At 39.2% G+C, this 72,089-nt stretch overlaps 1 non-coding gene across 1 annotated transcript; it reads left to right on the forward strand.

The window, feature by feature from the left end:
- The first annotated feature begins 25,704 nt into the window (after nucleotides 1-25,704).
- LOC130971630 (small nucleolar RNA R71) lies at nucleotides 25,705-25,808 on the forward strand. The gene has a single exon (XR_009082842.1). It is a non-coding gene; the product is annotated as a small nucleolar RNA R71 (small nucleolar RNA).
- The last annotated feature ends 46,281 nt before the right edge of the window (nucleotides 25,809-72,089 follow it).

A 72,089-nucleotide genomic window follows, 5' to 3' on the forward strand; every position in this document is an offset into this window, starting at 1 on the left:
AGGCCAAGAGATATACGTTCAAGCTTGTTTTCATGTAGAATGGAAGTGGTTGTCAGGCACGCGTTCATAAGTGAGAATGGTGATAAGTGTCACTTGATCATCACATTCATCATGTTAAAGTGCGAATGAATATCTTAGAACAAGAATAAGCTTGAATTGAATAGAAAACAGTAGTAATTGCATTAATTCATGAGGAACAGCAGAGCTCCACACCTTAATCTATGGTGTGTAGAAACTCCACCATTGAAAGTACATAAGAACAAGGTCTAGGCATGGCCGAATGGCCATGCCTCCCAAATAACATGAAACAATCGAAAAAGGGTTCAATGACCTGATCCCAAGATCAAAGATGATCAAAAGATGAAAATACAATAGTAAAAGGTCCTATTTATAATGAACTGGTAACCTAGGGTTTACAGAAATAAGTAAATGATGCAGAAATCCACTTTCGGGACCCACTTGGTGTGTGCTTGGGCTGAGCATTGAAGCGTTCACGTGCATAGGATTTTCTTGGAGTTAAACGCCAGCTCTGGTGCTAGTTTGGGCGTTTAACTCTAGCTTTTATGCCAGTTCTGGCATTTAACACCAGAAAAAGGTCTCTGACTGGCGTTTTGACGCTAATTTGGGCCATCAAATCTCCGGTAAAGTATAGACTATTAAATATTTCTGGAAATCCCAAGATGTCTACTTTCCAATAGAATTGAGAGTCGCCAATTGGGCCTCTGAAGCTCCAGAAAATCCATTTCGAGTGCAGGGAGGTCAGAATCCAACAGCATCTGCAGTCCTTTTTCATCCTCTGAATCAGATTTTTGCTCAGGTCCCTCAATTTCAGCCAGAAAATACCTGAAATCACAAAAAAAACACACAAACTCATAGTAAATTCTAGAAATATGATTTTTTCATAAAAACTAATAATTATATACTAAAAAGTAACTAAAACCTATTAAAAGCTACCTAAAAATAATGCCAAAAAGCATATAAATTATCCGCTCATCACAACACCAAACTTAAATTTTTGCTTGTCCCCAAGCAACTGAAAATAAAATAGAATAAAATGAAGAGAATATACAATGAATCTCACAATATCAATGAAACTTATTCCCAATTAGATGAGCAGGGCTAGTAGCTTTTTGCTTCTGAACAGTTTTGGCATCTCACTTTATCCTTTGAAATTCAGAATGATTGGCATCTCTAGGAATTCAGAATTAAGATACTGTTATTGATTCTCCTAGTTCAGTATGTTGATTCTTGAACACAACTACTTTATGAGTCTTGTCCGTGACCCTAAGCACTTTGTTTTCCAATATTACCACCAGATACATAAATGCCACAGACACATAACTGGGTGAATCTTTTCAGATTGTTACTCAGCTTTACTAAAGTCCCCAGTTAGAGGTGTCTAGAGTTCTTAAGCACACTCTTTCTGCTTTGGATCACGACTTTAACCACTCAGTCTCAAGCTTTTCACTTGGACCTTCATGCCACAAGCACATGGTTAGGGATAGCTTGATTTAGCCGCTTAGGCTAGGATTTTATTCCTTTAGGCCCTCCTATCCATTAATGCTCAAAGCCTTGGATCCTTTTTACCCTTGCCTTTTGGTTTAAAGGGCTATTGGCTTTTTTGCTTGCTTTTTCTTTTTCTTCCTTTTTCTTTTCGCCTTTTTTTTCGCAAGCTTTATTATTCACTGCTTTTTCTTGCTTCAAGAATCAATTTTATAATTTTTCAAATTATCAATAACATTTCTCTTTTTTCATCATTCTTTCAAGAGCCAACAATTTTAACATTCATAAACTTCACTATCAAAATTATGCACTGTTCAAGCATTCATTCAGAAAATAAAAAGTATTGCCACCACATCAACATAATCAAACTAATTTCAAGATAAATTTTGAAATTCAAGTACTTCTTGTTCTTTTATAATTAGGCACATTTTTCATTTAAGAAAGGTGAAGGATTCATAGGATATTCATAGCCTTAAGACATAGATACTAGACACTAATGATCATGTAATGAAGATATAAACATAGATAACACATAAAGCATAAAAATTGAAAAACAGAAAGATAAGAACCAAGAAATCAAAGAACGGGTCCACCTTAATGATGGCGGCTAGTTCTTCCTCTTGAAGATCCAATGGAACGCTTGAGCTCCTCTATGTCTCTTCCTTGCCTTTGTTGCTCTTCCCTCGTGGCTATTTGATCCTCTCTAATTTCATGGAGAATAATGGAGTGCTATTGGTGCTCCATCCTTAATTGTTCCATATTGGAACTCAAATCTCCCAAAGAGGTGTTGAGTTGCTCCCAATAGTTTTATGGAGGAAAATGCATCACTTGAGGCATCTCAGGGATTTCTTGATGAAGAACTTCCTCATGCTCTTGTTGAAGTCCATGAGTGGGTTATCTTATTTGCTCCATCCTCTTTTTAGTGATGGGCTTTTCCTCTTCAATGAGGATGTCTTTCTCTATGACAATTCCAGCTAAACTGCATAGGTGACAGATGAGATGAGGGAAGGCTAAAGTGGAAGGTTTGTCAGCAACCTTGTATAGTTCTAGAGGTATAATCTCATAAACTTCCACTTCCTCTCCAATCATGATGCTATGGATCATGATAGCCCAATCCATAGTTACTTCGGATCGGTTGCTAGTAGGAATGATAGAGCGTTGGATAAACTCCAACCATCCTCTAGCCACGGGTTTAAGGTCATGCCTTCTCAATTGAGCCAGCTTGTCTTTGGAGTCTCTCTTCCATTGAGCTCCTTCTACAGATATGTCCATGAATACCTGGTCCAACCTTTGATCAAAGTTGACCCTTCTAATGTAGGGGCGTGCATCTCCTTGCATCATTGGCAAGTTGAATGCCAACTTTACATTTTCTGGATTGAAATATAAGTATTTCCCCCGAACCATGGTAAGCCAATTCTTTGGGTTCGGGTTCACACTTTGATCATGGTCCTTAGTGATCCATGCATTAGCATAGAACTCTTGAACCATTAAGATTCCAACATGTTAAATGGGGTTGTTGAGAACTTCCCAACCTCTTCTTCAAATCTCATGTCAGATCTCTGGATACTCATTCTTCTTGAGCATGAAAGGGACCTCAGGGATCACCTTCTTCTTGGCCACAACTTCACCATTCTGGCGTGTGAACGCCCTCTGAGTGCTAATCCTGGCGTTAAACGCCAGGTGCTGCCCATTTCTGGCATTTAACGCCAGCTTTCCTTCCTTTTCTGGAGTTTAACACCAGCTTGGTGCCATTTTCTGGCATTAAACACTAGTCTGGTGCCCTTTTCTGGCATTAAACACCCAGAATGGTGCCAGACTAGGCGTTTAACGCCCATTCTGCTACCCTTACTAAACGCCAGTAAGCTCATCCTCCAAGGTGTGCTGTTTTCAATGCTGTTTTTGATTTTTGCTTTTGTTTTTGTGACTCCACATGATCATCATCCTAAAGAAAACATAAAATAATAATGGAAAATAGAAATTCAACATAGATAAGTAAAAATTGGGTTGCCTCCCAACAAGCGCTTCTTTAATGTCAATAGCTTGACAGTGAGCTCTCATGGAGCCTCACAGATACTGAGAGCATGATGATGGCCTCTCAACACCAAACTTAGAGTTTGAATGTGGGGGCTCTGTTTGACTCTGTATTGAGAGAAGCTTTTCATGCTTCTTCTCCATGTGTACAGAAGGAGATCCTTGAGCCTTAAACACAAGGTAGTCCTCATTCACTTTAAGGACCAACTCTCCTCGATCAACATTAATCACAGCCTTTGCTGTGGCTAGGAAGGGTCTTCCAAGGATAATGGATTCATCCTTATTCTTCCCAGTGTCCAGGATTATGAAGTCAGCAGGGGTGTAAAGGTCCACAACCTTCACTAGAACATCCTCTACAAGTCCATAAGCCTGTTTCATGGATTTGTCTGCGATCTCTAGTGAGATTCTTACAGCTTGTACCTCAAAGATTCCCAGTTTCTCCATTACAGAGAGTGGCATGAGGTTTATGCCTGACCTCAGGTCACATAGAACCTTCTCAAAGGTCATGGTGCCTATGGTACAGGGTATTAAGAATTTTCCGGGATCCGATTTCTTCTGAGGTAATGTCTGCCTAATCAAGTCATTGGTGAATAAGGGGGTTCATCCTCCCAAGTCTCATTACCAAATAACTTGGCATTTAGCTTCATGATTGCTCCAAGGTACTTAGCAACTTGCTCTTCAGTAATATCTTCATCCTCTTCAGAGGAAGAATACTCATCAGAGCTCATGAATGGCAGAAGTAGGTTCAATGGAATCTATATGGTCTCTGTATGAGCCTCAGATTCCCTTGGTTCCTCAAAGGGAAACTTCTTTTCGTTCAGAGAACATCCCATGAGGTTTGTCTCACTAGGAATCACGTCCTCCTCACTTTCTCCAGGTTCGGCCATGTTCGTCATGGTTATGGCCTTGCACTCTCTCTTGGGATTTTCTTCTGTATTGCTTGGGAGAGTGCTAGGAGGAGTTTTAGTAACCTTTTTACTCAGCTGACCCACTTGTGCCTTCAAATTTCTAATGGAGGATCTTGTTTCATTCATGAAACTTAGTGTGGTCTTAGATAGATCAGAGACTATGGTTGCTAAGCCAGAACGACTCTGCTCAGAGTTCTCGGTCTGTTGCTGAGAAGATGATGGAAAAGGCTTGCTATTGCTAAACCTATTTCTTCCACCATTATTGTTGTTGAATCCTTGTTGAGGCTTCTGTTGGTCCTTCCATGAGAGATTTGGAAGATTTCTCCATGAAGGATTATAGGTGTTTTCATAGGGTTCTCCCATGTAATTTACCTCTTCCATTGCAGGATTCTCAAGGTCATAAGCTTCTCCTGCAGAGGAAGTGGTGCACGAAATTGCAATCACACTTTTGCAATCCCGCACAACTAACCAGCAAGTGCACTGGGTCGTCCAAGTAATACCTTACATGAGTAAGGGTCGATCCCACGGAGATTGTGGGCTTGAAGAAGCTATGGTTATCTTGTAACTCTTAGTCAGGATATCAATAATTCTCAGGTTTAATTGTGAAAAGTGGAAGAACATGTAATAATTACTTGTTTTGCAGTATAGAGGACAGGTTGAGGTTTTGGAGATGCTCTATCTTCTGAATCTCTGCTTTTCTACTGTCTTCTTCTTCAAGCACGCAAGACTCCTTCCATGGCAAGCTGTATGTAGGGTTCCACCATTGTCAATGACTACTTCCCATCCTCTCAGTGAAAATGTTCAACGCGCTCTGTCACATCACGGCTATTCATCTGTCGGTTCTCAATCAGGTCGAAATAGAATCCCGTGATTCTTTTGCGTCTGTCACTAACGCCCAGCCTTCAGGAGTTTGAAGCTCGTCACAGTCATTCAATCATTGAATCCTACTTAGAATACCACAGACAAGGTTTAGACCTTCCGGATTCTCTTGAATGCCGCCATCAATTCTAGCTTATACCACGAAGATTCTGATTAAGGAATCCAAGAGATATCTACTCAATCTAAGGTAGAACGGAGGTGGTTGTCAGGCACACGTTCATGGGTGAGAATGATGATGAGTGTTTCGGATCATCACATTCATCAGGTTTAGCAACAAGTGATATCTTAGAATAGAAGCAAGCATGATTGAATGAAAAATAGTAGTAATTGCATTAATCCATCAAGACACAGCAGAGCTCCTCACCCCCAACCATAGGGTTTAGAGACTCATGCCGTAGAAGATACAATAAGAAATGTGTAAAGTGTCATGAGGTAGAGATACAATATCAAAAGGTCCTATTAATAGTGAACTAGTAACCTAGGGTATACAGAAATGAGTAAATGACGTAAAAATCCACTTCCGGGGTCCACTTGGTGTGTGCTTGGGCTGACCATTGAAGCTTTCATATGTAGAGACTTTTTCTGGAGTTAAACGCCAGCTTTTATGCCAGTTTGGGCGTTTAACTCCAATTTTTGTGCCAGTTCCGGCGTTAAACACCGGAAATTCTAAAGCTGATTTGCAACGCCCGTTTGGGCCATCAAATCTCGGGAAAAGTATGGACTATTATACATTGCTGAAAAGCCCAAGATGTCTACTTTCCAACGAAATTGAGAGCGCGCCAATTGGGCTTCTGTATCTCTAGAAAAACCATTTCGAGTGTAGGGAGGTCAGAATCCAACAGCATCTGCAGTCCTTTTCAGCCTCTGAATCAGATTTTTGCTCAGGTCCCTCAATTTTAGCCAGAAAATACCTGAAATCACAGAAAAACACACAAACTCATAGTAAAGCCCAGAAAAGTAAATTTTAACTAAAAAATAATAAAAATGTAATAAAAACTAACTAAAATATTCTAAAAACATACTAAAAACAATGCCAAAAAGCGTATAAATTATCCGCTCATCACAACACCAAACTTAAATTGTTGCTTGTCCCTAAGCAACAGAAAATCAAATAGGATAAAAAGAAGAGAACATACTATAGACTCCAAAATATCAATGAAACTTAGCTCCAATTAGATGAGCGGGACTAGTTGCTTTTTGCTTCTGAATAGTTTTGGCATCTCACTTTATCCTTTGAAGTTTAGAATGATTGGCCTCTATAGGAACTCAGAATTCAAATAGTGTTATTGATTCTCCTAGTTAAGTATGATGATTCTTGAACATAGCTACTTTATGAGTCTTGGCTGTGGCCCAAAGCACTCTGTCTTCCAGTATTACCACCGGATACATACATGCCACAGACACATAACTGGGTGAACCTTTTTAGATTGTGACTCAGCTTTGCTAGAGTCTCCAATTAGAGGTGTCCAGGGTTCTTAAGCACACTCTTTTTGCCTTGGATCACTTTTTATTTCTACCCTTGCCTTTTGGTTTAAAGGGCTATTGGCTTTTTCTGCTTGCTTTTTCTTCTTCTCTTTTTTTTTTTTTTGCTTTTTCTTGCTTCAAGAATCAATTTGATGAATTTTTAGATCCTCAATAATATTTCTCCTTTTCCATCATTCTTTCAAGAGCCAATAAATTTAACATTCTTTAAACAACAAATTCAAAAGACATATGCACTGTTCAAGCATTCATTCAGAAAACAAAAAGTATTATCACCACATCAAACTAATTCAACTAGTTTCAGAGATAAATTCGAAATCTTGCACTTCTTGTTCTTTTGTAATAAAAACATTTTTCGTTTTAAGAAAGGTGATGGATTCATAGGACATTCATAGCTTTAAGGCATTGACACTAAGATACTAATGATCATGTAATAAGACACAAACATAGATAAACATAAGCATAAAAATTCGAAAAATAGAAAATAAAGAACAAGGAGATTAAAGAACGGGTCCACCTTAGTGATGGCAGCTTGTTCTTCCTCTTGAAGATCTTATGGAGTGCTTGAGCTCCTCAATGTCTCTTCCTTACCTTTGTTGCCCCTCTCTCATCATTCTATGATCTTCTTTAATTTCATGGAGGAGGATGGAATGTTCTTGGTGCTCCACCCTTAGTTGTCCCATGTTGGAACTCAATTCTCCTAGGGAGGTATTGATTTGCTCCCAATAGTTTTGTGGAGGAAAGTGCATCCCTTGAGATGAATCTCTCCATCTCCTATGGCTCAGAGATGGAAGCTGTTCCGGGGGTTACCTGAAACGTGCAGCTCGGTCGTCTGGAGATGCCCGAGGTGGGGGTCAGGGACCCGAGCTTGATGTGCCGAGCGGTTGGTGGTTGTACCTGCAATGACACTCCGATGCTTAAGTTAGCATGGGTCCAAGCAGATATGTGTAGAATATGGAATGTGTCTCATACCTGGGTGTTCCAGTGTATTTATAGTAGTTGGCTGTGATCTTCCCTGGATAAGATATTCTTATCTTATCTTATCTTTCGGGAGTTTTATCCCTATCTTTGTGGAACCACCTTCCTTAGGCCTTTTCGGCCTTTAGGTTTTGGGCTGCGCTCCTTCTGATGGGCCCTCCTTGCCTTTAATGTCCGAGGTCCGACCTTTAGGCGTGGGCTTTAGGACGAGGTCGGACCTTTCATGGATTTACCGAGTTGGGGGAGCCCGGTCAGGGTATGAACAGTGCCCCTGCCCGAGTTCGTCCTTTTTGGGAGGTCGAGCTCGGGCATAGTAGTTTTTCAAATTTTCAAAAAATGGCCGTTTCTGCATTTATTGCTTGTTACCGTTTTTCCTCGATTTTCGTTCTGGCTTTCGTGAAGGCTTTATTTATTCGCTCCCTTTCCTTTTTCTTCGTTTATTCTGTTCCTTTCTTGTTTTTCTAAGTTTTCGCCATCTCTTTTTCGAGCGCCGCTTCTTCTTTTTCTTTGTTCTTCTTTCCTGATTCTTTCCGTGCGTTTTTCCGGGGTTTCCTCTGCGCCGTCGTTTCGTGCTTCATGCTTCCGGAGTTTGCCGCCTTCGTTTCTTTGCCTCGGAGCTCCTCGCCTTCGTTTCTACTTTCCAGGTTTGTTTTCCATGTTTTTACTTTCTTGTGATCATATGCTTCTGTTCTTTGTGTGGCTCTTTGTTTTGTCTCTTTATGCCTGGGTTGCCCCGAAAAAGAGGCGCCGCCATTGCTGTTGTTTGTATATGGGGGGGCTCTTTTTTGTTCTCTGGTGTTTTTCGGTCCGGGTTGCTGCATTTTCTTCGCGGGGTTTTTGTTTTCTTGCATTGCTGAATGGGTTTTTGCTTTCTGTTGTATTCTTCTTTGTAGGTAGGAATTTATGTCTCGAAAGGTTCTTCAAGCGGTGTCGACCAAGATTCTGAGTGGTCTTGGTTGGGTAGATCCTCTTCCTTTGAGAATCCCTTCTGTGGTAGATTCTGAATATTTAGCTAGGTTCCGTAGGCACAGTAGCATATGTGAAAATAGAGAGTCTGAGAGGGATTATGAACTAGTGGCCCCAGATTCCGAGGAGAGAGTGTGCTTCCCGCCTTTAGAGAGTTCCGAGAAGCTCTTCTTTTATGCTTATGATTGTTTTTTCTCTAAGCTGGGTGTCCGACTTCCTTTTACCGACCTGGAGTCCGAGGTGTTGTGGTCTTGTAACCTTGCCTCTACGCAGCTCCATCCAAATTCTTGGGCGTTTTTGAAGTTGTTTCAACTTTTGTGTCAGTTTTTGGGGGTCCCTCCCTCTATTTCTCTTTTTTCCTATTTGTTTGTGTTGACGAAGCCGGGGTCGGGTGGAGGGAAGGTATCTTGGGTTTCTTTTAGGGCTAACCAGGGAAGGAAGTTTTGTACCCTTTATGATGAGTCTTTTCATGATTTCAAGAACTTTTATTTCAAGGTCCGGGCTACTGGAGACGTCCGACCTTTCTTTCTAGATGAGAGTGGGGAGCCTTCTTTTCCTCTTTGTTGGCAGGAGAATGTAGTGTCTGTTAAATATACCTTTGAGAGTCTAGATGAGGTTGAGCAGGCTTTTGTGGGTGTGGTGAGCAGTTTATGGGGTCGGGCACCTCACTTGGATACGAAGAAAATGTTGGGAGATCCAAGCCTTCTCCGTTCCGAGTTAGGTAGTTCCCGGCCTCTTTCGAGATTCATCTTTTTCTTAGTATTTTGGTCTTGTTTGTTTTGGTGGATTTTCTGTTGTGGTAACTCCTTTTCTTTTATTTCTGCAGAGATGTCTTCTCAGGCGGATTCCATGAAGTATCTTCGTCGGACGAAGAAGTCTGTGGCCGCTCGGAATATTGAAGCTGGGGGGGCTTCTGCCCGATCTTCTCCGGAGAAGTCTACTGTGGGTGTTCAGACTCGGTCGAAGACTATTCCGACTCCCCAGTTCCGAGCTATAACTCAAGATCCTCCGACCTCCGGGCCTGCTACCTCTTCTCCTCCCCGTTCTCGGGTCCTCCTCCCAAGAAGCAGAAGACCTCTCAAGAGCCTGCGGGTTTTAATGACAAGGATTTCGATGCTCTTGGTTGGATTGAACAGCATATTCTTCCTCAGACCTTTATTTCTACTGATGATGTGTCTATGGAGCACCATTTTCAGTATATGGCGCGGAGTTGTGTTCGGATGGCTAGTCTTCATGCTGCTATTGCCCGAGAGTTCAAGAAATCTCCCCTTGGCGCGACCAGTTCCCGACTTGAGAAGGCTCAGTCTGAGCTCGAGAAGATTAGTGAGCTGAAGGCTGCTAGGATTGCTGAGTTGGAAGCATCTTTAGAGAAGGAGAAAGCTAAGGCTACCGCGGCTGTGGCGGCAGCGAATGCATCTGAGGGGATGGCGAAGGCAGCGAAGGAAAATTGTACTCGGGCACTTGCCGAGCTTGTGGAGACGAAGGAGAAGTTGCAATCTGCTCAGAATGACTTTTACGAGCTAGAAGGGCATGTGGCGAAGGGTATGGATGCTATGTATGAAAATTTGAAGGCTCAGGTCCGGGTTCTTGCTCCTGACCTGGATCTGAGCTTATTTAGTATGGATAACGTTGTTGTGGAGGGAGAGATTGTTCCTGCTCCCAACGAGGATGAGGTTCCGGTGTCCGACCCCAAGGTTCCGGTGTCCGACCCCAAGGTTCCGGTGTCCGTCCCCGAGGTTCCGGTTGCGAACCCGACTTCACCTTTGGTCGGGGATGGGTCTGGTGCGGAGGTTTTGAACCGGGATGATGGTGCTGTCGATGCTGTCCCGATTTCTATGTTTCTTCCGCAGCCTTCTGTTGATGCGGCGACCGGGAAGGATCTTGATCCTCTGTAATCCCTTTATCTTTTGGGTTTTTGCCCGGCCTGTGGGCTCTTTTGTTTTTTGGATGGTTTCTGTGGATGCTTTGGACACCTTTTTTGCTTTTAGCCACTTGTAGTGACTTTTTTAGCTTATCATGCGGTGTTTTTGTTCGCGTTTTGACTTGTTTGTTCCGCTTTTATGCTTTTTAGTTGTTTTTGGATAACAACTTTTTAGCTAGCGTTTGATTTCGTTTTTTCGCTCGTACTTTTTTAGTTGTTTTTGTATAGCAACTTTTTAGTAAGCGTTTTCGAAATCTTTTGTCTTCGTCGTTTAGACTTTTTGTTCCGCTTTTATGATTTTTAGTTGTTTTTGGATAACAACCTTTTAGCTAGCGCTTGATTTCATTTTTTCGCTCGTACTTTTTTAGTTGTTTTTGTATAGCAACTTTTTAGTAGGCGTTTTCGAAATCTTTGTCTTCGCCGTTTTAAGGCTTCCTTCTCGGGTCCGAGCTTTTTATCGGACCTCGGGTGGCGCGGTCGAGTACACCCTTTGTTGGTCCGACCTTGTCTTTGGTCGGCCTTTTAAGTTATTTTTGTAATCTCTTTTTATTTGGCTTTTTTGAGCCTTTTTCAGAGTTACTTTTATAACTTCTCACATTAATTTGAACCTCGTCGCTTTATCTTTGCCGACCTTGTGTGGTCTCTTGGCAAATGATTTTTTGCGTTTTGTCGAGCATAAATTAATGCGCCTTGACGGGGTACTTTTTCAGGATTTGTTTTATCACGAGAAGGAACAAAAGAAAATAGAAAAATTTGATTAGTATTAAAAAAGAAAGAATATTTACAAAGTGTTTACCCTTGACTAGGTCGGGTGCCTTATCTGACCGGGTGTCTCATTAAAAAACCCCTGTAGGGAAAAAGAGTACACCTCGGGTCAGATTTTTCTAGCTGTAGTACCGTTTTAGGTTACAGGCGTGCCAGGCCCTGGGCAGCTCATTGCCTTCTAGGTCGGATATCTTGTAATAGCCTGTTCCTAAGACTTCAGTTACTTTGTAGGGTCCTTTCCAATTTGCGGCTAGCTTTCCTTCTCCCGACTTTTGTGTTCCGATGTCATTTCGGATTAGAATTAGGTCGTGAGTGGAGAAGCTTCGTTTTATTACTTTCTGATTGTATCTGAGGGCCGTTCGCCGTTTTAAGGCTTCTTCTCGGATTCGGGCTCTTTCTCGGACCTCGGGTAGGAGGTCGAGTTCTTCCTTTTGTGCCTGCGGGTTACCTTCTTCGTTGTAGAAGATGACTCTGGGTGACCTTTCCTCTATTTCGATAGGAATCATTGCCTCCATCCCATAGGCTAGTCGAAATGGCGATTCTCCCGTTGTAGAGTGTGGAGTTGTCCGATATGCCCATAATACCTGGGGGAGCTCCTCGGCCCATGCCCCTTTGGCCTCTTGGAGTCTTCGTTTTAACCCGGCCAAGATGACTTTATTTGCGGCCTCTGCTTGTCCGTTGGCTTGTGGGTGCTCGACTGAGGTGAATTGCTGTTTGATTTTTAGTTCGGCCACCAAGTTCTGAAAACTTGTGTCCGTGAACTGTGTTCCATTGTCTGTGGTAATGGAGTAGGGGACTCCGAACCTTGTGACAATGTTTTTGTATAGGAATTTCCGGCTTTTCTGAGCCGTAATGGTGGCTAAAGGTTCAGCTTCGATCCACTTCGTGAAATAGTCGACCCCTACTATGAGGTATTTGACTTGCCCCGGTCCTTGGGGGAATGGGCCGAGTAGGTCGAGTCCCCATTTTGCGAAGGGCCATGGTGCGGTGATGCTGATAAGGTCTTCGGGTGGTGCCTTGTGAAAATTGGCGTGTTTTTGGCAGGGGGGCATATTTTCACAAACTCCGTTGCGTCTCTTTGCAAAGTTGGCCAGTAGAACCCGGCTCGGACTACTTTCTTGGATAATGCCCGAGCTCCGAGGTGGTTCCCACACATGCCTCCGTGGACTTCTTCGAGGACGCTCTTTGTTTCTGAGGTCGGGACGCACCTAAGGAGGGGGCTTGCGAATCCTCTTCTGTATAATACGTCGTGAATTAGTGTGTAATTCTGGGCGTCTTTCGTGAGTCTTTTGGCTTCCTTTCTTTCGGCGGGGAGAGTTCCCGACTTCAGGTAGCTGAGTATGGGGGTCATCCATCCTTGCTGCTGGTCTGATATATTTAGCGTTTCTTCCTCTCTTAGCACGGAGGGAGATTGTAAGGTTTCCTGGAGGAGACTTCTGTTGTTGCCTCCTGGTTTGGTGCTGGCAAGTTTTGAGAGGGCGTCTGCCCGGGCGTTTTGTTCCCGAGGTATGTGCTGGATCTGTATCTCTGGAAAGTGGCGTAATTGTGCCTGTGTTTGGTCCAGGTATTTTTTCATAGTTGGGTCTTTGGCCTGGTAGCTTCCATTTACTTGTGATGTGACGACCTGGGAGTCGCTGAAGATTGTGATTTTCCGGGCTCCGACCTCTTCGGCTAGCTTTAGACCTGCTAGTAGGGCTTCGTATTCGGCTTGATTGTTTGAAGCTTGGAACTCGAATTTTAGGGATAGTTCTATCCGCGTTCCTTGGTCGCTTTCGAGTATAACCCCGGCTCCACTTCCAGTTTTGTTTGAGGACCCGTCGACATATAGGTTCCATGAGAGTGGGGTTCCAGGGGTCTCAGTGTATTCTGCGATGAAGTCGGCTAGATACTGAGACTTTATGGCAGTCCGGGTTTCATAGTGGAGGTCGAACTCGGACAGTTCCACCGCCCATTGCAGTATTCGTCCTGCCAGGTCTGTTTTTTGGAGGATGTGTCTCATGGGTTGGTTTGTCCGGACTTTGATGGTGTGGGCTTGAAAGTAGGGACGGAGCCTCCGAGCTGTGAACACTAGGGCGTAGGCGAACTTTTCTATCTTCTGATAGTTTAATTCGGCCCCTTGTAGTGCCTTGCTTACAAAGTATATGGGGTGTTGTCCTTGGTCATTTTCTCGTATTAATGCTGAAGCGACTGCTCGATGTCCAACCGAGAGGTATAGTACGAGTTCTTCTCCCTTTAGAGGTCGGGTTAGGATTGGTGGCTGCCCGAGGAATTCCTTGAATTCTTGGAAGGCCTTTTCGCATTCTGGAGTCCATGAGAAGGGTTTCCCTTTCTTTAGGAGTGAGTAGAGAGGCAGTGACTTTATTGCTGATCCTGCCAAGAATCTTGATAGTGCGGCTAGCCTTCCATTCAGTTGTTGTACTTCCTTGACACATGTCGGGCTCTTCATATTGAGTATCGCTTGGCATTTGTCCGGGTTCGCTTCGATGCCCCTTTGAGTCAGCATGAAGCCTAAGAACTTTCCGGCTTCTGCGGCGAAGGTGCACTTTGTCGGGTTAAGTCTCATGTTGTGTTTTCTGAGGGTGCCGAAGATGCTGGTGAGGTCGGTCAGTAAGTTTTTGTCCTCTTGTGTCTTTACCAGCATGTCGTCGACGTACACCTCTAGCTGTAGTCCGATGTGCTCTGAGAACACTTTGTTCATTAGCCTCTGGTAGGTTGCCCCTGCGTTCTTCAGCCCGAAGGGCATTACTACGTAGCAGTAGTTTGCCCTTGGGGTTATGAACGAGGTCTTTTCTTGGTTGGGTCCGTACATCGGGATTTGATTGTATCCCGAGTATGCGTCCATGAAGGAGAGATATCTGTAGCCTGAGGCTGCGTCTACTAAGGCGTCGATGTTTGGTAGTGGATATGGGTCTTTGGGGCAGGCTTTGTTGAGATCTGTGTAATCGACGCACATCCTCCATTTTCCGTTGGGCTTTTTTACCAGGACCACGTTTGCAAGCCATAGGGGATATTTTACTTCCCTAATGAATCCTGCATCTAGTAGTGCTTGTACTTGTTCTCCTATTGCTTGCATACGCTCGGGTCCGAGCTTCCGACGCCTTTGTTGGACAGGTCGGGATCCCGGGTAAACTGATAGCTTATGGCACATCAGGTCGGGATTTATTCCTGGCATGTCGGAGGCTTTCCAGGCGAAGAGGTCGGAGTTTTCCTTTAAGAGGTTTATGAGTTCCTCTTTTAGGCCCGTTTTGAGGTTTGCTCCTATGTTTGTGATTTTTTCAGGTGTGTTCCCAATCTGGACTTGTTCGGTTTCTCCCTCTGGTTGTGGTCGTAGATCTTCTCGGGACTGAACTCGTCCGAGTTCTATCGTGTTGACCTCTTTCCCTTTCAGGCTCAGGCTTTCGTTATAGCATCGCCGCGCTAGTTTTTGGTCGCCTTTTAGAGTAGCGATTCCCTTTGCGGTAGGGAACTTCATACAGAGGTGTGGGGTCGAGACTATAGCCCCCAGCCTGTTTAGGGTTGGTCGCCCAATGAGGGCATTGTATGCCGAAGTGACGTCGACTATAATGTAGTCGATGCTTAATGTTTTAGATTGTTCGCCTTTTCCAAAGGTAGTGTGTAGCGAGATGTATCCTAAGGGATGGATCGGGGTATCCCCTAGCCCAAATAGGTCGGTAGGATAGGCCTTTAGTTCTTTTTCTTCAAGTCCGAGCTTGTCGAATGCCGATTTGAACAGGATATCTACTGAGCTTCCCTGGTCAATCAGGGTTCGATGTAAGTTGGCGTTTGCTAGGATAATGGTGACTACCATCGGATCGTCGTGCCCGGGAATTATCCCTTGAGCATCTTCTCGGGTAAATCAGATAGTAGGTAACTCGGGCAGGGGATTCTCTTCTCGGACATGATAGACTTCCTTGAGGTGTCTTTTTCGCGAGGATCTGGATGTTCCTCCGCCTGCAAAACCTCCATTTATCATGTGAACGTGTCTATCAGGAGTTCGTGGGTTTTGTTCGGCCCGACCTTCGTTATCTCCCCGCCTTCTCTTTCTGGTCTCTTCTCCTTTCTCTGCTATGTATCTGTCGAGCTTTCCTTCTCTCGCCAGCTTTTCTATAACATTTTTTAGGTCGTAGCAGTCGTTAGTAGAATGACCGTAGAGTTTGTGATATTCACAGTATTCGGACCGATCTCTTCCCGCTCTCTTGTGTTTTAGAGGTCGGGGCGGTGGGATCTTTTCGGTGTGGCATACTTCTCTGTAGACGTCTACCAGGGAGACTCGGAGGGGGGTGTAGTTGTGGTACTTCCGGGGCTTGTCCGAGTTGGATTCTTCTTTCTTTTTCTGTTCCCGATCTCGATCTCGGAGTGGGTAGGTTGCTTCCTTCCTAGAAGAGTCTCTTAGCTGGGAGGTTTCCTCTATGTTGATATATTTTTCTGCCCGCTCCTGCACCTCGTATAAGGAGGTCGGGTATCGTTTGGATAGGGATTGGCTAAACGGTCCCTCTTTTAGACCGTTTGCTAGTCCCATGATGGCTGCTTCAGTGGGCAAGTGTTGTATTTCCAGGCAGGCTTTGTTGAATCGCTCCATGTATTCTCGGAGAGTTTCTTGGTTACCCTGTTTGATCCCGAGTAGACTGGGGGCATGTTTTGCCTTGTCCTTTTGAATAGAGAACCTTGTTAGGAATTTTTTGGTTAGGTCTTCGAAGCTGGTGATTGATCTTGGTGGCAGGTTGTCGAACCACTTCATGGCCGACTTGGTGAGAGTGGTGGGGAAGGCTTTGCACCGAATTGCGTCGGAGGCGTCAACTAGGTACATTCTGCTTCTGAAGTTACTGAGGTGGTGACTTGGATCGGTGGTGCCGTCGTAGAGATCCATATCGGGTGGTTTGAAGTTTCGCGGTACCTTCTCCTTCATGATCTCTTGCGTGAAGGGATCATGGTTGCCTTCGGGGGTGGTGTCGCGTTCTGTCCGATCTTTCAGGTTGGCCTCTATTTTCCGCAGTTTTTCTTCTAATTCTCTGCGCTTGCGAGTCTCCCTTCTCAGATCTTGCTCAGTTTCTTTTTGCTTCTTTATGTCCTCTTCGAGTTGTTTCAGTCGGTTTTGTTGTGCCCGGACTGCTTCTAGAATTTCCGAGCCCTTTTCTTTTTCGGGATTTTGTGGATCTTTGTTTGGGAGTGATGTCTTTGGGCGATTCTGTTTGTTTCCTCCTGGAGTGCATGGTGATAGAGGGCGGTCCGGTCGTTCTCCGGTGTCAACTTCCTCCTCTTGTTCTGATGCAGCGTGGTCATTGTTGAGAGGGTCGTCCGCCATGATAGAGGGATGACTTCCAGGTCCCCGGCAACGGCGCCAATGTTCCGGGGGTTACCTGAAACGTGCAGCTCGGTCGTCTGGAGATGCCCGAGGTGGGGGTCAGGGACCCGAGCTTGATGTGCCGAGCGGTTGGTGGTTGTACCTGCAATGACACTCCGATGCTTAAGTTAGCATGGGTCCAAGCAGATATGTGTAGAATATGGAATGTGTCTCATACCTGGGTGTTCCAGTGTATTTATAGTAGTTGGCTGTGATCTTCCCTGGATAAGATATTCTTATCTTATCTTATCTTTCGGGAGTTTTATCCCTATCTTTGTGGAACCACCTTCCTTAGGCCTTTTCGGCCTTTAGGTTTTGGGCTGCGCTCCTTCTGATGGGCCCTCCTTGCCTTTAATGTCCGAGGTCCGACCTTTAGGCGTGGGCTTTAGGACGAGGTCGGACCTTTCATGGATTTACCGAGTTGGGGGAGCCCGGTCAGGGTATGAACAGAAGCTTTTGCCTTTCCTTTCCTCTTTCTAGAGGTTTCTCCGGCCTTAGGTACCATAAATGGTTATGGAGAAACAAAAAGCAACGCTTTTACCACACCAAACTTAGAAGGTTTGCTCGTCCTCGAGCAAAAGAAGAAAGAAGAGAGAGAGAGTGGTGGGGTAGGTGGGGATCCTGTGGGGTCCACAGATCCTGAGGTGTCAAGGATAATTCATCCCTGCACCAAGTGGCGAGCAAAAATGCTCTTTCTGCCAATCCTGGCGTTAAACGCCAGGCTGGTGCCCATTTCTGGCGTTTAACGCCAGCTTGGTGCCTATTCCTGGCGTTTAACGCCAGTCTGGTTCCCCTTTCTGGCATTAAACGCCCAGAATGGTGCCAGACTGGGCGTTAAACGCCCATTTGCTGCCCTTACTGGCATTTAAACGCCAGCAAGTTTTCCTCCAGGGTGTGCTATTTTTCTTTCTATTTTTCATTCTGTTTCTGCTTTTTCAATTGATTTTGTGACTTTCCATGATCATCAACCTATAGAAAACATAAAATAACAAAGGAAAATAATAAATATAACATTGGGTTGCCTCCCAACAAGCGCTTCTTTAATGTCAGTAGCTTGATAGTGGGCTCTCATGGAGCCTCACAGATACTCAGAGCCATGTTGGAACCTCCCAACACCGGGGTTTAACACCAAACTTAGAAGTTGGTTGTGGCCTCCCAACACCAAACTTAGAGTTTGACTGTGGGGGCTCTGTTTGACTCTGTTTTGAGAGAAGCTCTTCATGCTTCCTTTCCATGGTTACAGAAGGAGAACCTTGAGTCTTATAGTTTACACTGTCTGCAAACCACGGAGCTTCCTGAATAGCAAATAATTGCTCATCCGGAAAAGTTTCAGAGATCTCAGTAGGAGGGAGGGATGCTCCTGCTACTGGTTCTATCCGGGACACGTGATCAGCTACTTGATTCTCTGTCCCTTTTCTGTCTCTTATTTCTATATCAAACTCTTGCAGAAGCAACACCCATCTTATAAGCCTGGGTTTTGAATCCTGCTTTGTGAGTAGATATTTAAGAGCAGCATGGTCAGTGTACACAATCACTTTTGATCCTACTAAATAAGATCTGAACTTGTCAATGGCATAAATCACTGCAAGTAACTCCTTTTCTGTGATTGTGTAGTTCTTCTGTGCATTATTTAGAATACGGCTGCCATAATAAATGACGTGCAGAAGCTTACCATGCCTTTGTCCCAATACTGCACCAATGGCATGGTCACTGGCATCACACATTAGTTCAAATGGTAATGTCCAGTCTGGTGCAGAGATGACTGGTGTTGTGACCAGCTTAGCTTTCAGAGCCTCAAACGCCTGCAGACACTCCTTATCAAAGATAAATGGCGTGTTAACAGCTAGCAGATTACTCAGAGGTTTGGCAATTTTTGAAAAATCCTTTATAAACCTTCTGTAGAATCCTGCATGCCCCAGAAAGCTTCTGATTGCCTTAACATTGGTAGGTGGTGGTAATTTTTCAATTACTTCAACTTTAGCTTGATCCACCTCTATTCCCTTGTTTGAAATTTTATGCCCAAGGACAATCCCTTCAGTCACCATAAAGTGACATTTTTCCCAGTTTAAAACTAGGTTGGTATCTTGGCATCTTTTCAGAACAAGTGCTAGATGGTTAAGGCAAGAGCTGAATGAGTCTCCAAATACTGAAAAGTCATCCATGAAGACTTCTAGAAATTTCTCTACCATATCTGAGAAGATAGAGAGCATGCACCTCTGAAAGGTTGCAGGTGCATTGCACAAACCAAAAGGCATCCTTCTGTAGGCAAATACTCCAGAAGGATATGTAAATGCTGTTTTCTCTTGGTTCTGAGGATCTACTGCAATTTGGTTGTAACTTGAATAGCCATCCAAAAAGCAGTAATATTCATGACCTGCCAGTCTCTCTAGCATCTGGTCTATGAATGGTAAAGGAAAATGATCCTTCCTGGTGGCTGTGTTGAGCCTTCTGTAGTCAATACACATACGCCACCCTGTAACTGTTCTTGTAGGAACCAGTTTATTCTTTTTATTATGAACCACTATTATGCCTTCTTTCTTGGGGACAACGTGGACAGGGCTCACCCAGGGGCTATCAGAAATAGGATAAATAATCCCAGCCTCTAGTAACTTAGTGACCTCTTTCTGCACCACCTCCTTCATGGCTGGATTTAGCCGCCTTTGTGGTTGAACCACTGGCTTAGCATCATCCTCCAATAGGATCTTGTGCATGCATCTTGCTGGGCTAATGCCCTTAAGATCACTTATGGACCACCCAAGAGCTGTCTTGTGTGTCCTTAGCACTTGAATTAGTGCTTCCTCTTCCTGTGGATTTAAAGCAGAGCTTATGATCACTGGAAAAGTGTCACCTTCTCCCAGAAATGCATATTTCAGGGATGGTGGTAATGGCTTGAGCTCGGGTTTAGGAGGCTTATCTTCTTCTTGAGGAATTTTCAAAATTTCTTTTATTTCCTTTAGTTCCTCCAGATCAGGCTGAACATCTTTAAAGATGTCCTCTAGCTCTGATTCGAGACTTTCAGTCATATTGACCTCCTCCACCAAAGAGTCAATAATATCAGCGCTCATGCAGTCATTTGATGTGTCTGGATGCTGCATAGCTTTGACAACATTCAACTTGAACTCATCCTCATTGACTCTCAGGGTTAATTCCCCTTTTTGGACGTCAATGAGGGTTCATCCAGTTGCTAGGAAAGGTCTTCCTAGAATGAGAGTTGCACTCTTGTGCTCCTCCATTTCCAGCACTACAAAGTCAGTGGGAAAGGCAAATGGCCCAACCTTGACAATCATGTCCTCAATTATGCCTGATGGGTATTTAATGGAGCCATCAGCAAGTTGGAAGCATATCCGGGTTGGTTTGACTTCTTCAGTCAACCCAAGCTTTCTGATAGTGGATGCAGGTATTAGATTGATACTTGCTCCAAGGTCACACAGGGCTGTCTTGGTGCAAGCACCTTCTAATGTGTATGGTATCATAAAGCTTCCTGGATCTTGAAGCTTTTCTGGTAAGCTTTTCAGAATGACTGCACTGCATTCTTCAGTGAGAAACACTTTTTTAGTTTCTCTCCAATCCTTCTTATGACTTAAGATCTCTTTCATGAACTTAGCATAAGAAGGTATTTGCTCAAGTGCCTCTGCAAACGGAATCTTTATTTCAAGAGTCCTTAGATAGTCTGCAAAGCGGGCAAATTGCTTATCCTGTTCCGCTTGGCGGAGTTTCTGAGGATAAGGCATCTTGGCTTTATATTCTTCAACCTTAGTTGCTGCAGGTTTATTCCTTACAGAGGTGGTTGGAGAAGCCTTTTTAGAGGGGTTACTACCAGCACTCTCAGGTGTCTGATTCCCCATTGGCGTTTGAATGCCAGGATTGGGTGAAGAATGGGCGTTTAACGCCAACTTTTCCCCCTTTTCTGGCATTTGAACGCCAGAATTGGGCAGGGAATGGACGTTTAACGCCAGCTTTTCCCCCCTTTCTGGCGTTTGGACGCCAGGAGTATTCCTCTCTGGGCTCTTACTGTCCTCAGAGGGATTTTGGACAGTGGTTTGGTTATCCTCTGTCAATTGTTCCTTTATTGGCTTTTTGCTACTTTGAGCAGTGTTATTCAATGTCTTCCCACTCCTCAGTTGAACTACTTGGCATTCTTCTGTTATCTATTTAGATAACTGCTGTTTTGCCTAATTCAACTGTGATTCTATGTTCTTGTTAGCTATTTTAGTTTCTTGGAGCATCTCTTTAAACTCTGCTAACTGTTTTGTCATCAGGTGTAATTGCTGATTAAGTTCAACCATTTGTTCTTGAGGATTAGGATCAGTGGCTACTGCCATAACTTCTTTTTTAGTAGAGGACTCATTGCTAGAGTACAAATATTGATTTCTAGCAACAGTATCTATAAGCTCTTGAGCCTCCTCAATCGTCTTCCTCATATGTATAGATCCACCAGCTGAGTGGTCTAGAGACATCTGAGCTTTTTCTGTAAGCCCATAGTAGAAGATGTCTAACTGTACCGACTCTGAAAATATTTCAGAGGGGCATTTTCTTAGCATACCTCTATACCTCTCCCAGGCATTATAAAGGGATTCATTATCTTTCTTGTTTAAAGCCTTGGATGTCCAGCCTCAGCTGTGTCATCCTTTTTGGAGGGTAAAATTGATTCAGGAATTTGTCTGATAACTGTTTCCATGTCTTTATGCTTGCTGTAGGTTGGTTATTCAACCACCTCTTAGCTTGATCTTTTATAGCAAATGGAAACAGTAATAGTCTGTAGACATCTTGATCCACCTCTTTATCACGTACTGTGTCAGCAATTTATAAGAATTGTGCCAGAAACTCAGTAGGTTCTTCCTATGGAAGACCGGAATACTGGCAATTTTGCTGCACCATGATAATGAGTTGAGGATTTAGCTCAAAGCTGCTTACTTTAATGGGAGGTATACAGATGCTACTCCCATATGCAGCTGTAATGGGGTTAGCATATGACCCCAGAGTCCTTCTGGACTGCTCAATTCCACTTAGGTCCATGATGGAGAAAGGGAATATGATATGGATTCACAAGTAAAGTAGAAATTTTTTTTTCAAAATTGACCGAAAAAAATAAAATAAAACAATTGGAAGATAAAATAAATTTTCGAAAACTAAAAGAAAATAATATCAAAGCAAATTGAAAACTAAATCAATTAGTTAATTAAAAGATTTTGGAATTAGCAATTGAAAAGATATGATTGAAAATTATTTTGAAAAAGATTTGATTTTTTTTAAATGAGAAAAGAGAAAAACAACAAAATGACACCAAACTTAAAATTTTTACAAAATCAAACACAAATTTTCGAAAATTTTAAAGGAAAACACAAAGAGGACACCAAACTTAGAATTTTTAAAAATCAAGAAAGAGCTAAGGACATGCAAATTCAAAAATTTAAAAGAAAACAAAGGCATGCAATTGACACCAAACTTAAAATATGAAACTAGATTCAAATAAAAGACTCTAAACCAACAAAAATAAAACAGTCCTAATCTAAGCAACAAGATAAACCGTCAGTTGTCCAAACTCGAACAATCCCCGGCAACGGCGCCAAAAACTTGGTGCACGAAATTGCAATCACACTTTTGCAATCCCGCACAACTAACCAGCAAGTGCACTGGGTCGTCCAAGTAATACCTTACGTGAGTAAGGGTCGATCCCACGGAGATTGTCGGCTTGAAGCAAGCTATGGTTATCTTGTAACTCTTAGTCAGGATATCAATAATTCTCAGGTTTAATTGTGAAAAGTGGAAGAACATGTAATAATTACTTGTTTTGCAGTAATGGAGGACAGGTTGAGGTTTTGGAGATGCTCTATCTTCTGAATCTCTGCTTTCCTACTGTCTTCTTCTTCAAGCACGCAAGACTCCTTCCATGGCAAGCTGTATGTAGGGTTTCACCATTGTCAATGGCTACCTCCCATCCTCTCAATGAAAATGTTCAACGCACTCTGTCACAGCACGGCTATTCATCTGTCGGTTCTCAATCAGGTCGGAATAGAATCCAGTGATTCTTTTGCGTCTGTCACTAACGCCCAGCCTCAGGAGTTTGAAGCTCGTCACAGTCATTCAATCATTGAATCCTACTCAAAATACCACAGACAAGGTTTAGACCTTCCAGATTCTCTTGAATGCCGCCATCAATTCTAGCTTATACCACGAAGATTCTGATTAAGGAATCCAAGAGATATCTACTCAATCTAAGGTAGAACGGAGGTGGTTGTCAGGCACACGTTCATGAGTGAGAATGATGATGAGTGTCACGGATCATCACATTCATCAGGTTTAGCAACAAGTGATATCTTAGAATAGAAGCAAGCATGATTGAATGAAAAACAGTAGTAATTGCATTAATCCATCAAGACACAGCAGAGCCCCTCACCCCCAACCATGGGGTTTAGAGACTCATGCCGTAGAAGATACAGTAATAAACGTGTAAAGTTTCATGAGGTAGAGATACAATATCAAAAGGTCCTATTAATAGTGAACTAGTAACCTAGGGTATACAGAAATGAGTAAATGACGTAAAAATCCACTTCCGGGGTCCACTTGGTGTGTGCTTGGGCTGAGCATTGAAGCTTTCATGTGTAGAGACTTTTTCTGGAGTTAAACGCCAGCTTTTATGCCAATTTGGGCGTTTAACTCCAATTTTTGTGCCAGTTCCGGCGTTAAACGCCGGGAATTCTAAAGCTGATTTGCAACGCAGGTTTGGGCCATCAAATCTCAAGCAAAGTATGGACTATTATACATTGCTGGAAAGCCCAGGATGTCTAATTTCCAACGCATTTGAGAGCGCGCCAATTAGGCTTCTGTAGCTCTAGAAAATCCATTTCGAGTGCAGGAAGGTCAGAATCCAACAGCATCTGCAGTCCTTTTCATCCTCTGAATCAGATTTTTGCTCAGGTCCCTCAATTTCAGCCAGAAAATACCTGAAATCACAGAAAAACACACAAACTCATAGTAAAGCCCAGAAAAGTAAATTTTAACTAAATTATAATAAAAATGTAATAAAAACTAACAAAAATATACTAAAAACATACTAAAAACAATGCCAAAAAGCGTATAAATTATCCGCTCATCAGGAAACTTCTTTAGCACTACCAGATGTGGCTTGCAATCTAATCAGATTCTGAGAAATTATATTGACTTGCTGAGTCAATATTTTGTTCTGAGCCAATATGGCATTTAGAGTATCAATCTCAATAACTCCTTTCTTCTGAGTTATCCCATTGTTCACAGGATTTCTTTCTGAAGTGTACATGAACTAGTTATTTGCAATCATTTCAATGAGTTCCTAGGCTTCTGTAGGCATTTTCTTCAGATAAATAGATCCGCCTGCAGAATGGTCCAATAACATCTTGGATAACTCAGACAGACCATCATAGAAGATACTGATAAACCACTATTTTATGGTTTATATTGTGTATAATTATGTGGTTTTATCATGATCCTTACCCACTTATTCATTAATTTAGCATGCATTTATATTTCCTTCCTGGATTTATTACATGATTGAAAACTGCTTCCTAAAGACTTTCTTATTATACATTTTAGTTCTCCTTTATCCCATTCGATGCCGTGATCTGTGTGTTAAGTGTTTCAGGCTTTATAGGGCATGGATGAGTTGGAGATTGGAAGGGAAGCTAGCAAAAATGGAAGGAACACAAGAAATTGAGGAGACAACCAGCGAGAAGTGACGCGGCCGCATGGCTCACGCGTTCGCGCGGAAGAGGAGAAATCACAGTGACGCAGCCGCATGGCTCACGCGACCGCACGGAAAGGAAAAGCACAAGTGACGCGGAGGCGTGGACGACGCGAACGCGTGGCACGGAAAAATGCGAATGACGCGTCCGCATGGATGACGCGACCGCGTGACATGCGCGATCTGCATAATCTGCAGATTTTGCTAGGGGCAATTTCGGGCCCTGTTTTGACCCAGTTCTCGGTCCAGAACAGCAGACTAGGGCCAGAGAACATGCAGAAACGAAAAAAACACATTCATTCTACACAGTTTTAAGTTTTTCAGATCTAGTTTCACTCCTCCTCTAGGTTTTCTCTCTACACAATTGATACTTTTAGGATATTATTTTTCTACTACTTTGGCATTGGGATATTGAGAAGAGTTATTTCCTCATTAAGACTTCGTCATTCTAGTTCGTTCTCTTAACTTGGTTTATTTCTTCCATGTTCCATGCCCTATTCAATTTTGTCATTGGAATACTTTTATGATTATTTAATACAAGAATTATTTCTTTCATTTTAATCCATTTTTCTTTCCAATAATCATGTCTTCTTTTGATTCCCTTTCATATGTTATGGATTTATTATTTACAATGAGCGAGTAGTTCCCTAACTTGATGGGGAGTTGATTGAAAAGAACCAATTGAGTTGGAAGGCTTAAGAGAAAGATTGTAATTGGGTTTACTGTTGGATTGCCTTCTAGTCACTAACATCAATCCCTTTTAATTAAGTGGGTTGCAACTTGTGAACAGACGTAGCATTTCAACTTGTTTGACTTTCCTTTGCCTAGTAAAGGATAACCAAACAGAATAACTTTTAATTATCAATTAATCTTGAGAGCATTCCAACTATAATAGGGACTCCAACTAATCAACTCCCAGTCAAGGCTTTTATTTACATTGTTCAAATTCATCAATTTAATTTCCTGTCATTCAACTCAAACCTTTTTGAAAACATCTGATTAATAAAATAGCACACCTTTCTGCAACTCGTTGGGAGACGACCTGGGATTCATACTCCCAGTATTTAAAATTTAAATTTCTGTGACATATTTCTAAATTGATAAGTGGATTTCCGGTGAGTTAAGAACTATACTTGTAACGTACACATTTTCATAATTTTTAATTCACCAAAGTCCGCATCATCAGATACCTATGATGCTCCATTCTGAAAGCATGTCAGAAGGACACCTTCTGATCAATTACTTGTATCTTTCCCAAGCTTCATAGAGGGATTCACCTTCCTTCTATTTGAAGGTTTGAACTTCCACTCTAAACTTACTCATCTTTTGAGGTGGAAAGAATTTAGCTAAGAAGGCATTGACAAGCTTTTTCCAAGAGTTCATGCTGTCTCTAGGTTGTGAGTTCAACCATATACTAGCTCTGTCTCTTACAGGAAAAGGGAAAAGCATAAGTCTGTAGACCTCGGGATCAACTCCATTGGTCTTAACAGTGTCACAGATTTGCAAAAATTCAGCCAAGAACTGATGAGGATCTTCCAATGAAAGTCCATGAAACTTGCAATTCTGTTGCATCAGAGAAACTAATTGAGACTTAAGCTCAAAGTTGCTTGCTCCAATGGCAGGAATAGAGATGCTTCTCCCATAGAAGTCAGGAGTTGGTGCAGTAAAGTCACCAAGCACCTTCTTTGCATTGTTGTTGTTGGGTTCAGCCATGCCTATTTTGTCTGCTTCCTTTTTAAAAATTTCTGCAACTCGTTGGGAGACGACCTGGGATTCATACTCCCAGTATTTAAAATTTAAATTTCTGTGACATATTTCTAAATTGATAAGTGGACTTCCAGTGAGTTAATAACTATACTTGCAACGTACACATTTTCATAATTTTTAATTCACCAAAGTCCGCATCATCAATTTTTGGCGCCGTTGCCGGGGAGTTGCAACAGTGAGTTAATTTATTGATTGGTATTTATTTCTATTGCAATTTTTTTTCTTTTCATTCTATCACTATGAACTGCATGTTTCTTTCGTTAAATGACGCGTTCGCTTCCTGATCCAAGCTTGCCAGCATTTGATCCTGAAATTGAAAGAACTCTTTCGCATATAAGGCGAGCTAGGCGTAGGCGACTCCTCTTTGAGGATGAACCTGAACCGTCATTTAAGGAAGAAACAACCCCCCTTTCTACTGATCCAGTTCATTTACGTGCAGGTGACATGGCAGCACCCAGAAGAGTCACCATCCAGGAGGAAGGAGCCACTGATTTTACGCTCCAACCATTCCAGGCGCACCACCCAACAATAGCTGTAGATTTTGAAATAAAATCCTCACTACTCAACTTGATGCCCAAATTTTATGGCTTACCTGCTCAAGAGCCTATCAAGCATCACAGGGATTTTCAGACCGCTTGCTCTACTGTTAAGCGTGATGGAGTTGGTGAAATCTCTATTCTACTAAAAGCCTTCCCATTTTCTCTGGAAGGAAAGGCAAGAGAGTGGTACTACACTCAGTCCAGAGAAACTATTTCCAACTGGGATACACTTAAGAGCGAATTTCTGGATAAATTTTTTCCAGCTGAAATTGCTGATAAGCTAAGGAATGACATGTCTATGATCGTTCAGGATGAATCTGAGACCCTCTATGAATACTTGGAACGCTTCAATACACTTCGAAATGCATGTCCCCATCATATGATTGACAAGATAGTCTTACTCGGTTACTTTACACAGGGTCTGAAACTTCAAGATAGGACCACACTGGAAGGTGCTTGCAATGGTTCTATGAAAAAGTACAAGACTATGGACGAAGCATGGCAATTGATCAGAGACTTAGCTGATTCTACTAGGAATCATAGGCAGAGACAAGGTCGGTCAAGAGCTGTTGCAGAGGTATCCACTAATACAGAGACTACCGCTATAGCCCAGAATCTATGTAAAATTACTAACTTGCTGAAGCAGATGCAACTGAATCAACAACAATCTCAGCAAGTTCAGCCTTCTCCATCACAGCACACCCAGCAGTTAGTCCCACAAAGAATGTGCGGCATCTGTGCAGATTATAGTCACTATACCGATGATGTCCGCAGCTCCAACCAGGAGACAATACTGTAGCAGCCACTCACAACTTTTATGACCGCCCCAATCAAGGGTACAATCAAGGTGGCAATTATAACCAAGGATGGCAGGATAATTCCAACCAAGGCTGGAGAGACAATTCTAACCTGGGTTGGAGGGACAATTCTAACAGAGGATGCAGAGATAATAATGGAAATCAGAGGTGGAATAACAACTACAACAGGCAGCAGAATCAACCTTACAGAGCACCTCATTTAAGACAACCTCAAGCCCCTCAGCAAACCTCTCAGACCACTAGCATCTCTTCACCCCCTAATGCTGACTTACTACAAGCCATTGATCAGAGACATCAGGCTATGGAAGAAAATATTAAAGCAACTCTGAATACTTTCGCTTCTACTTTACAAACTCTTGTCTCACAAATGGGTTCAATGTAAAATTCCAGTAACCAGTCCTCAAGCTCTGGTGGACTCCCCTCTCAACCATTACCCAACCCAAAGGGTGGTATTAATGTCATCACCCTAAGGTCTGGAACCACACTGCAGGAGAGAAGTCAGGAGGAGCCAAGCCCACCAGAACACGCCTCAGCTGAAAAGGTTGTGGAATTAGAAGATGTTGAAGAGGAAGAGGACATACAGGACATAGCTGAGAGAGAAGAAGCTCAATCACAGGAGAGAGCACCAAAAGGCGTAGACACTGCAGAAAACACCACTCCCATTCCATTTCCACAACTTGCAAGGAAGCCCAGGAAGCAGTTGGAACCTGACCCCAAGATGGTAGAAATCTTCAAAAAGGTTGAGGTAACTGCTCCCTTTTTTGATGTCATTCAACAGGTACCTAAATATGCAAAGTTTCTAAAAGATCTATGTATACATAAGGACAAAATTAATGAATTAGAAACTATTCCTTTAGGAAGTTCCATATCTGCTTTAATGGGAAGTTTACTTGAAAAATGCAGTGACCCAGGTCCTTGTATAGTTAGTTACACTATTGGTGGTGTAGTAATTTATGATTGCATGTGTGATTTGGGAGCATGTGTTAGTATTATGCCTTTATCTGTATATGATGTTTTAAGGCTCCCTCCCTTAAAAAGGTCGGCAGCTCATTTTGTGTTGGCAGATAAAAGCATTATTACAGTAGCCGGAGTTGCTGAAGATGTTTTAGTAAACATTAAAGGGCTCACATTTCCCACTGATTTCTATATCTTGGAGATGCCCAATAATGACTCGGATAAGCCATCATCAATCCTACTTGGCAGACCATTCCTGAAGACATCAAGATTCAAGTTAGATGCTTTTTCAGGAACATATTCTTTTGAAGTAGATGGCCAAATAGTAATCTTCAATTTGAATGGAGTCACAAACAACCCTCCAGAAGATCATTCCATCTTCCAGTGTGATGTCATAGATGAAGCTGTAGCTGAAATTCACCAGGAAGAGTTGGAAGAAAAGTACGCAGAACAAAGTCCAAGTGTGAGGGCTCTATTAACTAACAATAAGGACATTTCTGAACTTTCACAAGCTCCAGACAATCCAAAGCCTGCCCATGACCAGAAGATTGAGTTGAAACCTCTCCCTCCACATCTCAAATACGCTTATCTTGAAGAAGGGCAGAAGTTTCCAGTTATCGTTGCACAGGATCTCACTCCTGAACAGGAAGAGCAGCTACTTAATGTGCTAAGGAAGCACAAGAAAGCAATTGGGTGGAGTTTGGCAGACATCGTAGGCATCCACCCTCAAGTATGTGAGCACAGAATATTTTTAGAGGAAGGAGCAAGACCTGTCCACCAACCCCAGAGAAGACTGAATCCCACTATTTTGGAAGTTGTCAAAAAGGAAGTGACCAGACTATTGGAAGCAGGTATCATTTATCCCATTTCAGACAGTGAATGGGTTAGCCCAATACAAGTGGTGCCCAAGAAGTCTGGAGTCACTACAGTGAAGAACGAGCATGGAGAGCTCATAGCGACCAGAGTACAGAACGCTTGGAGAGTCTGCATTGATTACAGGCATCTCAACCAAGCTACTCGCAAGGATCACTACCCTCTTCCATTCATTGATCAAATGCTGGATCGCCTATCAAGTAAATCACATTATTGCTTTTTAGATGGTTACACAGGTTATTTCTAGATTCATATAGCTCCTGAGGATCAGGAAAAGACTACTTTTACATGTCTTTTTGGGACTTATGCTTACAAGAGAATGCCCTTTGGCTTGTGCAATGCACCAGCTACTTTTCAGAGGTGCATGATGAGTCTTTTTTCTGATCTCATTGAGGATTGTATGGAAGTTTTTATGGCTGATTTTAGCGTTTATGGTGATTCTTTTAGCCTTTGCTTAGATGGATTATCTAGAGTATTAGATAGATGTGTCAATACAAACCTTGTATTAAATTTTGAAAAATGCCATTTTATGGTTAAACAAGGGATTGTATTAGGACATGTTGTATCTAATACTGGTATTTCTGTAGACCCAGAAAGGTGAATGTTATTTCCAGTTTACCTTACCCCTCCTCTGTGAGGGAAGTCTGTTCGTTCCTTGGCCATGCAGGTTTTTTGATGAGCGGATAATTTATACGCTTTTTGGCATAGTTTTTACATAGTTTTTAATAAGTTTAAGCTACTTTTAGGGATGTTTTCCTTAGTTTTTATGTTAAATTCACATTTCTGGACTTTACTATGAGTTTGTGTGTTTTTCTGTGATTTCAGGTAAATTCTGACTGAAATTGAGGGATTTGAGCAAAACTCTGAAAAAGGCTGACAAAAGGACTGCTGATGCTGTTGGATTCTGACCTCCCTGCACTCGAAATGGATTTTCTGGAGCTACAGAACTCCAAATGGCGCGCTCTCAACGGCGTTGGAAAGTAGACATCCAGGGCTTTCCAGCAATATATAATAGTCCATGCTTTATTCGAAGAATGACGACGTAACTTGGCGTTAAACGCCAAGTTCATGCTGCTGTCTGGAGTAAAACGCCAGAAAAACGTCATGATCCGGAGTTGAACGCCCAAAACACGTCATAACTCAAAGTTCAACGCCAAGAAATGCCTTAGCTCGTGGATTGATCAAGCTCAGCCCAAGCACACACCAAGTGAGCCCCGGAAGTGGATTTATGCATCAATTACTTACTCATGTAAACCCTAGTAGCTAGTCTAGTATATATAGGACCTCTTACTATTGTATTAGACATCTTTGGTCTCATCTTTGATCTCAGTTTTGTTTTAATCTTCATCTTAGGGGATCATTGATCACGTTTAGGGGGGCTGGCCATTCGGCCATGCCTGAACTCTTTGCTTATGTATTTTCAACGGTGGAGTTTCTGCACACCATAGATTAAGGGTGTGGAGCTCTGCTGTACCTCAAGTATTAATGAAATTCTACTTTCTTTTATTCAATTCCTCTTTTATTCTTATTCCAAGATATTCATTCGTACCCAAGAACATGATGAATGTGATGAGTTAGATAACCCTCATCATCATTCTCACTGATGAACGCGCGTGATTGACAACCACTTCCGTTCTACATGCAACACAAGCTTGAATGTGTATCTCTTAGATTCCCCAACAGAATCTTCGTGGTATAAGTTAGATAGATGGCAGCATTTATGAGGATCCGGAAAGTCCAACCTTGTTTGTGGTGTTCCGAGTAGGATCCTGGGAATCCGGAAAGTCTACCTTGTCTGTGGTGTCCGAGTAGGATTCCGGTAATGAATGACTGTGACGTGCTTCAAACCTGTAACCTGCTGGGCGTTAGTGACAAACGCAAAAGAGGGATTCTATTCCAGTAGGGGAGGGAACCAACCGGTGATTGGCCGTACTGTGACAGAGTGCGTGAGCATTAGCTTTCACTGCGAGGATGGGATGTAGCTATCAACCATGGGTGATGCCTCCAGACTGGTTAGCTGTGCGAGTGATAGCCGCATAGGATATTTCCCCGTGAGGATGAAAGTAGCCACAGCTGATGGTGAACCCCTATACAAAGCTTGCCATGGAAAGGAGTAAGAAGGACTGAGTAGAAGCAGTGGGAGAGCAGGCGTCCGAGAGCTCTACAGCATCTCCATTCCGCTTATCTGAAATTCCTACCAATGAATCTGCATAAGTATTCTATCCCTTTTATTATGTATTTTCTTATTTCTATTTTCGAAACCCATAAATCAATATTTAATCCGCCTAACTGAGATTTACAAGGTGACCATAGCTTGCTTCATACCAACAATCTCTGTGGATTCGACCCTTACTCACGTAAGGTTATTACTTGGACGACCCAGTGCACTTGCTGGTTAGTTGAACGGAGTTGTGAAAGAAGGTCAATTTCTAAAAGGAATAATTTCACAATGATGCCAAAAGGCACAAAATAGGAATCACAATTTCGTCCACCAAGTTTTTGGCGCCGTTGCCGGGGATTGTTCGAGTATGGACAACTGACGGTTCATCTTGTTGCTCAGATTAGGTAATTTTCTTTTCAAAAATCTTTTTCAAAATTTTTCTTTTTATTTTTCGTTTTTCAAAACATTATTTTCGAAAAAATTAATAAAAATACAAAAAAATCATAAAATCATAAAAATCAAAAATATTTTGTGTTTCTTGTTTGAGTCTTGAGTCAATTTTTAAGTTTGGTGTCAATTGCATGCTTTTAAAATTTTTCTTGCATTTTTTCGAAAATTCCATGCATTCATAGTGTTCTTCATGATCTTCAAGTTGTTCTTGACAAGTCTTCTTGTTTGATCTTGATGATTTCTTGTTTTGTGTCTTTTCTTGTTTTTCTTGTGCATTTTTGCATTCATATTTTCCATGCATTAAAAATTTCTAAGTTTGGTGTCTTGCATGTTTTCTTTGCATCAAAAATTTTTCAAAAATATGTTCTTGATGTTCATCATGATCTTCAAAGTGTTCTTGGTGTTCATCTTGACATTCATAGCATTCTTGCATGCATTCATTGTTTTGATCCAAAAATTTCTTGCATAAAGTATTTTTGTTGTTTTTCTCTTTCATAATCAAAAATTCAAAAATCAAAAAGATATCTTCTCCTTATTTCTCTCAAAATTTCGAAATTTTGGGATTGACTTGGTCAAAAATTTTCAAAATTAGTTGTTTCTTACAAGTCAAGTCAAAATTTCAATTTTAAAAATCTTATCTTTTCAAAATCTTTTTCAAAAATCATATCTTTTTCATTTTTTTTTCTATTTTTCGAAAATTTCAAAAATCTTTTTCAAATTATTTTCAAAATCTTTTTCTTATCTTTACATGTAATTTTCGAAAATTCACTAATAATTAATGTGATTGGTTCAAAAATTTGAAGTTTGTTACTTTCTTGTTAAGAAAGGTTCAATCTTTAAGTTCTAGAATCTTATCTTGTAGTTTCTTGTTAGTGAAGTAAATAAATTCAAAAATTTTTAAATTAAATCTTTTTATCTTTTATTTAATCTTTTTTAAAAATTTTATCTTTTTCAAAAATTTGATTTCAAAATATCTTATCTAACCTCTTATCTTCATATCTTTTTCAAATTTGATTTTCAAATCTTTTTCAATCAACTAACTAACTTTTTGTTTGTTTCTTATCTTTTTCAAAACCACCTAACTACTTTTCCCTCTTCTATTTTCGAAAATATCTCTCTCTTTTTCAAAAATTCTTTTTAATTAATTAATTATTTCATGTTTAATTTTAATTACATTTTATTTCTAATTTTCGAAAATTACTACACTCTTTTTCAAAATTATTTTCGAATTCTCCCTCCTCTTTTCTTCTTATATTTCATTATTTAATTACTAACACTTCTCTTCACCTCTCTTCATCCATTCTTCATTCTTCTACCCCCTTTCTTTCTCTACTAACATAAAGGAATCTCTATACTGTGACATAGAGGATCCCTTTTTCTTTTCTTGTTTTCTTCTCTTTCATATGAGCAGGAACAAGGATAAAGGCACTCTTGTTGAAATTGATCCAGAACCTGAAAGGACTCTGAAGAGAAAATTAAGAGAAGCTAAATTACAACAATCCAGAAACAACCTTTCAGAAACATTAGAACAAGAGGTGATGGCCGAAAATAATAATAATGCAAGGAGAATGCTTGGTGACTTCACAAAGCCAACATCCAAGTTTGATGGAAGAAGCATCTCCATTCCTGCCATTGGAGCCAATAACTTTGAGCTTAAGCCTCAACTAGTTGCTTTAATGCAACAAAACTGCAAGTTTTATGGACTTCCATCTGAAGATCCTTATCAGTTTTTAACTGAGTTCTTGCAGATCTGTGAGACTGTAAAGACGAATGGAGTTGATCCTGAAGTCTACAGACTCTTGCTTTTCCCTTTTGCTGTAAGAGACAGAGCTAGAGTATGGTTGGATTCACAACCCAAGGATAGCCTGGACTCATGGGATAAGCTTGTCACTGCATTCTTAGATAAATTCTTTCCTCCTCAAAAGCTGAGCAAGCTGAGAGTGGATGTTCAAACCTTCAAACAAAAAGATGGTGAATCCCTCTATGAAGCTTGGGAAAGATACAAGCAGCTGACCAAAAGATGTCCATCTGACATGTTTTCAGAATGGACCATATTAGATATATTCTATTATGGTCTCTTTGAATTTTCGAAAATGTCATTGGACCATTCTGCAGGTGGATCTATCCACCTGAAGAAAACGCCTGGAGAGGCTCAAGAACTCATTGACATGGTTGCAAACAACCAGTTCATGTATACTTCTGAGAGGAATTCCGTGAACAATGGGGTACCTCAGAAGAAAGGAGTTCTTGAAATTGATGCTCTGAATGCCATATTGGCTCAGAACAAAGTGTTGACTCAACAGGTCAACATGATCTCTCAAAATCTGAATGGATTGCAACATGCATCCAACAGTAATAGAGAGGCAGCTTCTGAAGAAGCTTATGATCCTGAAAACCCTGCCATAGCAGAGGTTAATTACTTAGGTGAACCTTATGGAAACACCTATAACTCATCATGGAAAAATCATCCAAATTTCTCCTGGAAGGATCAACAAAAACCTCAACAAGGTTTTAACAATGGTGGACACAATAGGCTGAACAATAGTAAGCCATATCCATCATCTTCTCAGCAACAGACAGAGAACTCTGAACAAAATAATTCTAACTTAGCCAATATAGTCTCTGATCTGTCAAAGGCCACTTTCAGTTTCATGAATGAAACAAGATCCTCCATTAGAAATCTGGAGGCACAAGTGGGCCAGCTGAGTAAGAAAGTCATTGACACTCCTCCCAGTACTCTCCCAAGCAATACAGAAGAAAATCCAAAAGGAGAGTGCAAGGCCATTGATTTAATCAAAGTGGCCGAATGCACTAGGGAGGAGGAGGACGAAAATCCTAGTGAGGAAGACCTCCTGGGACGTCCCTCAAGCAAGAAGGAGTCTCCTATTAAGGACCCTGAGGAATCTGAAGCTCATCTAGAGACCATAGAGATTCCTTTAAATCTCCTTCTGCCATTCATGAGCTCTGAAGAATATTCATCCTCTGAAGAGAATGAAGACGTGACTGAAGAGCAAGTTGCTCAATACTTAGGAGCTATCATGAAACTGAATGCCAAGCTGTTTGGTAATGAGACTTGGGAAAGTGAACCTCCCTTGCTCATTAGTGAACTAGATACTTGGATTCAGAGAACTCTACCTCAAAAGAAACAAGATCCTGGCAAATTCTTAATACCTTGCACCATTAGCACCATGAGTTTTGAAAAAGCTCTATGTGATCTTGGGTCAGGGATAAATCTTATGCCACTCTCTGTAATGGAGAAGCTGGGAATCATTGAGGTACAACCTGCCTTGTTCTCATTACAACTGGCTGACAAGTCAGTGAGACAAGCCTATGGAATAGTGGAGGACGTGCTAGTAAAGGTTGAAGGCCTTTACATCCCCACTGATTTCATAATCCTAGACACTAGGAAAGAAGATGATGAATGCATCATCCTAGGAAGACCTTTCCTAGCCACAGCAGGAGCTGTGATAGATGTCAACAGAGGAGAGTTAGTCCTTCAATTGAATGGGGACTACCTTGTGTTTCAGGCACATGGCCATCCCTCTGTGACAAAAGAGAGTAAGCATGAAGAGCTTCTCTCAGTTCAGAGTCAAGAAGAGCCCACACAGTCAAACTCTAAGTTTGGTGTTGTGAAGCCACAACCAAACTCTAAGTTTGGTGTCCAAACCCCATATCCAAACTCTAAGTTTGGTGTTGGGAATATCACACTTAAGTTGACCTGATCACCTTGTGGCTCCATGAGAGCCACTGTCAAGCTATTGACATTAAAGAAGCGCTTGTTGGGAGGCAACCCAATTTTATTTATCTAATTTTATTTTATTTTGTTTCTTTGTTATTTTTGTGTTTAATTAGGTACATGATCATGAGGAGTCACGAAAAAATCAAAAAAAATTAAAAACAGAGTCAAAAACAGAAGAAAAAAATTTTCACCCTGGAGGACGCACGGGCTGGCGTTCAACGCCCAGAAGGAGCATCTGGCTGGCGTTCAACGCCAGAACAGAGCATCTTTCTGGCGCTGAACGCCCAGAACAAGCAACAACCTGGCGTTTAAACGCCAGGATGCGCACACAGAGGACAATCTGGCGCTGAACGCCAGAAACAAGCTTGAAACTGGCGTTCAACGCCAGAAACAAGCATCACATGGGCGTTTAACGCCCAGAACATGCACCAATGGGCGTTTGAACGCCAGAATGATGCATGAAGGCATGTTACATGCCTATAGGGTGAAGGAATGGTATTTCTTTTCACCTCAGGATCTGTGAACCTCACAGGATCCCCACCTACCTCGCTCTCTCTCTCTCTCCCCATTCATGGTCATCCCTTCTGTTTTTCATTCACCACTCACCCTTTTCCATAAACCCCACTCACCTTCAAAATTTAAAATTCTTTCCCACCCAATCCCACCCATATAGCCGAATCCTTCTCCCCTCACTCACCTCCATTTTTCTTCTTCTTCTTCTTCTTCTTCTCTTCTTTCTTCTTCTCTTGCTCGAGGGCGAGCAATATTTTAAGTTTGGTGTGGTAAAAGCATAGCTTTTTTGCTTTTCCATTACCGTTAATGGCACCTAAGGCCAGAGAAACCTCAAAGGGAAGACAAAAGCTTCCACCTCTGAGTTATGGGAGATGGAAAGACTAAAAATATAAGCCGTCATAGCTCAGTGGTAGAACATGTGGCTGCAAATCAAGAGATCCCTGAGATACCTCAGGGGATAAGTTATCCTCCACACAAATATTGGAAGCAACTAAGGGTGGAACATCATGAGCACTCCATCATTCTCCAAGAAATAAGAGAAGAGCAAAAAGCAATGAGGGAGGAGCAACAAAGGCAAGGAAGAGACATAAAAAAGCTCAAAGAGCACCATTGGACCTTCAAGAAGGCGCCACCTTCACTCAGGTGGATTCATTCCTTGTTCTTTATTTCTTTCTGTTTTCGGTTTTTAATTATTGTGTTTATATATGTTCTATTTCATGATCATTAGTATGTAACCATGCCTTAAAGCTATGAATAAAATCCATTAGTCCTTCACCTCTCTTAAAAGAAAAATGTTTTAATTCAAAAGAACAAGAAGTACATAATTTTCGAATTTATCCTTGAATTTAGTTTAATTATATTGATGTGGTGGCAATAATTTTTGTTTTCTGAATGAATGATTGAACAGTGCATATGTCTTTTGATCTTGTTGTTTATGAGTGTTTAAAATTGTTGGTTCTTGAAAGAATGATGAACAAAGAGAAATGTTATTGATGATCTGAAAAACATCATGAAATTGATTCTTGAAGCAAGAAAAAGCAGTGAAAAAAAAAATAGAGCTAAAAAGAGTATATAGAAAAAGAAGGAGCAGTAGAAAAAGCCAATAGCCCTTAAAACCAAAAGGCAAGGGTAAAAAGGATCCAAGGCTTTGAGCATCAATGGATAGGAGGGCCCAAGGAAATAAAATTCAGGCCTAAGCGGCTAAATCAAGCTGTCCCTAACCATGTGCTTGTGTCATGAAGGTCCAAGTGAAAAGCTTGAGACTGAGTGGTTAAAGTCGTGATCCAAAGCAAAAGAGTGTGCTTAAGAGCTCTGGACACCACTAACTGGGGACTCTAGCAAAGCTGAGTCACAATCTGAAAAGGTTCACCCAGTTATGTGTCTGTGGCATTTATGTATCCGGTGGTAATACTGGAAAACAAAGTGCTTAGGGCCACAGCCAAGACTCATAAGTAGCTGTGTTCAAGAATCAACATGCTTAACTAGAAAAGTCAATAACACTATCCGAAATTCTAAGTTCCTAGAGAAGCCAATCACTCTGAACTTCAAAGGAAAAAGTGAGATGCCAAGACTGTTCAGAGGCAAAAAGCTATAAGTCCCGCTCATGTAATTAAATTAATATTCATTGATATTTTGGACTTTATAGTATATTCTCTTCTTTTTATCCTATTTGATTTTCAGTTGCTTGGGGACAAGCAACAATTTAAGTTTGGTGTTGTGATGAGCGGATAATTTATACGCTTTTTGGCATAGTTTTTACATAGTTTTTAATAAGTTTAAGCTACTTTTAGGGATGTTTTCCTTAGTTTTTATGTTAAATTCACATTTCTGGACTTTACTATGAGTTTGTGTGTTTTTCTGTGATTTCAGGTAAATTCTGACTGAAATTGAGGGATTTGAGCAAAACTCTGAAAAAGGCTGACAAAAGGACTGCTGATGCTGTTGGATTCTGACCTCCCTGCACTCGAAATGGATTTTCTGGAGCTACAGAACTCCAAATGGCGCGCTCTCAACGGCGTTGGAAAGTAGACATCCAGGGCTTTCCAGCAATATATAATAGTTCATGCTTTATTCGAAGAATGACGACGTAACTTGGCGTTAAACGCCAAGTTCATGCTGCTGTCTGGAGTAAAACGCCAGAAAAACGTCATGATCCGGAGTTGAACGCCCAAAACACGTCATAACTCAAAGTTCAACGCCAAGAAATGCCTTAGCTCGTGGATTGATCAAGCTCAGCCCAAGCACACACCAAGTGGGCCCCGGAAGTGGATTTATGCATCAATTACTTACTCATGTAAACCCTAGTAGCTAGTCTAGTATATATAGGACATCTTACTATTGTATTAGACATCTTTGGTCTCATCTTTGATCTCAGTTTTGTTTTAATCTTCATCTTAGGGGATCATTGATCACGTTTAGGGGGGCTGGCCATTCGGCCATGCCTGAACCCTTTGCTTATGTATTTTCAACGGTGGAGTTTCTGCACACCATAGATTAAGGGTGTGGAGCTCTGCTGTACCTCAAGTATTAATGAAATTCTACTTTCTTTTATTCAATTCCTCTTTTATTCTTATTCCAAGATATTCATTCGTACCCAAGAATATGATGAATGTGATGAGTTAGATAACCCTCATCATCATTCTCACTGATGAACGCGCGTGATTGACAACCACTTCCGTTCTACATGCAACACAAGCTTGAATGTGTATCTCTTAGATTCCCCAACAGAATCTTCGTGGTATAAGTTAGATAGATGGCGGCATTTATGAGGATCCGGAAAGTCCAACCTTGTCTGTGGTGTTCCGAGTAGGATCCTGGGAATCCGGAAAGTCTACCTTGTCTGTGGTGTCCGAGTAGGATTCCGGTAATGAATGACTGTGACGTGCTTCAAACCTGTAACCTGCTGGGCGTTAGTGACAAACGCAAAAGAGGGATTCTATTCCAGTAGGGGAGGGAACCAACCGGTGATTGGCCGTACTGTGACAGAGTGCGTGAGCATTAGCTTTCACTGCGAGGATGGGATGTAGCTATCAACCATGGGTGATGCCTCCAGACTGGTTAGCTGTGCGAGTGATAGCCGCATAGGATATTTCCCCGTGAGGATGAAAGTAGCCACAGCTGATGGTGAACCCCTATACAAAGCTTGCCATGGAAAGGAGTAAGAAGGACTGAGTAGAAGCAGTGGGAGAGCAGGCGTCCGAGAGCTCTACAGCATCTCCATTCCGCTTATCTGAAATTCCTACCAATGAATCTGCATAAGTATTCTATCCCTTTTATTATGTATTTTCTTATTTCTATTTTCGAAACCCATAAATCAATATTTAATCCGCCTAACTGAGATTTACAAGGTGACCATAGCTTGCTTCATACCAACAATCTCTGTGGATTCGACCCTTACTCACGTAAGGTTATTACTTGGACGACCCAGTACACTTGCTGGTTAGTTGAACGGAGTTGTGAAAGAAGGTCAATTTCTAAAAGGAATAATTTCACAATGATGCCAAAAGGCACAAAATAGGAATCACAATTTCGTCCACCATTTTTACAGGAGATTTATTAAGGACTTTAGTAAGGTAGCACTTTCCCTATCCAGATTGCTGCAGAAGGATATTGAGTTCGAGTTCAGTGAGAATTGTAAGCAAGCGTTCGATAAGCTGAAGACCAACCTGACTCAAGCTCCTATTGTGAGAAGACCAAACTGGAGCCAGCCCTTTGAAATCATGTGCGATGCTTCCAACCATGCAGTAGGAGCAGCGCTGGCTCAACGTGAAGGTAAGGATCCTTTTGTTATTGCTTATGCGTCTAAAACTTTAGACGCTGCCCAGTCCAATTATACTACTACTGAGAAAGAGCTTCTTACTATTGTTTTTGCTCTGGATAAATTCCGATCTTATCTACTTGGTACTAAAGTAGTAGTGTATTCGGACCATGCAGCTTTGAAGTATCTATTAGCGAAAAAGGAGTCCAAACCAAGGCTCATACGTTGGATATTGCTTTTACAAGAATTTGATTTAGAAATAAAGGATAGGAGTGGTAATCAGAATCAAGTGGCAGACCACTTGAGTCGCCTTGAGCACATTAAGGATGATTCTACTCCTATAAATGATAATTTTCCATTTGATAACCTGCAAGCAGTATCTGAGGTAGTACCTTGGTATGCACCTGACGCAGCCGCATGGCTCACGCGACCGCACGGAAAGGAAAAGCACAAGTGACGCGGAGGCGTGGACGACGCGAACGCGTGGCACGGAAAAACGCGAATGACGCGTCCGCATGGATGACGCGACCGCGTGACATGCGCGATCTGCATAATCTGCAAATTTTGCTAGAGGCAATTTTGGGCCCTGTTTTGACCCAGTTCTCGGTCCAGAACAGCAGACTAGAGCCAGAGAACATGCAGAAACGAAAAAAACACATTCATTCTACACAGTTTTAAGTTTTTCAGATCTAGTTTCACTCCTCCTCTAGGTTTTCTCTCTACACAATTGATACTTTTAGGATATTATTTTTCTACTACTTTGGCATTGGGATATTGAGAAGAGTTATTTCCTCATTAAGACTTCGTCATTCTAGTTCGTTCTCTTAACTTGGTTTATTTCTTCCATGTTCCATGCCCTATTCAATTTTGTCATTGGAATACTTTTATGATTATTTAATACAAGAATTATTTCTTTCATTTTAATCCATTTTTCTTTCCAATAATCATGTCTTCTTTTGATTCCCTTTCATATGTTATGGATTTATTATTTACAATGAGCGAGTAGTTCCCTAACTTGATGGGGAGTTGATTGAAAAGAACCAATTGAGTTGGAAGGCTTAAGAGAAAGATTGTAATTGGGTTTACTGTTGGATTGCCTTCTAGTCACTAACATCAATCCCTTTTAATTAAGTGGGTTGCAACTTGTGAACAGACGTAGCATTCCAACTTGTTTGACTTTCTTTTGCCTAGTAAAGGATAACCAAACAGAATAACTTTTAATTATCAATTAATCTTGAGAGCATTCCAACTATAATAGGGACTCCAACTAATCAACTCCCAGTCAAGGATTTTATTTACATTGTTCAAATTCATCAATTTAATTTTCTATCATTCAACTCAAACCTTTTTGAAAACATCTGATTAATAAAACAGCACACCTTTCTGCAACTCGTTGGGAGACGACCTGGGGTTCATACTCCCAGTATTTAAAATTTAAATTTCTGTGACATATTTCTAAATTGATAAGTGGATTTCCGGTGAGTTAAGAACTCTACTTGCAACGTACACATTTTCATAATTTTTAATTCACCAAAGTCCGTACTGATGAGAATCTTCCAATGAAAGTCCATTAAACTTGCAATTTTATTGCATCAGAGAAACAAATTGAGGCTTCAGCTCAAAGTTGCTTGCTCCAATGGCAGGAATAGAGATGCTTCTCCCATAGAAGTCAGGAGTTGGTGCAGTAAAGTCACCAAGAACCTTCCTTGCATTGTTGTTGTTGGGTTCAGCCATGTCTATTTTGTCTGCTTCCTTTTCAAAAATTTCTGTCAGGTCCTCTTCAGAGTATTATGCTTTAGCTGTTCTTAGCTTCCTCTTCAGAGTCCTTTCAAGTTCAGGATCAGCTTCAACAAGATTACCTTTGTGCTTATTCCTGCTCATATGAAAGAGAAGAGAACAAGAAAGTATGGAATCCTCTATGTCACAGTATAGAGATTCCTTGAGGTATCAGAGGAAAATAGGAATAGAAGGATGAGGTAGAGAGAAAAATTTGAACTTATAGAGAGGGAGGGGGTCCGAATTATTAAAGGAGGATAAGTGTTAGTGATTAAATAGAAAGAGATGAGAGAGGGAATTTTCGAAAACTTTTAAATAAAATAAAATTAGAGTTTAGAACAATTAGTTAATTAAAAAGAATTTTGAAAAAGTTGTTAATGGTTTTCAAAAATTGGAGAGAGAAAAGTAGTTAAGTGGTTTTGAAAAAGATAAGAAATAGTAAGTTTTGAAAAGATAAGAAGTTAGAAAAAGATTTTGAAATTAAAATAAAAGAGATATAATTTAAAAAGATATGATTGAAAATGATGTGTTTGAAAAGATATGATTGAAGAAAATTTGATTTTTAAAAATATATGATGGAAAAGATATGGTTGAAAAAGATTTGATTTTTAAACTTGATGACTTGACTAACAAGAAATTAAAAGATATGATTCTAAAATTCAAATATTGAACCTTTCTTTACAAGAAAGTAACAAACTTGAAATTTTTGAATCACAACATTAATTGTTAGCAAGAATTTTCGAAAATATTAAAAGAAAAATGAAAAAGATTTGATTTTGAAAAAGATATGATTGATAAGAGAGGATATGAAAAAGATAAGATTTTGAAAAATTGGTTTTAAAACTTGAAAAGTTGAAAAAGATTTGAATTGAAAACAAAATTACCTCCCTGGTGTTATTCTGGCGTTAAACACCCAGAATGGTATCCATTCTGGCATTTAACGCCCACTTGGCTACCTCCTTGGGCATTAAATGCCCAGCCAGATACCCTGTCTGGCGTTTAAACGCCAGAAATCCTTCCTTACTGGGCGTTTTGAACGCCCAGCTTTTTCTCTGTGATTCCTCTGCTATATGTTCTGAATCTTCAATTCTCTGTATTAGACTTGAAAAGACATAATGTTGAATTTTTTTTGAATTTTTTTTAAAGATGAGAGAGAAAAACAAAAGAATGAATTTAAACATGAAAAAAGAAGATCAAAACAAAGAATGCATGCAAGAACACTTTGAATGTCAAGATGAACATCAAGAACATATTTTTGAAAACTTTTTAAGAAAAAAAAGACATGCAAGACACCAAACTTAGAAGTTTTCATACTAGAGACACTAACAATTTGAGAATGCACATGAGAAATAACAAAAGACACAAAATAAGAGAATTTAAAGATCAGACAAAGAAAATCATCAAGAACAACTTGAAGAACAATGAAGAACACAATGCATATATTTTTGAAAAATGCAAGAAAAATAGAAACATGCAATTGACACCAAACTTAGAATGTGACACTAGACTCAAACAAGAAACACAAATTATTTTTGATTTTATGATTTTATAAATTTTTTTGTATTATATATATATATTAAAATTATTTTGAAAAAGAAAATAAGAACCTCAAAATTTTTAATAAGAATTCCAGGAATCATGCAATGTTAGTCTAAAGCTTTGGTCTAAAAAGATTAGACATGGCTAACCAAGCTTCAGCAGGACATTACACACAACAGCCAAATTGATAGGAATCAAGTAGCTCCTGTGATGATAAAAGCATCATCTGAAACTCTAGAATTCATTCTTAAAAATTTTGAAGGAACAAAATAAAAAGAAAAATACATAATCTAAGCAACAAGATGAACCGTCAGTTGCCCAAACACGAACAATCCCTGACAACAGCGCCAAAAACTTGGTGCACAAAATCGTGAGTTCACACTTTTCTCACAACTCCACGCAGTTTACCAGCAAGTGCACTGGGTCGTCCAAGTAATACCTTACGTGAGTCAGGGTCGATCCCACGGAGATTGACGGCTTGAAAAAAGCTATGGTCATCTTGTAAATCTCATTCAGGCAGATTCAACTGGTTATGAGGATTTGACAATTAAAAGATAAATAAAGCAGAAAATAACATAGAGATACTTATGTAATTCATTGGTGGAAATTTCAAATAAGCATATGGAGATGCTTTGTTGCTCCTGAACTTCTACTTTCCTATTGCCTTCATCCAATCATTCATACTCCTTTCCATGGCAAGCTGTATGTTGGGTGATCACCGTTGTCAATGGCTACCGTCCGTCCTCTCAGTGAAAATGGTCCGGCTACGGGTTACGTAGGGCTAATCATCTGTCGGTTCTCACTTGTGTTGGAATAAGATCCAATGATCCTTTTGCCCACTGTCACTGCGCCCAGCACTCACGAGTTTGAAGCTCATCACAGTCATCCCATCCCAGATCCTACTCGGAATACCACAGACAAGGTTTAGACTTTCCGGATCTCAAGAATGCTGCCAATTGATTCTAGCTTATACCACGAAGACGTTAATCTCATAGAATGGAAGGCTCTATTGTCAGGAGAGGCAACCATGCATCGTGGACCAGGAGGCCAAGAGATATACGTTCAAGCTTGTTTTCATGTAGAACAGAAGTGGTTGTCAAGCACGCGTTCATAAGTGAGAATGGTGATGAGTGTCACTTAATCATCACATTCATCATGTTGAAGTGCGAATGAATATCTTAGAACAAGAATAAGCTTGAATTGAATAGAAAATAGTTGTAATTGCATTAATTCATGAGGAACAGTAGAGCTCCACACCTTAATCTATGATGTGTAGAAACTCCACGGTTGAAAGTACATAAGAACAAGGTCTAGGCATGGCCATGCCTCCCAAATAACATGAAACAATCGAAAAAGGGTTCAAAGACCTGATCCCAAGATCAAAGATGATCAAAAGATAACAATACAATAGTAAAAGGTCCAATTTATAATGAACTAGTAACCTAGGGTTTACAGAAATAAGTAAATGATGCAGAAATCCACTTCCGGGGCCTACTTGGTGTGTGCTTGGGCTGAGCATTGAAGCTTTCACGTGCATAGGCTTTTCTTGGAGTTAAACGCCAGCTCTGGTGCCAGTTTGGGCGTTTAACTCCAGCTTTTATGCAAGTTCTGGCATTTAACGCCAGAAAAGGGTCTCTAACTGGCGTTTTGACGCCAATTTGGGCCATCAAATCTCAGAGTAAGTATGAACTATTATATATTTCTAGAAATCCCAAGATGTCTACTTTTCAACGCAATTGATAGCGCACCAATTGGGCTTTTATAGCTCCAGAAAATCCATTTTGAGTGCAGGGAGGTCAGAATCCAACAACATCTGCAGTCCTTTTTCAGCCTCTGAATCAGATTTTTGCTCAGGTCCCTCAATTTCATCCAAAAAATACCTGAAATCACAGAAAAACACACAAACTCAGAGTAAAGTCCAGAAATGTGATTTTTTTCACAAAAACTAATAATTATATACTAAAAAGTAACTAAAACCTGTTAAAAGCTACCTAAAAATAATGCCAAAAAGCGTATAAATTATCCACTCATCATCCAGTGAAGCTTTGCCACCAACAATCTCATCTTAATCCAAAATAACATCGGAGCAGGTCGATAAGGAGAAGGGAAGCTAGCAGCCAACTGGAAAGGACCATACCGAGTTGCAGAAGTACTGGGGAAAGGTTACTATAAGGAGAGCTACCAAGGTCTTGGCATGCCTGTAACCTAAGAAGGTACTATAGCTAAAAAATAGTAAAGATCTTAGGTCAAGGCGCACTCTTTTTCCTGAGAAGGTTTTTTAATGAGGCACCAGGCCGAGATCTAAAAAACTACCCACCAAGAAGGGTAAGCACTCATATGTATACACTTTTTATTTATATCTTTATCTCATTATTATTTTAATGAAAGTTATCAATTCCTTAAAAAGTTTCCTACCAAGACGCATTAATTTACCCTTAAATGCAAAATTCATCGCCCGATCATAAAAAGGTCGGCAAGGTGAAGCGAGAAAGCCCGAATTAATGCAACGAGTTATAAAAAGTAACCCATAAAAAGTGACCTAACGAGGTCTGACTAGAAATGGGATTACTAAAAATAACTCGAGAAGGCCTGACAGAGAAGTCGGACCAACATAAAAGAATCACTAAAAAGGGACAAAAGCATCTCGCGAAGGCCAAAGGAAGGTTAAATAACCAAGGCCAGAAGTGCTTCGCTGAAAGGTACATGTCTTGGAAAAAGACACTACTTAAAAAGCGAAAACACAAGTCAAAACGGTGCTAAAAAGTCTTCCAAACAAAACTATAAAGAAAAGGTTCCTCATCGGAACACTACCTAAAAAGTTGTTGGAATATGACTAAAAAACCCGAACAGTAAAGACAAACAGGTTGGCACCCAAAAGGCGTAACCTAAAGGGACAAATGCGACCTCAACAAAGGAAACAAATAAAGACCAAAATGCTCAGCTAAAAGGTGCAAGTCCTAACAAAGGATGTTACCTAAAAAACAAAGGCACAAGTTGGAAGAAAGCTAAAAAGTCCCCTCAACAAACTATAAAGAAAAGGTTCCCAAACGGAACACTACCTAAAAAGTTGTGGGAGTACAAATAAAAACCCAGAAAGCAAAGGCACACAGGTCGACTACAGCCCAAAGGTCTCAAAGGTTGAAAGGCCTAAGGCCGAAGTGCCTAAACTAAGGGGGTATGACACTCCTGAAAAAAGGTGCTACTCAGAAAAGCGCAATCTTCAAATAAGGCTAAGAAAGTCGTCCAAACAAACTAAAAGGGGTGTTATACCTAAAATTAGTGGAGTTCGACTAAGAAGCCCAAACGGCTAATCATAAAAACGATATAGCTGTGGATGTCAAGGCAGCCAATGATAAAGGCATGATTTAGAAGACCCAAGGCACCTCTAAACAAAGATTGAAAAATAACTCAGATACAAGTATATCAACACAAGCAGAATCAAGTGCATCATTAAAGACTCAAAGACTGCCTGAACGGCAGCCCAAGAGTTTAAAGTGTTGTTTTTAAAATAAAAGTTGCTAGGAAGCAACTAAATGCCAGAGGTCATTGACGTTAGGATTTTTGCTAGTAAAGAATTTTATAAAATTGCGTCGTAAGTATAGATTCTAAACCAACAAGAATCCCTTCGTACAAACGTTTTGGTTGTCACAAGTAACAAACCCCTTTAAAATTGATAACCGAAGTATTTAAACATCGGGTCGTCTTCTCAAGGAATTGCAGGGAGGTATGTTCTTATTATTGGTTATGCAAAAGTGTGTTTGGGGTTTTGGATTAAGGTAAAAGGTATGTTGAATGACACTTAAAATAAAATAATAATAACTGTAAAATAAACTCTTGGCAAAGTATGAAAATTCGAAAGTCCTATCCTAGTTATCCTTATCAATTGTGATGAGAATTGGAGTTTTCTCCCACTTTGTTAACCTCTAACTATGAAGGTAAGTTAAGTAGATGAATTAATTCGAATCCTCAAGTCCCAGTCTTTTCTTGGGAAAAGTTAGAGTTATTGGATCTCAAATCAATTCTTGAAGAATTTCAATTTTCAATCAACAATGAGTTTGATAACTCAAGAGTCACCAATTAATCAACCAAAGCCAAACGGGAAAATATCTAAATTAAATTAAAAGCATTCATATAAATAAAACAATCATAAACTGAAATACCTCAAATAACATTAATTAAGAAAATCAATCCAAACATAAAGAGTTCATAAAATAAATTGGGAAAATATATAAAAGGAATATTAAACTTGTAATTGAAGAAGATGAAAATATTCCTAAGTCCTTTAAGAGGAATCCTAATCCTAATCCTAAGAGAGAGGAGAGAGCCTCTCTCACTAAAAACTACATCTAAAACTAAAAAGTGAATTATCAAAGCATGATCATGAATAGATGCATTCCCCCACTTTATAACCTCTAATCTGTATTCTCTGGGCCAAAACCTGGGTTAGAAACAGCCCAGAAGTCACTTCCAGCGCTTTCTGGTCCGTACAGGTTGCGGCCAAGTGACGCGGAGGCGTCATCCACGCGTCCGCGCGGATTGCAGTTCGCAGATGCGATGCGGGCGCGTCATTCACGCGTTCGCGTCGCCTAACTTCGGGGCAGCTATGGGAAATTATATATCAAATCGAAGCCCCGGACGTTAGCTTTCCAACGCAACTGGAACCGCGTCGTTTGGATTTCTGTAGCTAAAGTTATAGCCGTTTGAGTGCGAAGAGGTCAGGCTGGACAGCTTAACAACTTCTTCAACTTCTTGTATTCCTTCCACTTTTGCATGCTTCCTTTCCATCCTCCAAGCCATTCCTGCCCTATAATATCTGAAACACTTAACACACATATCAAGGCATCTAATGGTAATAAGAGAGGATTAATAATAAGCAAATATAATATCAAAGAAGCATGTTTTCAATCATAGCACAAAATCAGGAAGGAAAATGTAAAACATGCGAATTGTATGAATAAGTGAGTAAAGAGTTGACAAAAACCACTCAATTGAGCATAAGATAAACCATAAAATAGTGGTTTATCAACCTCCCCACACTTAAACAATAGCATGTCCTCATACTAAGCTCAAGAGAAACTATAAACTGATGAAGAGGAATGATAGAATGTACGAAATGCAACCTATCTATATGAGTGCAACTACATGCAAAAATGATTCTACCTACTTGGTTAAAAGTAAATAAGTTCTCCAAGACAAAAATAATTCAAATTCCACTAATTCAAATCATATAAAATAAAGACAAGTAAACTTGTAAGAAGATAGCTCATGAAAGCAGGGAACATAGAATCAAGCATTGAACCCTCACAGGAAGGGTATATCACTCTAATCTCTCAAGTGTCTAGGGTCAATCACTCTACTCTTCCCTAGTCATGCTTTCTAAACCTTGTTCTTCATCTAACCAATCAACAAATATTTAGCATACCAATGCAAACATCATGAGGTCTTTTTAGGGTTGTAATGGTGCTAAGGTAAAGGTAAGGATATATGTATGGCCAAGTGAGCTTTACAAAGTGAATCCTTGAGTAGTCTAAGATCTCACCTAACATATACATACTCTATAAAAATTTTAAAATTACACTTAGCTTCCATAATTTTTCCACTTTTTATCACATACACATGTACCAATTTTATTTTGATTTTATTTCCATGTGCATTGATTTCTCTACTAAACTTATTATTTGGGTAATTTTGTCCCCTTATTCATAATTTTTTTTGAATCATAAAAGCAAACATAACTTATCAATGCACATGGATTTTCCATTATTTTTTTATTTTGGTTTTTTTTTTCATGAGTAGGTTCCCAAATTTCCAATATTCAAATAAATTAGAAACATGATACATTCCCTTATTAACCCATGTTCCCACAGTTTTCCCACACTTAATTGTTACACAATCCCTATCTTAAGCTAACCAAAGATTCAATTGGGATATTTAATTGTTTTTCTGTTTTAAGGCTAGTGATGTGGTAAAATACAGAACAAATGGGGATTAAAAGGCTCAAAGTGGCTTGACAAGGGTAATTTAAAGGGTAGGCTTATTTGGGATAAGTGAGCTAAAATCAAACAATGGCCTCAATCATATGCAAGCATGTAAATATACTAAATAATGGACATATAGATTGGAACAAAATATAGATTACAATCATAGAGAAGGGAACACACAGGAATAAAATATTTATGGTTAAATAATGTAACCATATAAATAAGCTCAAAGTCTCACAGGTTGTGTGTTCTTTGGCTTAAAAACCATGTTCTAAATACAACTTCAAACAAATTTAAAAAAAATTTTCAATTTAAATTAGTGAAATACTATAAAGATTTATTGAAAAAGAAAATATTACTTCAACCAAGTAGTAACTAAATGCACAAAATCAAATAAATATGCAATCAAACATGCAAATGCAACAACTAACAAGAAAAATAAACCATTGGTGTTGAGATAGAAGAGTGACTAACCCATGGAGATCGGTATCGACCTCCCCACACTTAAAGATTGCACCGTCCTCGGTGCATGCTGAGATGTGCAGGTGGACGGGTTGTTCCAACTGATGCTTTCCTTCAAGGATTGTGCAGATGGACTTGTTTGTCTCCCCTTTTAGAAGTTTCTCCCTTTTTCCGTCTTCGATGGCCAACCTGAAAGAAGAGAAAAAGAAGAACAGTAATACCCAGAAGTAAAGATAAGAAAATAAATGAAGTATGGGTGGGTTAATGCCAAATAATGAGGGTCTCAATTACATGGTAGCTACAACATGCAAGTGAGAAAACAATAGAAGTCATGGCATGCCAGTGGTACAAAATATACAACAATGGGGAAGAGAGTGGAAGAGGAGAGATAATATAAATTCATGTCAATGTAAAAGTAATACGAAGAAAAAAAAGATTGGCATTGATAATATTACCTAACCAGAATAACACAAGTCACTAAGCACCCAAAATAGTTCAAGAGAAGATGCACAGTTAAATAAGAAAATCAAACACCAAAGGAAAAATAATGAATTTAGAAAAGAAAATAAAAATTATGCACAAAATGAAGATGCAATGAATGAAATATGTAAATAAATTAAGTAAAATAAAATAAGAGATAAGAAGAATGAGAAGGGAAAGAAGGGAAGAAGAAGTAAGTAAGAAAGGAGAGAGGAAAAATTAGGATTGGGGAAGAAAAGATAAGATATTTGGCAAATTAGGATAAGCTGTGCAGTGCAAGCGACGCGATCGCGTCGGGCACGCGGTCGCGTGACTTGCGCTGATACTGATTGACGCGGTCGCGTCAGTCACGCGGTTGCGTGACACAATTCATGCTACTGGTGCGAGGGCAGCCTCGCGCTCGCACAACTCTCTGTTCAAATTATTATTAGTGCCAAATTTTAAGTGACGCGATCGCATGGGGCATGTGATCGCGTGAGTGGGCTTTAGAAGAATGTGACGCGGTCGCGTGGGTAACGCGGCCGCATGGGTAGAATTGTGCGTTCAGCACCAATCCAACACCACTCTAGCACAATAATTGGTTGTGCACCCTTTTACGTCGAAATCCAGGGCACGCGGCCACGTGGGGCACGTGGTCGCGTAGGAGGACATTATTCCCATATGACGCGGTCGCGTGGGACGATTTGTGCCATTGGCACGCCTCCAGCCACGCCCTCGCGTGACTCTCTGTTCATTTTATTATTCTCTCCCACACATGCGACGCGAACGCGTCAATGAGGTGGTCGTGTCGCATGAAATTTTTTTTTGTAAAATGCAGAATGCAATGCTTAATGTGAATGCTATGCATGATTCCAGGTTCAATAAAATAAAATAAAATTTAAAAACAAACAAAACTAAATAAAATTAAAATTGAAAAAGGAACGATCATACCATGGTGGGTTGTCTCCCACCTAGCACTTTTAGTTAAAGTCCTTAAGTTGGACATTTGGTGAGCTCCCTGTTATGGTGGCTTGTGCTTGAACGCATCCAGGAATCTCCAACAATGTTTGTGATTCCAGTAACCTCCAGTGTCCCAAACTAAGCATGTAAAGCCCTTAAGAAGCTTCAAACAGATTCTTAGGCTCCCGGGGTAACAAGTGTCAGAGCAGATCCCAGGATCCCAAATCTTGCTTTTACACCCATCCTTGTTGGGATCTGTATTTTTCCAACTGGGTGATAAGTAATTTGAATTCTCACTGCAGCCACCAAACAGCTTCCTAGACCCATTCAGTTGAGCGTTACACCAACCTTTGCTTTTAAACTTAAAGCTTTCAACCATGATGAACCTTGCAGGACAATTCTTACCACTAGCCATCTTCCTCTTACTCTTAATGTTACAAAGAGTTCTAAGTTGACCATCCGTCTCCAGTAGCCCATATTCAAGTGGAATTAGAAAGCTAAGGGATATGAATTTTACTGACTTTAATGTTGTGAAGGATGATGGCAACTTAGGGGGAGGTATTTTTAATGAAATTGCAAGCTCCACTCCCTCGTACTCTTCTCTGATAATTACCACCTCTTTGCAAGCTTCTTCAATTTCAACCTCTTCCTCTTGGTAGCTTTCTTCCAATTCAATATCCTCTTCATTGCTTTCCAATGGCATGGGAGGTTGTGCTCCTTCTTCTTGAATCTCCATCTCTTGATCAACCTCTTCCAAGTCTTCAACTGTGATATGCCTTGGAGGTTGTACACCCTCCTTAGCATCAATTTCAAACGTCTTGGAAGGGGATTCTATGACTGGACTTTCCCATGGAGGTTCTGCATCTCCTAAGTCTTCAACCACTTCTTCTTCTTCAATAATTCCGGCTTCCTCCACTTGTTCCAGTACAAAGTCATGCTCCGTACTGTTCACTGGAGTTTCTAGTATCTCCTTCATGCTACGTTCTTCATTAGATTGTCCACATGAAGCCATGGGGGTTCCTTGAGTGTCCGAACGTCGGGAAGCTAATTGATTTATCGCTTGCTCCAATTGACGAATGGTTGCCTGAAATCGATCCACTGTTTCCTTGAAATGATCCTTTGTCTCTTGATGCACTCGGCTTTCATAAATAGGATCATAGTGCTCTTGGATTGATGGATATGGAGATGGTGAATATTGAAGTGGTGGTTCTTGTGAGTAATTGGGTTGGAATTGGGGTGGTTCTATATATGGTTCATATGGCTCATAAGGTGGTTGGTATGGTGGTTGAGGGTTAGGGTCATATGGAGGTGAATGGCGGAAAGGGGCTTGTGAGTTTGGTGGTCCAAAGTTATGTTGAGGAGGGGGTTCATAGGCGTATGGTGGTGGTTGTTGATAATCAAAAGAGCGCTCACCATAGCCATTGCCTTGATATGCATCACAGAATGGTTGTTGATAGTCCATTGGAGGTGGTTGTTGCCATGAGGGTTGATTAAATCCTTGTGGCTCCTCCCATCTTTGATTGTTCCAACCATGGTGCATGTTGTCATTATAATCTCCTCTTCCTGCAACATAATTATAACCAGACTCATAGCCAAAGGGGTGAGAGTTCATAGTAGTGAGAGATAATAAAAACAAAAACTAACAAAAAAGGAAAAAAAAATTTGAAAAATATTTACAATAACCAATAATAAGGCACACGTTTGCAATTCCCCAGCAACAGAGCCATTTTGACGTTAGGATTTTTGCTAGTAAAGAATTTTATAAAATTGCGTTGGAAGTATAGATTCTAAACCAACAAGAATCCCTTCGTACAAACGTTTTGGTTGTCACAAGTAACAAACCCCTTTAAAATTGATAACCGAAGTATTTAAACCTCGGGTCATCTTCTCAAGGAATTGCAGGGAGGTATGTTCTTATTATTGGTTATGCAAAAGTGTGTTTGGGGTTTTGGATTATGGTAAAAGGTATGTTGAATGACACTTAAAATAAAATAATAATAACTGTAAAATAAACTCTTGGCAAAGTATAAAAATTCAGAAGTCCTATCCTAGTTATCCTTATCAATTGTGATGAGAATTGGAGTTTTCTCCCACTTTGTTAACCTCTAACTATGAAGGTAAGTTAAGTAGATGAATTAATTCGAATCCTCAAGTCTCAGTCTTTCCTTGGGAAAAGTTAGAGTTATTGGATCTCGAATCAATTCTTGAAGAATTCCAATTTTCAATCAACAATGAGTTTGATAACTCAAGAGTCACTAATTAATCAACCAAAGCCAAAAGGCTAAATATCTAAATTAAATTAAAAGCATTCATATAAATAAAACAATCATAAACTGAAATACCTCAAATAACATTAATTAAGAAAATCAATCCAAACATAAAGAGTTCATAAAATAAATTGGGAAAATATATAAAAGGAATATTAAACCTGTAATTGAAGAAGATGAAAATATTCCTAAGTCCTTTAAGAGGAATCCTAATCCTAAGAGAGAGGAGAGATCCTCTCTCACTAAAAACTACATCTATAACTAAAAAGTGAATTATCAAAGCATGATCATGAATGGATGCATTCCCCCACTTTATAGCCTCTAATCTGTATTCTCTGGGCCAAAAACTGGATCAGAAACAGCCCAAAAGTCACTTCCAGCGCTTTCTGGTCCGTACAGGTTGCGGCCAAGTGACGCGGAGGCATCATCCACGCGTCCGCGCGGATTGCAGTTCGCAGATGCGACGCGAGCGCGTCATTCACGCGTTCGCGTCACCTAACTTCGAGGCAGCTATGGTAAATTATATATCAAATCGAAGCCCCGGACGTTAGCTTTCCAACGCAATTGAAACTGCATCGTTTGGACCTCTGTAGCTAAAGTTATAGTCATTTGAGTGCGAAGAGGTCAGGTTGGACAGCTTAACAACTTCTTCAACTTCTTGTATTCCTTCCACTTTTGCATGCTTCCTTTCCATCCTCCAAGCCATTCCTGCCCTATAATATCTGAAAACACTAACACACATATCAAGGCATCTAATGGTAATAAGAGAGGATTAATAATAAGCAAATATAAGATCAAAGAAGCATGTTTTCAATCATAGCACAAAATCAGGAAGGAAAATGTAAAACATGCGAATTGTATGAATAAGTGAGTAAAGAGTTGATTAAAACCACTCAATTGAGCATATGATAAACCATAAAATAGTGGTTTATCAGTCATCCACAAAAACTTACATCAACAAAAAATTCAACAAAAGTCCACAAGTTGGACTATACAAATACATAGCCAAAACAAAGGCACAATAAGGAGTCATAAAGGATCCAACGTTGCATCAGCAGCTACATCTTTAGGAGAAGGTGGCCTGGTCGAGATTGGGGTGGCATTAACAACTCCATCTGGGCCATTTAATATCTCTACATCAGGATCGAGCCCAGGAGGAACCACCTCAGCAGAAGGAGTAGCAGTAGTTGAGGCTACAAAAGCCTTGGCTGGTGGCACAAGGAAAGGACCCTCATCATCATCATCGGGGGCAGGCACAATCTTGCCATCCTCCACCACATTGTCCATGCTAAACATGGAGAGGTCGAGCTTGGGAGCAAGAACCCGGACCTAAGCCTTCAGGTTCTCATACATCTCGGTCATACTGCTCACCATATAACCCTGAAGCTCGACGTAATCATCCTGGGCGGACTGAAGCCTCTCCCTAGTTTTCAGCAACTCGCCATAGGTGCAGGTATAGCTCTCCTTGTACATTTTAGCAGTCTCCTCAGCCAAGTTTTCAGCTGCATTTGCAGTAGTAGCTCGAGACTTTTCATTCTCCACATTCAGCTCCAACTTAGCCACCCTAGCATCCAGCTCGTCCTTCAAACCTTTAATTCTATCAAACTCAGACTTGGCATCCTCCATGAAGGCCTTGGTCACACGAACTGGGGACTCCTGGATAACTTGGGACAAGGCCGCACCAAGATTAGCCATCCGAATACTATTGCTCGCTATGAAGTCAAGATGGTGAAGAATCGACACGTCGTCAGTCGAAACCTGGCCATGAGGAGCAATCAACTCTGTGGTAAAGGCCACACCATCCAACTCTTTGTCATCCAAGTTGTAAGTACCAACAGTTTTTTGCCTTTTTGGAGGAAGACCAGCAGCATGAGAGGAGGTAGTGCTACCTAGTTTAGCACGAAGGAGCGAAGGATCTCCTAGAAACTTCTTTGTATCCAAATGAGGAGATTCCCCCCCCCCCCCAATGTTCCTCTAAAACACCTACAAAAGCTTGTTCTACTTCACTCAGACTCTCCCAAGAATATTTGACCACTAATACATCTTTTTGCCACCATAAAAGGAAGGTAGGCTCATCATTCTCATCCAAGAAAAAAGGACGAGCACTCTCAACAGCTCGGACTTTGAAATAGTAATTCTTAAAGTCCCGAAAGGGCTCATCAAACATAGAAAACACCTTCTTCCCTTGGGTAGCTCGAAAGAAAATCCAAGTGGCTTTCTTCTTAGCCACCCCAAGTTTTATCAACACAAAAAGGTAAAGAAAAAGAGATATGGTAGGTCGGACACCCAGCTCTTGACACAACAGCTGAAAAATCTTTATAAAACCCCAAGAATTTGGATGAAGCTAAGAAGGGGCCACATTACAGGACCACAAGAGGTTGGTCTCAAAAGCAGTAAAAGGAAGAGTAATACCTAGCTGGCTAAAGAAGTAATCGTAAGCATAGAAAAAAGGACGCTCTGCCCAAGTTAAGGGAGGGAAACTAATCCTCTCCTCAGGGTCAGGTGACACCAGCTCGTAATTCTTCTCGTCCTCCCTATTGCTACATATCCTATGGAACCTTCTAAGCCTCTCACAGTACTCGGGATCAGCCACAGTCACACACACCAGGACTATTGAATCTAGCCAATCGGCCATACCAACAAGAACTTTGGTGGACATCTCGACCATGTTTTTACGCGAAGACATAAACCAACTATCCCTACAAGTAAGAAAAATAAAAAAAAAGTCACTCACAAACAACTTAGACAGAAACAGAAAGGGGGGAAACAACCAACAAACAACAACTATAGCAGCAAATGGATACCCCAGGGTTCACACAAAGCAAAAGATATCAAAATGTCAGAAGTCCAGGGGCATCCTTTGGAGGCAACAGTACAAAGCATAGAAAAAGAAATCAACCCTAACCTTCTCAAATAAAAGAAAAACATGAAGAAATAAACAGAAGCCCAGATATCAACGATAGAGAAGTAAAAAGATTGCGCTTTTCAAGAAACAAAAGCATACAATGATTACCAAAGAAAGCTCCATCTTTTTACTTCTAAAGAAGCCCAGCAAAAAACAAACCTTAATACAAAGAAAAATAACAACAATCATCATCGGAAGTAAAACAGAGTTGGAAAATAATGTAAAGATGTTCAGAATGGAAGAACGAACCTGGAAAAGAAGAAGGCAGAAAGATGAATGCACGAGCAACAAGACACAAATTGCCGCTACGGAAAAGAAAACTCCAAAGATATATGATCTTGGGTAAGGGGGAAATCAGAAAGGAAGCTTCTTTTTCGTTGAGCAAACGAAGCGCACAAAAGGTCCAAGAGAAAAACTCTAGAGAAAGAAGGAAAAGCTTGGGGCAAAAGCGATATTGGAGAAAAGGAGGTTCTTTTCCAACCGAAAAGAAACAAAGTAGACAAAGGAAGAAGAAGAAAGGGCTAAGTTCAAATTCTTTTTTATCTCAAAACAAAGAGGGAAAAGGAAACGGTGAAGTAAAGAGCATTAAAAGCACGTGCGTATTCCCAAGGAGGTAACCCCCCTCGAGGAACAAAATGTGACAATAAAGGGGTTAAAAACAAAATGCTTCGCATTTAAAACATAACATAAAACTCGCAAATGGAGAAACGGATTGGACCAAGATGCTTGAGCACGACTTTCCTAAAGAGATCAAAGCCCAAAAAGGCACAATCTCATGGAAAGGTTCGAACTCAAGTAGGGGCACTGTTCATACCTTGAACCAAGCTATACTACCCGGGTTGGACGGCGTCAAAGTGACCGACCTCTTGAAAAAGTTGGCTCGTCACCGACCTCTTCCTAAAGAGCTCAGCCAAATCTCCATAGAGGCCCAAGTAGGCCCAAAGCTGAGGATTACTGCCCCTCTAAAGGTGGCAAGCCAGAAAGATAAGGTGACCCCACCCACAAAAGATAGATAAGTGATGAGCGGATAATTTATACGCTTTTTGGCATTGTTTTTAGGTAGTTTTTAGTAAGTTCAAGCTACTTTTAGGGATGTTTTCATTAGTTTTTATGTTAAATTCACATTTCTAGACTTTACTATGAGTTTGTGTGTTTTTCTGTGATTTCAGGTAATTTCTGGCTGAAATTGAGGGACTTGAGCAAAATTCTGAAAAAGGGTGACAAAAGGACTGCCGATGCTGTTGGATTCTGACCTCCCTACACTCGAAATGGATTTTCTGGAGCTACAAAACTCCAAATGGCGTGCTCTCAACGACGTTGGAAAGTAGACATCCAGAGCTTTCCCAAAATATATAATAGTTCATACTTTATTCGGGAATTGACGACGTAAAGTGGCGCTCAACGCCAAGTACATGCTGCTGTCTAGAGTCAAACGCTAGAAACACGTCACAACCCGGAGTTGAACGCCCAAAACACGTTATAACTTGGCGTTCAACTCCAATAAAAGCCTCAACTCGTGGATAGATCAAGCTCAGCCCAAACATACACCAAGTGGGCCCCGGAAGTGGATTTATGCATCAATTACTTACTCATGTAAACCCTAGTAGCTAGTTTATTATAAATAGGACTTTTTACTAGTGTATTAGACATCTCTGGACGCCTAGTCCTTAGACCATGGGGGCTGGCCATTCGGTCATGCCTGAACCTTTCACTTATGTATTTTCAACGGTGGAGTTTCTACACACCATAGATTAAGGGTGTGGAGCTCTGCTGTACCTCAAGTTTCAATGCAATTACTACTATTTTCTATTCAATTCTCCTTATTCTTATTCCAAGATATACGTTGCACTTCAACTTGATGAATGTGATGATCCGTGACACTCATCATCATTCTCACCTATGAACGCACGTGACTGACAACCACTTCCGTTCTACCTTAGGCCGGGCGCATATCTCTTAGATTCCCCAACAGAATCTTCGTGGTATAAGCTAGATAGATGGCGGCATTCATGGGAATCCGGAAAGTCTAACCTTGTCTGTGGTATTCCGAGTAGGATTCCGGGAATCCGGAAAGTCTAACCTTGTCTGTGGTATTCCGAGTAGGATTCTGGGATTGAATGACTGTGACGAGCTTCAAACTCCTGAAGGCTGGGCGTTAGTGACAGACGCAAAAGAATCAAGGGATTCTATTCCAACCTGATTGAGAATCGACAGATGATTAGCCGTGCTGTGACAGAGCATAGGACCATTTTCACTGAGAGGATGGGATATAGCCATTGACAACGGTGATGCCCTACATACAGCTTGCCATGGAAAGGAGTAAGAAGGATTGGATGAATGTAATAAGAAAGTAGAGATTCAAGAGGAGCACAGCATCTCCATACGCCTATCTGAAATTTCCACTATTGATTTACATAAGTATTTCTATCCTATTTTATTTTCTGTTTATTATTTATTTTCGAACTTATCATAAACCATTTAATCTGCCTAACTGAGATTTACAAGGTGACCATAGCTTGCTTCATACCAACAATCTCCGTGGGATCGACCCTTACTCACGTAAGATATTACTTGGACGACCCAGTGCACTTGCTGGTTAGTTGAACGGAGTTGTGAGATTCTCTAATAGTGCCTGTAACTCTTTTGGTCCAACAACAACACTAAGCTGTTGGTGCCATTACCAAGGATTATAAGATCCCAATTCATCATACCATGATCTCTTTGGGGTATTTAATTATAGCTGCCAACATCATGGGAAAAATAATAGATCACAATTTCGTCCACCAATAAGATAACAAACTTATCTCAAAAAAAGGTTATCAAACACTAATATAAATACACTGGAGCACCCAGGTATAACTCATACTCTGATTCTACAAAAAACCTGCCTAAAGCCCGTGCTAACTTAAGCATCGAAGTCTCTTGCAGGTACCACCACCCTCCGGTGAACGAGGATCAGCAGCGTCTTACGATCACAGAAGTCGGACACGACAACTCCGGTCACAACAGAAGATCTCATCCGAGATCGACCTATAGTTTCAGGTAATCCTCGAAACAAGTAGCCTCCGTAGAGCAACCTTTTTCTCCTTGCAACGAAGTCACACGTGTCACTCCAAAATGGTGTTGGGATTTTTCTCTCCTTTGTGAGGCCCATGTCCAATATTTTTTAGGGTGTCTCTTTGCACCCATTGTGCCACAACCCTAATCAGATTTTGGGATCAATTTGAGAGAAAGAGAGTAGCCACCAAAGAGAGAAAGAAGAGGCAAAACAGAATTTTCGTTTTTATCCAAAGCAGTAAACTTCAAATGGCAGTTTATCATTCGTTCATCGTTGGATCGGCTTGAATTTTGAACTGCATGTTCTTCTCATATTGTGTTTTATTTTGGTCGGTGGAGATGTTGATTGGAAGTCTGCAGTGAGAGAAATTGGCTTCGCAAGAGAGAAATTAGGTTTCATTTTTACACAGAGTAGCAATCTTTGAACGGCAGTTTCTCATATTTCCACCGTTGGATCGATGTGAAATTTGGATTGTAGGTTTTTCACATATTTGTATTTATTCTGGATGGTGAAGATTTTAATTGGAGCTTTGCAGAGGGAGAAATTGACTTCAACAGCAGCTCTATTTTTTGGGTATATTTCATCTTCTTACTTCTCATTTTTAAGCTTTGGTGATTTGATGTTTTGGCTGGTTATATGCGCGATTTTGTGCTTTGTTGGAGACTCTCTTGTATCTCATTTGATTATAGTGGAGCTATTTCATTGGTCTGGATGACCCGTGGTTTTTACTTCTCACATTGAGGGGGTTTTCCATGTTAAAATCTCGGTGTGTTCTTGTTATTGCCTTACTTGCTATATTTGCTAGTTATAGTTGCTGCCATATTGTATTGTGAGTGCTTTCATATTGTTCTTATGTTCGATATTTGTGTTGTTTCCGCTGCTAGGCTCTTTCATACTAATGTTAGAGTTTGTTAGTATTTTTCTGGGCTTGTGATTCTGTGAACAATGGAAGCTAATAGTAATACTAGTCAGATGATCACTCTTAATGGTCCTAATTATGATTTGTGGAAGTCAAAGATGGAAGATTTGCTTTATGTCAAAAATTTTCATCAACCAGTTTTTGGTACAGAGAAGCCTAATGATAAATCTGATGATGATTGGACTTTGTTGCATAGACAAGTCTATGGATATATTAGGCAGTGGGTTGACGATAATTATTTGAACCATATTATTGGGGAGACACATGCTTGAACCCTTTGGATTAAGCTTGAACAGTTGTATGCTCGGAAAACTGGGAATAACAAGATGTTTTTGATCAAGCAGTTGTTTGCTTTGAAGTATATAGATGGGACATCAATAACAGATCACTTGAATAACTTCCAAGGAATTATAAATTAGTTATCTTCCATGGGTATCAAGTTTGATGAAGAGGTCCAAGGATTGTTACTTCTTGGCTCCTTACCAGACTCGTGGGAAATTCTCAGAATGTCATTGTCTAATTCTGCTCCTGATGGTGTAATCTCTATGGATCTTGCCAAGAGTAGTGTTTTGAATGAAGAGATGAGAAGAAAGTCACAAGGTACATCGACTACACATTCAGATGTTCTTCTTTCTGAGTCTAGGGGGAGAAACAAAAGTCGAGGTCTTAAAGGTAGAGATCAAAGCAGAAGCAAGTCTCAAGAAAAGTATAAGAATATTGAGTGTCATCATTATGGTCAAAAGGGACATGTGAAAAATTTTTGTTGGCAGCTAAAGAAGGAGAAAGCCAAGACAAGTAAAGACAAGAGCAAAAATAAAGATGATGGTAGCAACGAAGACAAGGTTAATGTAACTCATGATGATTTTTTTTCTTGTTGAGGAGTTTGAATCTGTTACCCTTGTTGATAATAGCACTAGTTGGGTGATTGATAGCGGTGCTTCTATTCATGTTACATCTAGGAGGGATTTGTTTACATATTATACTCCTGGTGATTTTGGTGATGTGAAAATGGCTTATCAAGGTGTTGCAAAATGTGCCGGTGTTGGACAAGTTTGCTTAGAAACCTCCAACGGTACCAAGTTGACTTTGAAGCGTGTGAAACATGTTCCAGATATTCGGCTGAACTTACTTTCTGTTGGTAAGTTGTGTGATGAAGACTTGGATAGCTCATTCTCTCGTGATAGTTGGAAGCTTACCAAGGGTTCTATGGTTGTTGCTAGAGGTACTTGACACTCTACTCTTTATTTAACTCAAGCAAAGATTGTGAAAGATGTTATTAATGCTGTTGAGTTTATTGATGAAACTGATTTATGGCATAAGAGATTATGTCATGTGAGTGAAAAATATATGAATATGTTATCCAAGAGGAATCTTTTCTCTGGTTGTAAAGTTGCTTTGCAAAAGTGCAACCATTGCTTTGCTGGGAAACAAAACAGGGCTTCTTTCAAGAGCCATCCACCTTCAAGGAAGTCAGAGATACTTGACTTGGTACATTCTGATGTATGTGGGGCAATGAAGATAAGAACACTTTGAGGGTCTATCTATTTTGTAACCTTTATTGATGATTATTTTAGGAAATTATGGGTTTACACTTTGAAGACCAAAGATCAAATTTTGAATGTGTTCAAGCAATTTCAAGCTTCTGTTGAAAAAGAAACTGGAAAGAAGTTGAAATGCATTCGTACTAACAATGGTGGTGAGTACTCAGGTCCATTTGATGCTTATTGTAAAGAGCATGGTATAAGACATCAGAAGATTCCTCCAAAGACTCCTCAGTTGAATGGCTTGGCTGAAAGGATGAACAGAACATTGGTTGAAAGAGTTAGGTGCTTATTATCACAATCTGGATTAGCGAAATCCTTTTGGGGGTGAAGCTTTAAGCACTATTATTCATGTCTTGAACCGGACACCATGTGCTCCCTTGCAATTTGAAGTGTCAGAGAAGGTATAGTCAGGTAAAGATGTTTTTTATGATCATTTAAAAGTCTTTAGATGTAAAGCTTTTGTTCATATTCCTAAAGATGAGAGATCTAAGCTTGATGTAAAGACTAGGCGGTGTATTTTTATTGGCTATGGCATTGATGAGTTTGGTTACAGATTTTATGATCCGATTAGCAAGAAGGTGATTCAGAGTAGAGATGTTGTCTTTGTTGAAGACCAAACATTGAAGGATGTTGATAATGCGGAGAAGCCAATGGTTCAGCCTAGTGATGATTTTTCTGACTTGGATATTACTCCCTCTATGCCTATGGTAGAAGATGGTAGAGTTGAAGTTCAAAATAATGAGCATGATACAAGTGCAAGTGAAGATGGAACAGTTGATCCGATACTTGATGAAGTTGGTGATGATGATCAAGATAAAAAACCAGCTTTAGAAATTCCTGCAAATGCACTCGGAAGATCTACAAGAGAGAGGAAGCCTTCATCAAGGTATTCTCCACATGAGTTTGTTTTGTTGACTGATGGGGGAGAACCAGGATGCTTTGGAGAGGCTATTGAAGATGAAAGCAAAGCTCAATGGCTTGAAGCTATGCAAGAAGAAATGAAGTCCTTGCTTGAGAATGATACCTATGAGTTGGTGAAGCTACCGAAGGGTATGTGAATTTTGAAGAACAAATGGGTATTCAGATTCAAGAATGAAGAACACAATTCTAAGCCTCGGTATAAGGCTAGATTGGTTGTTAGAGGCTTTAGCCAGAGAAAAGGTGTTGATTATAAGGAGATCTTTTCTCCTGTTGTGAGGATGTCATCCATTCATGCTATGCTTGGATTAGCAGCGTCTCTTGATTTAGAGATTGAGCAAATGGATGTGAAGATAACTTTTTTTCATGGTGATTTAGATAAGGAGATCTACATGGAGCAACCGGAGGGCTTTGTTGTTAAAGGAAAGGAAGATTGTGTGTGCAAGCTTAAGAAGAGTCTTTATGGGTTGAAGCAAGCTCCAAGACAGTGGTACAAGAAATTTGAATCTGTTATGGGAGAGCATGGTTACCGTAAGACAACTTCAGATCATTGTGTATTTGTGCAAAATTTTTCTGATGATGATTTTATCATTCTTTTGCTGTATGTGGATGATATTTTGATTGTGGGCAAGAATGCTTTGAGGATTAATGAGTTGAAGAAACAGTTGAGCAAGTTCTTTGCTATGAAGGACTTGGGTCTTGCCAAACAGATTTTGGGCATGACTATTACTCGTTATAGAGATTCCAAGAAGCTTTATTTGTCATAGGAGAAGTACATAAAGAATGTGCTTCAAAGGTTTGGCATGAATGATGCCAAATGTGTTGCTAGTTCTTTTACTCCTCATTTTAAGTTGAGCACCAAGCAGTGTCCAACCACTGAAGAGGAGAAACAAGCAATGGATGAAATTTCTTATGCCTCAGCTGTTAGAAGCTTGATGTATGCTATGGTGTGTACTAGACCAGACATTGCTCATGCGGTTGGTACTGTAAGTCGTTTTCTCTCTAATCCAGGTAAAGAACATTGGAATGCTGTTAAATAGATTATGAGATATCTTAAAGGTACAACTAACTTTAGTTTGAGTTTTGGTGGTGAGAAACTTTTGCTAGTTGGCTTTACTAATGCAGACATGGCAGGAGATATTGATTCTGGAAAGTCTACTTCAGGTTATTTGGTCAAGTTTGCAGGGGAAGCTATTTCTTGGCAGTCAAGGCTACAGAAGTGTGTTACACTTTCTACCATAGAGGCAGAGTTTATTACAGCAACTGAAGCATGTAAAGTGTTGTTGTGGATGAAAAAGTTTCTTGCAGCACTTGGTTTCAAGCAAGACCGTTATGTGTTGTTGTGTGATAGCCAAAGCGCTATTCATCTTGCCATGAATTCTACTTTTCATGCAAAACCTAAACATATTGATGTTAGGTATCACTGGATACGGGATGTGTTAGATTCCAAGTTGTTGGAACTTGAGAAAGTTCATACTAATGACAATGGTGCTGATATGATGACAAAAGCATTATCAAGAGAAAAGTTTGAAACATGTTGTTCGATCGCTGGAATGGCGAAGGCCTCCACCTAGTCGAGAAGGGGGAGATTTGTTGGGGTTTTTCTCTCCTTTGTGAGGCCCAAGCCCAACATTTTTTAGGGTGTCTCTTTGCAACCATTATGCCACAACCCTAATCAGATTCTGGGGTCAATTTGAAAGAAAGAAAGTAGCCACCAAAGAGAGAAAGAAAACGGAAAATAGAATTTTCATTTTTATCCAAAGCAGTAAACTTTTCAAATGGCAGTTTCTCATTCGTTCACCATTGCATCGGTGTGAAATTTAAACTACGTATTCCTCTCATCTTGTTCTTCATTCTGGTTGGTGGAGATGTTGATTAGAACTCTGAAGTTAGAGAAATTGGCTTCGCAAGAGAGAAATTAGGTTTTTCATTTTTACACAGAGCAGCAATCTTTGAACGGCAATTTCTCATTTTTTCACCGTTAGATCGATGTAAAATTTGAATTGTAGATTCTTCACATCTTGTTCTTTAGTTTGGATGGTGGAGTTTTAATTGGAGGTCTGCAGAGGGAGAAATTGACTTCGACAATAGCTCTATTTTTTGGGTATATTTCATCTTCTTGCTTCTCATTTGTAAGTTTTGGTGGTTTGATGTTTTGGCTGGTTATATGCACATTTTTGTGCTTTGTTTGAGACTCTCTTGTAACTCATTTGATTATAGTGGAGCTATTTCATTGGTCTGGACGACCTGTGGTTTTTACCTCTCACATTGAGGGATCTCGGTGTGTTCTTGTTATTGCCTTACTTGCTATATTTGCTAGTTATAGTTGCTGCCATATTGTGTTGTGAGTGCTTTCATATTATTCTTGTGTTAGATATTTGTGTTGTTTCCGCTGCTAGGCTCTTTGCTAGGCTCTTTCAAATGGTTCCATCTACTTTTATTATATGAAGAACCAACTTTTCTTTTCCTTACAAGAGTACTAGCCTTTTTTTCTTTGGTCATGAATGACCCCTAATTTTGAGTTGGACTTTTACTTATTGGACAATCATTTTCAATACCAAGCCCAATAAAAAAAATCATAAACACACGAAATATGTATTGAGTCCTAAGGTTTGGTTATAAACATTGAAATTTTCATTAGGATTTTTTTTTCACAATTTTGAGGACAAAGTTTCTGTTTACGGGAATGTAATGTAATGAGTGAAAGTAGGTCTGATAGCCCAATTAAAAAAAAGTTCTAAAAAGTAAAATTTACTATAAAAATAAAAAATACATTCTTAATCTATGAAGTAATTAAAGAAGAATAACAAATTTAAAAATTAAATAAAATACTTTGACTCTCAAATTTAAACTCATCATAAACTACAAAAGAAATACTATATATAACTTTTAGTAGTATAAAATTAATTATAAAAATTAATTATTGATATCAATATCAATTTGCCGCTAATTAATATACATGTGCAATATAAAGCATTTGAACAAAACCATTTATGTTAGTATCATATTTATAGTAATTAGAATCATAAATTTATTCTTTTATTATTGATATCAATATCAATTTGTTATTGATTTTCTTTGATTAAAAATTATATTATAATGATCGACAATTAGAATGATTTATAATTAATATAAGGGTTAAGTACTTTTTTCGTCCCTAAGATCTTGGGCCAAAATCAAAATCGTCCCTGACCTTTTTTTCTTATTAAAATCATCTTCAACATTATAAAACATTAAAAAATCGTTCTTTTGTCCATGAACAATATTTTGTGGACAATTTTACCCTTAAACAAAAAAAAACCCTCCCCTTAATATGAAACACCAAACCAGGAATGTACCATTTATCTTCTTTCTTCTGTCTGAAAAACTCCAAGGCCTCGTCCGACCAGCTACCCTGCACAAGACCCCTTATCCAAACCCCATAAACATAATCCCATGGTAGCAGCCCTGAATCCCCAAACCCCCTAACAGCATGAAGTTCCTTGCCACCATCCACCAAGCCAAACAAGAACCCTTCAGCTTCATCCAACCTCCTTGCTTGCACAAACTCTTCATAACAAGTGGATTAGTATACTGATTCTCAAAATCTCTTATCCTAATCTGCCTAACAACCTCATCAACAGAATCAAAATAACTCTTCTCAACAAGGACATTCAAAAGCACATGGTAACCAAAGGTATCCAAGTCCAAACCATGAAATCGCATTTTACCAAACAGGTCTTACTCGCAATAGCATCTCCAGTTACGAGAGTATTGTTAAACTGCACACGGGGTGGAAGGTGGAGCCATGGCAGTAGAAGGATTCGAAAGATGGCAGAGAAGGTACGACGAGTGTGGTGGAAGTAGGGCTGGCGGCCGATCCAATGGAAGAAGCGCAGACAGTGGTGGACGTAGGCAGCGGCGGCGTCATGGTGGGGTATAGTGAGGACAAATGACTCGTCGAGACGAGAGTGTTAGGGCGGAAAGAGAGGCGTTGACGCCGGCATCGTTATAGGAGGAGAAGTCCGTCGAAGAGAGAATTTAAAAAATCTCGGTGATGACTGAGTTATGAGAAGAAGAAGAAGAAAAGGAAGAAGGGTTGTTACTATCAATGAGAAAAGAAGAGAAGAGGGATCTCCGTTTGGTTACATATTTTAATTTTTTTGTTTAAGGGTAAAATTGTCCACAAAATATTGTTCATGGACAAAAGGACAATCTTTTAACGTTTTATAACATTGAGGATGATTTTAATAAGAGAAAAAGGTCGGTGACGATTTTTATTTTTGTCCAAGACTTTAAGGACAAAAAAAATACTTAACCCTTAATATAATTAGAATAATAGAAAATATTAATAATTGACAATTAGCTTAATTATGCATTAAATACTGATTTTTATATATAATTATAAAAAATATACTTTTCTAAAATATAGCAAGAAGATAGAGGTATGTATACTGACATTAGGACATGCCACATCAGCAATTTTAGCGCTAAAATGCTACCTATTGTAAAATAATATAATGATGAGGATTTACTCTTTTTTTTTTCCACAATCTTAAGGACAAAATTATTGTTAAGAAAAATGTAATGTAATGAGTAAATGTGGATCTAATAGTCCAATTAAAAAAATTTTGATTTAGAATAAAATTTATTGTAAATAAATTAATAGTAATAGAATCAAGAGAGCATGAAATGAGTAATTGACATATTTTCTTTTATAAATTTTTTTGAATGAAATTATTTTTTTAATTTTTCTCTGGTTGATTAATTATTTTTTATTATAATTTCTTTCCTCTTATATGGTGGTGATAAAGTTTGAGGTGATAATGGTATTGTTCATTTGTTTGTATTGGTGTGGGTCATAGTAGTGAAAATAATGGTGACGATCGAATTTAAAGGAAGAGTATAAAAAATAAAAATAAAAATCCAATGATTTGGATGAAAAATAATATTGATAACGTTCAAAAGCATTATTACAGACAAAATGGAGGGAGAAGAAAATGTAAAGCTTTATGTATTATGATGTGAATTTTTATGAGAATATTTGAATAATTATAAAAAATAAATATAAAAAAATTAGAACATAATTCGATTATGACTTTTTTTATTTTTTAAAATTTTTAAAATAATTACAAAAAGATTTACTTAATATTAAATTATTATAATTTATAAATAAAAATATTTTATTTTTCTAACTATATTTGATAAAAAAGAACGCATAACAAATCCTTTTTGAAAAAGGTGATATATAGTTATACTGCAAGAAAACCTCTCCATACAAGTTTGTGGTGCACATGTAAGATGTAGTTCAAACCAAAATTTAGATCAATTTTGTTAGGTAATTAATTAAGATATCAGCTATCTATAACTAATTATTAGTTAAATTATAAAAAAAATCTAAAAAAAGTTAAAATTATGTAATTTATTCTAAAATTTTAATTTTACTGTCATATTAAAAAATAAAAATTATGTAAAATCTTAATCATTTTATATCTTTCTCTTATATCTTTTTTCCATCATATATGCGCTTCATTTTGTTATGTGTGTGCTTTTTTCTACCATACTCTTATTTTTTTCCGTACATTTTCAAAATTTTTGGAGGTTTTGAATAATGTTATTTATTTAGAGATTTTATATGTTAATGATTGTTATGTTTTGATTTTTGGATATTTTTTATTAAAAAAAATCTAAAACTAAGAAAAAAACATTTAAAATATAATAAAAATAACGTCTAAAATTAAATGAAAAAAATATTTAAAATTATTGTAAAAAAATATTCAAAATCTAACAAAAAAATTTTTTAAAACATAATAAAAAATCTAAAATTTTGGTACAAAACTTCTGAAGGTGATTTGGAGGAGAAGAAGAGAACATAGGTGAAGGGAATGGAAAATCGCATAATTTTTTAATGTAAAACTAATTTTTAAAATTATAAAATCAGTATTTTTTTTTTTTAAAAATGACTGTTTGTCTTCATATAGAATTAGTTCCTAGATTTTTTCAATTTAGATTAACCGAGTTTACGACTAATTAAGCATCACCGTCAAATCATATAATACATGTCAATTAAAATAATGAGAAAATTTTATTTTTCTCTCTTGAAGGATACTACAATGAGATTCTCTTCTCTTTTATTTGTGTATACTCCTCTTTTTTATAATTTTTAAAAATTTTTTTTTAATTTATTTTAAATTTGTTGTGTTAACTAATATTAACTTTACCCTCTTTTAAGAAAAATAAATTAACTTTTACAAAAATATCTTCTAGTAAAAATTTTATTTTTATGTGATTTCAAAATATCCTTTAACAAATTATTTTTCTATTAATTAAATTGTATTTTTTTAAAAATTTTAAAAAAATTTTTAATGATTAAATTATTTTTTTAAGATATCTTTCAATAATCTTTTAATTATTAAGGAACTTGTTTTGTAAAACTGTGAAGGAATGAGATGTTTTTAAATTTGGAATTTATCTATCTCAACTTAGTTTTAAGTTTTGATAAAGTTGTTAATAATTTTTAATAATTTTATGAAATAAATTATTTATTAATATTAATTGTTATACATATTAACAGTAATAAGATTTTTTTAATTTAATATTAAAATAATATAAATTGATATAAAAAATAACTATTAACAAAAATTTTGATAAAATTACAATTTAATAACTAAAAAATTATTGAAGAATTTCTTAGAAAACAAATAATTTAATCATCAAAAAAGTTTTGAAAGAATATTTTAATAAACAAAATTTAATTAAAAAAATAAATTTTTTGTTAAAAAGTATTTTTATAAAAAATAGTTTATTTTTTCTTAAAAAATAAATAAAATTAACGTTAGTTAATATAAAAAATTTAAAATAAATTAAAAAAAAATTAAAAATTATAAAAAAAGAATATATATATTTTACAAATAAAAAAGAAAAAAATATCATTTTGAAGGGAGTGAAATTTTTTCTAAAATAAATTGCATATATGACTAAAAACTTCAAATTGCCATGGCTTTGGAACTGCGAACAAAGTGACAAACAAGAAATGGCAAGGCAGCCCATACATGATTGAATTAGTATATATACGTGGATTTCATCTCAATCACTAACTTGCATTTCGCCTTTTTCGGTTGAGATGTCCATTTTGCTAAAAATTTAAAAATATCTGTCTGGTAAGAGTTGACATCTTATTACTGATTGGAGTCACATGCCAACATAAAATATATACACTTCATGGCTCTCGTTATTGGTATATTATGAAAATGCCATTGCTGATTGGCCAATGCTAAAATACTTATCTTTTTGCTGCAGTTTGAGCATGCAACATAATATTTGTCTGTACTCTCTCTAGCGATTCCAAGGGACCAACATGAAGAGCCACTCACTAGCTGCTAATAACTAGATATCATGATGGCTCAGAATAACGGCCAATTCACATGTCCGAATATACATAAATGAACGACTTTAAATTTTCACTGTTTTTATTTTTTTATTCATAAAAGTTTAAATAATAGAGTAGTCAAAGAAGTTATATATCTCATCAAGTTAATTAAGGATATGTCTTTAGATTTTATCAAGATTTACATTTTTAGAAGCCATCAAAGCTTCTCAATATAATCAAGTAAGAGCTCCAAAATTTAATTATTTTTATCATGTATTTTAAGAAACAATGTTACATGATTAACGTTTTTCTTGTATTTAAATTAAAAGTAATAAATTCTTTACTTATGAGTTATTACTAAAAATATTGATCTCCAACCTTTTCCTTTCTTAAATAAACAAATAAATAGACACCAAAAAATAAACAATTAAATTTATCTCAAATAAAAAAAACATATATACACAACTAAACTCAATTTAGTGGTTGAATCTCTTAAATACCACCTTTGCTTAATTAACTGATGGTGTTGTATGTCATAAGATATTAATAACTATCTTTGTACTAATACTAATAATCATCATATTATTCACTTCAGAGTGGTTATTAGGTGCTTTCACAATAAAATAAAAGGATTTAGTCTGCCCAATCATTAATTTGCACCACATACGTTAAAGTAACTTTATTATAAATATTCATTAATTTCACTTTCGTTACGTAACTAAAAAATTCTACCAATACTATTGTCAATTTTTATTGAGTTAGACTTCAAAGTCCATAAAAAAAAGAAACACACTTCAATTATTCAAATTTACTATAATCTATAATTATATTTTATCATTTTTTAATGAAAATATTTTTTCATTGGACCGGTGTCTTTTTTTATGATTATGTCTTTTTTATTGAAAGTGTTTTTGTGGATGTGTTTTTTAGATGTGTTTTTTTATGCATATGTCTTTTAACGGAAGTGTTTTTTATCGAATTGAGAAGATGAAAACGAGATAAAGAAAGCGTACTACGGTGGACTGCAGCGATGCAGATTGCGAGGGGAAAGGTGTCGCACCGGTAATCCTGTAGAAGAGAAAATTGCGCTTGCAAAGTACGCGTTGTGGCGACGTGGATTGGTTGCAGAGGATACCCGCACTACCCAAAGGATCGTTGGGGTGGAGGCCGCAGCGGCGACGTAGACGCAAATCACTGCACACATTCCGAGCAGTGCAACTAACGGTGCGACGCAGCAACGGCAGCTCCACAGGGAGAGGGTTCCGAGTGGCAGTGAAGACGACGTTGGTAAAAGAGGAACGACGTGACAACAAAGACGACAATGCATCGAACGGTGTGTGCGATGTTTCAGTGAGGGCGCAAGTTCGAGGACGCTGTTGATAATCGTAGAAGGTAATAGAGGCTTGGAGGTAGCTTGACTCTTACTTCACATTGCAAACACTCCCAGTGATTACAATCCTAATTTTCAAATTTTTAATTAATTGATATCAATACCTTCCTAATTTTAATTTAAAAATAATAAATTATTATTATTGTCAATAGTTGGCAAATTCATTCTTAGTTCCTATACTTTTATTAGTGCAAGAGTTCTAATTTGCAGAGAATACCTAATAATTTTTCATTCAGTTTACGGATTTAATTATATTAGTAAAGTGAAAAGAGGTTCCGTGGAGATGGGGGAATTTGAGAGAAGCACAAAATGTGTAGGTGCAGAACATGGTTATATATGTTGTTGATTTCTGAGGTCTGTGTATATAAAGACTTGCAGAGAGAATGGCCCTTCTAGCTGTCAAAATGTCTATTTGTGCCATGAGTCTATGTGACGATGTGGACCACGAGAATCCAAATTCAACAAATAATGTATTACCCTGCTCATTAACCTCTCAACACT

Source organism: Arachis stenosperma, chromosome 3 (assembly GCF_014773155.1).
Source record: "Arachis stenosperma cultivar V10309 chromosome 3, arast.V10309.gnm1.PFL2, whole genome shotgun sequence".
NCBI lineage: Eukaryota > Viridiplantae > Streptophyta > Magnoliopsida > Fabales > Fabaceae > Arachis > Arachis stenosperma.